This window comes from Triticum urartu, chromosome 4A (assembly GCF_056163025.1).
Source record: "Triticum urartu cultivar PI428250 chromosome 4A, HENAU_Tu73, whole genome shotgun sequence".
NCBI lineage: Eukaryota > Viridiplantae > Streptophyta > Magnoliopsida > Poales > Poaceae > Triticum > Triticum urartu.
In genome coordinates, this window is record NC_141876.1 from 371691963 (window position 1) to 371764051 (window position 72089).

Here is a 72089-nt window from a genome sequence, read left to right on the forward strand (position 1 = left end):
GAGTGGAAGAAGGTGGAGCCTTAGGGCAAGCCTCTTACTCAGGTCTGGTTGCAGTTTTCCGGGGCTCCTTCTGAGCCAATGCAGGATGTTCGAGTTGTGGCTAGTCTGGGCATTATGGTTGGAAAAACTGAGAAAGTGGATATGCCTTTACCCGCGCTCATGGGGTGGCCCAACTTCTAGTGAGCGTTCTGGACATTGAGTTCGTCCCTGATGTGGTCAACTAGACTTACAGGGGAGAGGTTTTTCCTCTCGAGATTGAGTTTGAGGATGCCATCTGTTTGCTGAGGCGATTAATGGGACTGATGTGGATATGCATGAGGGTGATGACAGCGCGGGTGCTAAAGAGGCACCGACTGATGAGGCTGGGCGAGAGGTGTCCCACGGTTCGGGCCATGTTGCTCAGCTGCCCGGGGACGGGCCCAGGGTAGAGACAACACCATCATCCTTGGTGCCTATGAGTTCTCTACGGTTTGGGTCATTTGATCCAGCTTCTGCCCCTCCCAGACTCTGGAGCGACCGGGTGGAATCTGATGATGTGTATGAGTGCACGCTTCCTGTGTTGGAGTTTGATGCTGCTGATAGTCTCTTGGTTGGAGGCTTGGTGAGGACGCCCTCGGCGACGACCTTGGATGGGGGAGGGAAGGTGGAGCCTGAGATGGCTCCTCTTTCCCCCGCTCTCCCAGCGGTCGCGTTCCGGGAGATAACGTTTGCTTCAGAGGTTGTGTCTGGGGGAGGGAGTCTAGGATAGGTGACCTCGACCTCTTCTCCTCCTCTCTTGGTGCCGGCGACGCTGACAACGGCCGGCTGTGGGGGAGGCGATCTGGGGCAGGTGGCCTCAGTTCCCTCTTCTCCGGCGGCGACTAGAGCGGCCACTTCTCCAGTGGCGCAGGGTGGGGGTCTGGGGCAGGTGGCCTCGATCCTCCCTTCTCCCTCGGCGGTCAGGAAGGCCGCGCCCTCTGGCCAGAGGGTTGGGGCGGGGGGAGTGCTCGGGCAGGCGGCCCCCACGCTTCCTTCTCCTGGCTTTCCGGCGGCCCAGGGCTTCGGTTTGAGACACTCGTCTGTGGGGCTTGAGAGCCCACCGCCGCTTCCTCAGGTAACTTTGGCTGACCCTGCGTGGGATTCAGCGCGAGGTATTACTCGGGAGGAGGTCATTGCCTTTGGTGGGATCCCAGACCCGGTCTCTGTGGGGCGACGGATGAGTTCTTGTCTCTAGGAGCACCCGGAGGTTGATGACATGCAGCAGAGGTGCGCTATGAGGGCGGCCAAGCTTCGTGACATTGAGGTCACCACTGGTATGTCTGTCAACGTGTCTAATTCAATCTTGCATTTTTCTAATGAGGAGATTATAAATAATGCTAACCAATTAGGAGTTCCGCTAGGGAGTAATGGTAGTGAAATTTCCAACTCGGTTAATGATCTTCTAGATTTGGAAGCGGAACGCGCTTTAGAAACAATTCGAAACTGTGATGCCCGGATAATCAAGCTACTGTAAACCTCTGCTAATGGTGCCATGTCATCTCGGTTACTGTTGATAAACTCGGGTTAGTTCAAAAACGATTCAAATTAAAATTTAAAATATAGGCAAACAGTAAAATTTTCAAATATTAAAACTAAAATGTTCAATAAATAGTAGATAAATCATAGGCTATGATAAAGTTGTAAACAACATTATTGAAATTTGATAAATGACTTAAATAACCTCCAACAGTGGCTGAAAACATTATTTATTAACCTTTTTATTAATATAAAATAAATATGAAATGATATTTACCTCAAACTAGTTTTTGATGGTAGGATATATTGTGCTATGATTTGATTGTGGCCGAGCTCTCATATATTACCAAACTCATTTGGTGCCCAAACAATTAGCGAAAACAGAAAAGAAAATAAAGAAAAGGGAAAAGAATAAAACGGAGAAACGAAACTTACAAAAAAGGAAACCCCCTGGCTCCCCTGGGACTTGGCCCACTCCCACACAACCGGCCCACTACTCCCTCCCTCGGTCGACCTCCTGTTCCCCTGACTAGGGTCGCTACAGGGGGCGCCCCGCCGGACCAGCTCGACGGCGCCGGCGAGTGGATAAGGACGCCGACGCCGCGTCCTCTCGGGCTCCCCTCCCCACTTGCCCCTCGCTCTCCCACTCGCTCTCTTCCCCCTCCTCCAGATCTGCAGCGCCCGAGCGCGCCCATGGCCGCGCCGTCGTGCTAACCACGACCACCGTCGTCCCCGAGCCCCTCCGACTAGTCCCCGAGCGTCGTCATCCTCCTCTACGTCGTCCACGCCGATGATTTGGATCCGTGGAGCTCTACAACGCTGGATCCCCTTCGTCGTCTTCCTCGGGTCGCCGCTATCGCCTTCGACTCCGGCCACCGCCACCCTCCCTTCTACGTCGCGCCGCTGCTGCTACTAATCCCTCAACGGGCCCCCATGCGCCCACACGGTGAGCTCCCGCGCCCCGCTTCCCTTTTTCCTTATCGCCGTAGGTCGCGTCCCGCCTCCCCTACCTGGAGTTGCGCCGTTGCACCCTAGAACGTGCACGTCCTGGCTCTGGCCGTCCATGGCCACGACCGCGTGCCTCTGGCTCCTCCCCGCGTCCCCATGCGCGCTTCTGCTGCCGCCCCCACTGGCCTGCTACTGCTCGTCCGCACGCAATGCCTCCTCCTGCCGCTGACCGCCGTCGCGCTGCTCACTTCTGTTGTTGCCGCCGCGCACGGCCGCCGTAGCCATGCCCCCGCGCTAGCCACGCGCCTGCTGGCACCCCACCACCAACGCGCAGCCCCGCCTCCGTCGGACCACGCTCCAACATCGCCGTCGCCGCTCCCCGATGTCCCGGCCACCTCCACTCCGTGCCTGCCGTTGGCCTCGCCGGAGGCCGCGCCCAGCCGGGGCGCCCGACCCCCCTGGTGCCGTGCGTGCCCGGGTCTGGCCTCCACGGGCGCCTTTAGGCCACTTACACGTGGGGCCCAACCCCCTTTTCCTATAAAAAATGTAAAAATATATAAAACAATAATTAATTAGTTAATTAATTAAATTAATTAATCATGTTTAGTTAACTAATTAAGATTAATTAGTCTGCTAATTAAACAGATATTTAAAATCTGTTAAAAAATTCAATGACATGTGGGACCCCCTGGCCCCTTTGACCAGTCAAAGTCTCCAGTTGACTGCTGACTGGGCAGTCAACTGGGACCCTCTGTCAGCCACATGTGCACTGCTATGTGCACTCTGCTGAGTGTACTTAGCAATTTCACCTTTATTTTCGAATTAATAATGATTTCAAAAAATTGTTTAAATCTTTGAAAAATCATATAAAATTATCCGTAACTCAGATGAAAAAGTTTTATACATGAAAGTTGCTCAGAACGACGAGACGAATCCAAATACGTGGTTCGTTCGTCCGCCACACGTCCCTAGCATAGCGAACCTGCAACCGTCCTCCTCCGTTTCGTCTGTCCAAAAATGCCAAACTTCGGGAAAGCATTTCCAGATGTTATCCCCCTTCGCCGGTAGCGTGTACCATCGCGTTAGAACACATCTAGCTTTGCCCGTTGTCCTGTTATGCACTTGCTTGCTCTGTATTTACTGTTTCTTCCCCCTCTTCTCTCTGGTATACCCCGAGACCACTGCTGAGGCCCCATTGATCGACTACATCGATGATGACCCCTCTCTTGCCAGAGCAACCAGGCAAGCCCCCCCCCTTGATCACCAGATATCACCTACTCTCCTCTATAATGCTTACATTAGAGTAGTGTAGTGTAACGCCCCAAGACCGATGCTCGAGAAGACTTCCATAGGTTCCGGGTCTCTCCGTGTGTTTCATTTTTGCTTGCTCCTTTTATTTTTGAATTTCATCATGTCATCATGTGCATGGTGTGATTTCTCATACATATTATGTTGTTGCATGTTCCATGCATGAATCTCGCATCATCCACCTTCTCCTTCCCTCTACTTCCTTCTTTTGACAAGTGCCATTTTTCCCTTCTCCTTTAATGTTCACTTTCTCCCAAATAGTCAAACTTATTGCCCTAAACCCCGCCGCCAAATTTCACCTCTTTTGGAAATGTTTTGGTTAGGTTTTAAAATGGCTCAAGTTTGAATTTAATTCAAACTTGAATTATTTTTCAACCTCTAAAATCCCCCAAATCATTTTCTTAAATAGGGCATAATTCCAGGGTCCTGAGGATATTTTCATATCTCTCACCACCCCCTCCAATCACTCCGTACTTTTGTCCTTTTATTTCTGTTTGAAGAAATAGATAAGAGGCAGCAGCTTTCCAGCGCAGCCCAGTCCAGCACCACCAGTGATTAGCCAGCCCAGCTGGGCATCCCTACCTTCTGTGCCTAAGGCCCACCTGCGGCCTGACCTAACCGGCCCGAGGCCCAACCGCGCCCCGTGGTTACCCTAGCTAGCCTCGATCCCCTGGCCTCTCCCTCTCGTGTTCTCCCCTCGTGCCGCCAGAGGGAGAGCGTTGCTCGATCCCATCTCTCCCTCGTCCTCTCCCCGTGCGACCGAACCTCCCATCTCCCTCCTCTCGAACTCACTCTCTCCCTCCTCGCGCTGCACCCCTCGCCCCGATCCCCTCGCCTCCTTCCTCCGCCACGCCGGCCTACGACCACCGCCGCCGAGCTCCTCCAGGAAGGCCACCTCAAGCGGGAGCCATGCTAGGCTCCTCTTCCTCGTGCCGGTTCCGCCCATGCCCGAGCATCCGAGTAGCCGCAGACCGAGCTGCCTCCTGTCTCGTCCCCGCGCCGTAGGGCGTCGCCTCTGGTCGGTTCCAGCCGCCCTCGGCCTCTCCTCGAGCACCCAAGGCCCTGCGAGCCTCCCGCTCACCCGCCTCCCCTCGATCCACCATCGTCCACAGCTGCCGCCATGGAACGAGCCTCAGAGCTCCGCTGCTGCCTTGGTTCTGCTCTGCCCAACTCCTCCTTGACAGCCGCCTCACCTCGGACCTTGCTCTGCTCCGGTTTCCCCGAGCACCTCTCCGTTCTTTGCTATATGCCGTCGCCAAGACCGTGACCGCTTCTTGTCGTTGGACTGTCGAGATGCAGCCCCGAGGCTCTCCATGATTGCTGCAAAATTCCACCTCGGCACCACTTGCACCGCCATGCTTCTGTGATCCTTCGTTCGCACGCCAAGACCAGACCCGTCAAGTACAACCACACCATGTTGATACGGGAACCACTACCGTCGACCTCCGAAGAACAGGGTTTTGCCGAGTACCCCTTAGTTTTGTCAAGACCATCAAGTCCCTCGATGACAAGTGCACGACTACGAGGATTGTACCAAGTACCCCTTCATTTCGATGAGACCAGCAAGTCCGAAGAAGCAAGTAGCACTCCGAACCATGTACGACGACCGTCGCCGAAGACCCGTGTAACGCAAACGTCAAGTTCAACTACCGTCACGTGAACCGCTACTTCCCACGACGACCCTGTGAACAACTACTTCCCCTTCGACACGTGTACCCCTACCGCCGAATTTGATCCGTTTCGATAATGCACGCTTTGAAGGTATAACCCCGAGACGACCGTCCGAGAACGAATGCTTGCGATGTTTGAGATGCTCGTGTTTGCCCCGTGCCCAAATTGTCGCTCGTTTCCTCATCGCCAAATCATGGGACACCCGGAATCCGGGAGCGCCCCACCATCTTTTGCACACATCCGCACACTTCTCCTTTGCATCGGTATCTCAATCGAGTTACCGGAACCGGAACGTTGCCATGGCACCGTTTTCGTTATCGTTGCCGTGGCACCTTTTTTCCTTTCCACCACGGTGACAAATGCTTCATAATGCTCTTGTCAACTTTTAATAAAATTTTGCATAAACTTGAGCATGTCATCCGCATCATGATAACAACAATTAAAATGTTTAGATTGTTGTTGCACCAAATTACTAATGCATATGGGGATTTACCGGATTTGTTGTTTGTTATATCCGGCCCCATTTAAATTGTTTGGATGGTATAATTTTGTTATGTATCACCTCTTTCCATGTTTAAACAACATTTAATATTGTTGAGTACCTAACTGGGAGTGAACCAAATAATTGATGTGGTGTTCCGTCAATATGCAACTCGTTGCATATTGAGCTCCACTTAATTTGTAGGATTGCTTGTGCACTTTGCCATGCCATGCTTCATTAAACCGGACATGCATCATACTTGGTTGTGCATCATGCCATGCTTGTGTGGTGGTTGTTTACTATGTTGTTTGCTTCTTTCCGGTGTTGCTTCTTCGGGTTAGTTCCGATAACATCGCGTTTGTGAGGAACCGTTCGACTACGTCTGTTTGTCTTCTTCATGGACTCGTTCTTCTTCCTTGTGGGATTTCAGGCAAGATGACCATACCCTCGAAATCACTTCTATCTTTGTTTGCTAGTTGCTCGCTCTTTTGCTATGCCTATGCTGTGATACCTACCACTTGCTTATCATGCCTCCTATATTGTTGAATCAAGCCTCTAACCCACCTTGTCCTAGCAAACCGTTGTTTGGCTATGTTACTGCTTTGCTCAACCCCTCTTATAACGTTGTTAGTTGCAGGTGAAGATTGAAGTTTATTCCTTGTTGGAACATGGAGATGTTGTTCCTTGTTGGAACATGTTTACTTGTTGGGATATCACAATATCTCTTATTTAATTAATGCATCTATATACTTGGTAAAGGGTGGAAGGCTCGGCCTTATGCCTGGTGTTTTGTTCCACTCTTGCCGCCCTAGTTTCCGTCATATCGCTCTTATTTTCCCGGATTTTGCGTTCCTTACGCGGTTGGGTTATAATGGGAACCCCTTGACAGTTCTCCTTGAATAAAACTCCTCCAGCAAGGCCCAACCTTGGTTTTACCATTTGCCACCTAGCCTTTTTCTTTCCCCTTGGGTCGGCCAGCCCAAGGGTCATCTTATTTTAACCCCCCCGGGCCAGTGCTTCTCTAAGTGTTGGTCCAACCCAGAGCACCGTGCAGGGCCATCCCTTGGCAACTTGGGTTACGTCGGCTCCTGTACGCTTAGCTTATCCGGTGTGCCCTAAGAACGAGATATGTGCAGCTCCTATCGGGATTTGTCGGCACAGCGGGTGGTCTTGCTAGACTTGTTTTACCATTGTCGAGGATGTCTTGTAACCGGGATTCCGAGTCTGATCGGGTCTTCCCGCTAGAAGGAATATCCTTCATTGACCGTGAGAGCTTGTGATGGGCTAAGTTGGGACACCCCTGCAGGGATTTGAACTTTCAAAAGCCGTGCCCGCGGTTATGGGCAGATGGGAATTTGTTAATGTCGGTTGTAGATAACTTGAACCTTAACTTAATTAAAATGAATCAACCGTGTGAGTTACCGTGATGGTCTCTTCTCGGCGGAGTCCAGGAAGTGAACACGGTGTTGGAGTAATGCTTGTCGCAGGTTGTCCTCTAGTTATTTCGACCGTGCTTTGCCTTCTCTTCTCGCTCTCATTTGCGAATAGGTTAGCCACCATACATGCTAGTCGCTTGCTGCAGCTCCACATATTTACCCTACCTTACCTATAAGCATAAATAGTCTTGATCGTGAGGGTGCGAGATTGCTGAGTCCCTATGGCTCACAGATTACTTCCAAACCAGATGCAGGGCTTGATGATTCCGCTCCAGATGACGCGCTTGAGCTCAAGTGGGAGTTCGACGAGGACTCACGCCGATACTACGTGTCTTTCCCTGATGATCAGTAGTGGTGCCCAGTTGGGGTGATCGGGACCGTGTCGCATGTTGGGTTATCTTTTATTTTGGCGCCGTAGTCGGGCCATGAGTGTTTGTTTGATGCAATGCTATTTATGTACTTTGTGTGACGTGGCGAGTGTAAGCCAACTATGTATCTCTCCCATTTTATTATCTATATTACATGGGATGTTGTGAAGATTGCCTAACTTGCGACATTGCTTTCAATGCGGTTATGTCTCTAAGTCGTGCCTCGACACGTGGGAGCTATAGCCGCATCGAGGGTGTTACATGTAGCATGTTACTGCTTTCCGTTAATCCTATTCCGATGCATAGCCTGTCATTGTTGCTCCAGCTGTTGATACCTTACCTGCAATCCTAAATGCTTAGTATAGGATGCTAGTTTACCATCAGTGGCCCTACATTCTTGTCTGTCTGCCATGCTATACTATCGGGCCGTGATCACTTGGGAGGTGGTCACGGGTATATACTTATACATAATATATGATACTTGTGGTGATTAAAGTCGGGTCGGCTCGTAGGAGTACCCGCGAGTGATTCCGATGTTGGGGGCTGAAGGGGCAGGTGGCTCCATCCTGGTAGAGGTGGGCCTGAGTTCCCGAAGGCCCCCGATGGTTACTTTGTGGCGTAGCGATAGGGCAGGTTGAGACCACCTAGGAGAGAGGTGGGCCTGGCCCTGGTCGGCGTCCGTGGTTATTTCAGAATAACACGCTTAACGAGATCTTGGTATTTGATCTGAGTCTGGCTACTGGCCTATACGCACTAACCATCTACGCGGGGACAGTTATGGGCACTCGACGTCGTGGTATCAGCCGAAGCCTTCGTGACGTCAGCGACTGAGCGGCGCGCATCGGGTTGGACCGCGTAACGCAACTTTCTTTGTAATGGAGGTTGCTAGGTCTGCTCACCGGCCACGTACGCAACGTCCAGGTGTGCAATGGGCGATGGGCCCAGACCCCTGCGCCATAGGATTTAGACCGGCGTGCTGACCTCTCTGTTGTGCCTAGGTAGGGCTGCGACGTGTTGATCTTCCGAGGCCAGGCATGACCCAGGAAAGTGTGTCGGGCCAAATGGGATCGAGCGTGTTGGGTTACGTGGTGCACCCCTGCAGGGAAGGTAATCTATTCGAATAGCCGTGATCTTCGGTAACAGGAAGACTTGGAGTTGTACCTTGACCTTATGACAACTAGAACCGGATACTTAATAAAACACACCCTTCCAAGTGCCAGATACAACCGGTGATCGCTCTCTCACAGGGCGACGAGGAGAGGATCGTCGGTTAGGATTATGCTATACGATGCTACTTGGTGAACTTACCATCTACTCTCTTCTCCTGCTGCAAGATGGAGGTTACCAGAAGCGTAGTCTTCGATAGGACTAGCTATCCCCCTCTTATTCCGGCATTCTGCAGTTCAGTCCACATATGATAGCCTTTTCCATTTGATACCAATGCATACATATGTAGTGTAGCTCCTTGCTTGCGAGTACTTTGGATGAGTACTCACGGTTGCTTTGCTCCCCCTTTTCCCCCTTTCTATACTCGATTGCTGTGACCAGACGTTGGAGCCCAGGAGCCAGACGCCACCCTCGACTACTACTACTACTCGGGAGGTGCCTACTACTACGTGCAGCCCGCTGACGACGACCAGGAGTAGTTTCGGAGGATCCTAGGCAGGAGGCCTGCGCCTCTTTCGATCTGTATCCCAGTTTGTGCTAGCCTTCTTAAGGCAAACTTGTTTAACTTATGTCTGTACTCAGATATTGTTGCTTCCGCTGACTCGTCTATGATCGAGCTCTTGTATTCGAGCCCTCGAGGCCCCTAGCTTGTAATATGATGCTTGTATGACTTATTTTATTTGTAGATTTGTGTTGTGATATCTTCCCGTGAGTCCTTGATCTTGATCATACATGTTTGCGTGTATGATTAGTGTACGATTGAATCAGGGGCATCACAGAAACCTAGCAGCGGTAAAACCCATGAATGATGCAGAGATTGATGCGTTGGGGGTCAGAATGCTCGATAACTTTCGTGCGGACCTTTCACCATCCATTCCCGAGTCTGAGGAAGAGGATGTAACTCTAGAGGATGCAGTAGCTAGACCCACTGAGCCCGGTTATGAGGACCGGATGGAGGACCAAAGTAAACCCAAACGCAAGTGGAAGCGGAAGATTTATCCCGTTTCAGCGGTTCGTAGGAGTGCTAGGATTCGGACCACCAAAAAATTTCATGATGAATTATGAAAGGAATCTTTTGGAATAGCAGAGGTCTGAAAGACTTGGCTAAAAGAAGGTTTCTTGCTGAGGCGTCTCTTGAGCATAGATTAGATTTTATTGCTCTCTAGGAAACTGGTAGAGATAATTTTGCGCCCCACTTTCTCAACACTTTATCGAGCGGTGTCGATTTTTATTGGCATTGCCTTCCTCCGCGAGGAAGATCGGGTGGGATCTTGCTTGGAGTGAGATGCGATTCACTGGAAGTCCGAAGTGTAGTGATGGGTGACTTCGCGGTTAAGTTTCGAGTCAGGTCCAAAGCTGATGGGTTTAACTGGGCTCTGGTGGCGGTTTATGCTGCCGCGCAGCCCGAGCTTAAACTGGAGTTTTTGGCGGACCTTGTTCGAATCTGCGGATCCGAGCAGCTCCCAATTTTAGTTGGGGGTGACTTCAACATCATTAGGAGGAGAGAGGAAAAGAATAATGATAATTTTGACGGCAGATGGTCGTTTATGTTTAATACCGTTATTGATAGCTTGGATCTGAGAGAGATAGAGCTTTCCGATAGAAAGTTTACTTGGGCTAATGCTTTGCCAAACCCGATGTATGAGAAGCTTGATTGAGTCCTCGCGAGTGTCAAGTGGGAATAGAAGTTCCCTCTCGTAACGGTTCAGGCTCTCTTGCGCGGAATCTCGGATCGCACACCTTTATTCGTGGACTCAGGTGAGCCAAACCACGTGGGAAACAAAACCACCTTTTCTTTCGAGATGGCATGGTTTGAACGAGAAGGATTCTTGGATCTGATTGCCAGGGAATGGGCTAAAGATGCAGGAGGTACGACTTCTGTTCAGCGTTGGCAGGATAAGATTAGGCATTTGAGAAGTTTCCTACGGGGATGGGCTAAGCACCTTTGTGGGATTTATAAGGTTGAAAAGGAAAGGCTCCTTTCTCTTATTCAGTCCCTAGATGTAAAATCCGAATCTATGATCTTGCAAGCCACAGAGCTTCAGGTTAAACTAGATGCGGAGATGAGGTTGAAAGAACTTCTCCGCGAAGAAGAATTGAAGTGGGCGTTGCGGGCTAAGGTCCGCAAAGTTGTCCAGGGGGAAGTGAACACTCAATTTTTTCACTTGATTGCTAATGGCAAGCACATGAAGAAGAGAATCTTTCAGCTTGAACAAGATGAAGGAACTATTTTAGAACAGGACAACCTAAAACTTTACATAACCGAGTATTATAAGCAGTTATTTGGACCTTCGGAGGATAGTTGTGTGTCCCTCGATGAGTCCAGGATTGAGGATGTGCCTCAACTAACTGCTAATGATAATGATATCTTGGTTGCCCCGTTCTCGGAGAAGGAGGTGTTTGATGCTATAGCGCAGATGAAAAACAATAAGGCTCCCGGGCCAGATGGTTTCCCGGCGGAGTTCTACAAAAAGTGTTGGCATATTATTAAGGGGGATTTGCCACCAATGTTCCATGATCTATTCTATGGACAGCTTCAGTTATTTCACTTAAATTTTGGAACAATAACACTACTTCCTAAGAAAACAGATGCTGTGAGAATCGAGTAGTTCAGGCCGATCTGCCTTCTCAATGTTAGTTTCAAAATATTCACCAAGGTTGGGACTAATCGGCTCACACAGATTGCGCATTCTGTGGTGCAGTATTCCCAAACTGCTTTCATGCCGGACCGAAACATCCTAGAGGGGGTGGTGGTCCTTCATGAAACACTCCATGAAATTCACTCGAAAAAACTAGATGGAGTTGTTTTTAAGGTGGATTTCGAGAAAGCGTACGATAAAGTCAAATGGCCATTCCTCCAACAGGCATTGCGTATGAAAGGATTTGATGAAGCCTGGCGCCGCCAGGTTGAATCGTATACGCAAAAAGGGAGTGTTGGAAATGACGATTTAGGTCATTATTTCCAGACACATAAGGGCCTGAGACAAGGGGATCCGATGTCTCCTATCCTGTTCAACATTGTAGTTGATATGTTGGCAATTATGATAGGAAGGGCTAAAGAGGCTGGTCAAGTGGGCGGCCTGGTACCTCATCTCGTGGATGGAGGTGTGTCCATCCTTCAGTACTACGATGATACAATCATTTTTATGGAGCATGACTTGGCCAAAGCGAGAAATACGAAGCTGGTGTTATGCTTATTTGAACAATTGACCGGGCTAAAGATTAACTTTCATAAAAGCGAGTTGTTCTGCTTTGGTAGAGCCAATGACGAACAAGAGGCATATAGGCAATTGTTTGGGTGCGATTTGGGGGCTTTAACTTTCACATACTTAGGAATACCAATCCACCATCATAAGCTGACAAACAGAGAATGGAAGTGCATCGAAGACCGATTTGAAAAGAAACTGAGTTGCTAGAAGGGCAAGCTCATGTCATATGGAGGCCGACTAATTCTGATTAATTCGGTTCTCACGAGTATGCCTATGTTTCTTTTGTCGTTCTTCGAAGTCCTAGTTGGAGTTAGGAAAATACTGGATTTTTATCGATCACGATTCTTTCGGCTGGGTGATGAACTAAAAAGAAAATACCGTCTAGCCAAATGGGATATCATCTGTAGATCGAAAGACCAAGGGGGTCTTGGTATTGAGAATCTTGAAGTTAAGAACAGATGTCTTCTCAACAAGTGGCTGTGGAAGTTATCAAGTGGGACTGATGCCACTTGGGCGCAAATCCTTCGTGGCAAGTATCTTCAAACCAAAACTTTGTCTCAGGTGACAGTAAGGTCGATTGATTCTCCTTTTTGGAAAGGGGTTATGAAAGTCAAACTATCCCTGTTTAATAGGGCAAAGTTTATTATTGGTAATGGTGCTAGTACGCGATTCTGGGAGGATACTTGGCTCGGAGAGACACCCTTAGCCATTCAATACCCGTCTTTGTATCGTATTGTTCAACGACATGAGGTGTGTGTTGCCACGGTACTTCAATCTATCCTCCTTAATATTCAGTTCAGAAGGATGCTAGTGGGCAATCGTTGGGAACAATGGCTCCTTCTAGTAAGTAGACTGATGGAGGTTCAACTTTCTCAACAACCCGATGAATTACGCTGGAAGCTTACTAGGTCTGAAGTATTTATAGTTAAATCAATGTATGTTGATGTTATCAATTCAAACTCGATTCCTAGTTCCAAACATGTTTGGGCTGTCAAAGTCCCTTTGAAAATCAAAGTGTTTATGTGGTTTGTCCATAAACAAGTTATTTTAACCAAGGACAACTTGACAAAGCGTAATTGGACAGGACCTACTAGGTGTAGTTTCTGTGATCGGGATGAGTCGATCAAATACCTTTTTCTTGATTGCCCGCTAGCCAAAGTCTTATGACGGACGGTCCATATTGCTTTTAATATTACTCCACCGAGTTCTATCAACACGTTATTTGGAACGTGGCTTAACGGGATAGAACTCAGTTAGCGAGACATATTCGCGTTGGAGTCTGCGCCTTGTTGTGGGCACTCTGGAATTGCAGAAATGATTTGGTTTTTAACAGAACAACACACATTCATTTTTTGCAGGTTATTTTCCGAGCCACGGTGTTGATCCGTTCGTGGTCGCTACTCACTCCGACGGAGGCCAGGGAGCGTTTGGTTACTGGATCTATCCGCTGGGAGATGGTAGCTCGGGATATCTTCAGCCGGTTTGGATGGCGGTCATGTAATAGGATAGGCAATTAGTTTACCTATCTCTCTTTTGCCAGCCAGTTGTGGCGTCCTTGATTTGGCTAGTTTGTCTTCTAGCCCTTTTGGCTATGTGTGAGCTTTTTTTATTTTCATTTGGAGACTTTTAAGACCTTGTTGGAACCTTTTTATTTGTTTAATAAGATGGCCGTATACATCGTTCTGATGCAGAGGCCGAAGAGTCCCCCCTTTTCGAAAAAAATGAGGCAGAAGGCACCTATTTCATATTTACTTTTCTGTGAAGGAAATCAGTGCAAATGCTCTTGGCGCATAAATGTGGAGTTGCTAATTCGATTCTTTTCTCATGTTTGCAGCTCTGGAATGCACACCTTATATTTAACACTAGAGGCAGAAGGCGCGGTGGCACTTTGAGCCCGCTCGTACACAACTCGATAAATAGCTTGATGAACCAAGGGGATCAGACAGAGAGAAACGCAGCTAGAAATCGTAACAAATCTGATAAATGTTTGACATAGCACAAATGGTTAACATCATGAGAGCAGTGTGATGAAAAAGCAATCCAGAAACAAGAGAGGAGGGGAGCGCCGAGATCTCACAGCAATTAGGGACTCTGGGCCATCGGATCGAAATCTCTTCGCAGTACAGACCTTCGGATCTCGGGTTGATTTCCTGTGAGCCGTGCGATCTCGGTCACGATCGTTCTCAACCGTCCGATAAAATTTCAATTGCATCGAAATGTAAATACTTTGCCCCCACCAAGGTATTTCCGTCTTTTCGCATCCCAGAAGAGGGGTGCCGACAGGGCACCCAGCGCGTCGTCCTCTCTGCTCCTCTCCTCACTCCCCCCCTCCTCTTTGCTCCCCACTTCCCTAACCCTAGCCCCTTTCTACGCCGCCGCCGCCCGTTCCCTCGCCCTCTCCTGGCGCCACCCCCGTCCCTCCTCCTCTCTCGTCACACAGCCGCCCCGCCACCCACCGCCTCGAACCGCGAGCGGAGGGAGGACGATGAGCACGACGGCGACGGTGGCAGGGAGCAGTAGCAGCAGCAGGCCTTGGGCAACGCCGACGAGCGACGAGCAGCAGCGGAAGGAGGACGAGGAGCACGAAGGCAGCGGTGGCAGGGAAGTGGTGTAGGGCGCCGCCAGGGCCGTGCTGGAGCGGCTCGACGTGCCGGCCACGTGCTCCGAGGAGCCGGCTTCTAGCAAGGTGAGCCCCCTTTGCTTGGATCTGCCTATGCTAGATCTGTCCAGGATTTATGCGATTAGATCTCCCGTCGTTGCTCACTCCCATCCTACCCTCTCTATTCAGTTCCCCCCTCTCAAGCCATTTGAACTGAATTTTGTAGCACTTGGTAAGGTACAGAAAAGAACATGTACTATGTATTAGCATATTTGCTATTGGCTTGATCAAACTTCGGTTGTATAATAATAATCTTTGTGGTAATGAGTATAAGTGGCAGCGAATGTTCTTTCTCTTTTACTTTAGAATGGACATACTAAAACATCAGTTTATTCCTACTGAATTACTTTTGACCTATGAAAAACCATGTGTGTTATTTGACCTTTTAGATAATAATGTGAGATGTGTGCATTGCTTCATGCTTCAGGTTATTCTGAAGTCTGTGCTTCGTGACAAGTTGGAACTATTGCCTTTGGCCATATTTCATGGGATGTTGTACTTTTTTGCGGGGTCAAGTAACATGTATGAACATTATTGATGGTCCTGCTTGCACTCATGGTTAAGTGAACCTGACAGGTTCCACTAGCTCCGTTGCCGATACTGACTGAATTTTCACCTTTTTTACCATTCATGGATTAATGGCTCGGATGAATGCACCAACAATAGCCCCCTGGAAAACGAAATTCCAACTTTGATTACATGGAGTCCAGGAGGAAATGAGGTCGTTTCTGGACGGATCATGGGATAACTGGACATCAAGGTTTACTCTTTAGCTGATCTGCTATTGAAATGTTTTATGCAGTTCTGGAAATGACATGCGAAAATACTAAAAAATCGATATGATTACTTCAAGAAGGTGTTAGAGAGATCTGGGAAAGATCATGCTGTATCGTTGGTTCTGACATCTCGAATATATCATTGCAAGATGATTGTTGATGGGGTGCCGAGACATATGTCTGAACTACCTCATGTGACTGATGAAAGAGGGCAGGTGGCCGACCCCCTTGATATCCATGCCAGTAAGGATTATATATGTCCGTTTTAGCATTTTGTTCATATATATGCCATTCAGTAATGACTGCAGTCTCTAGATTTGGATTCAGAGATACTGTAGTGTGTGCCCTATGCTGAATATTATAATTGTAGGAGCTTGCAGTCAAGCTGATTTATTGTCTCGAGAAGTGGGCATTGGGAGTTGTTAATTGGCTGAACATGTACCTTCTGGGAGTTGTTTTATTTGATGGTCTGGTAAGTGACTTGCTTCCAGCAATGGTTAGTTGTTTTTATATTTTGTTACGGCTACTAGATGGGTGATTGAGATTGAGACTGTATTCAACTGTTGATTTTCTTGATGTGCCTAAATTTGGTATGAGGTGTTTGTGTGTTTGGATGCTCTTCAACTTTTCTGGTTATACTAGATACTAATCTACAATTCTATATATGCCATGCTATTCGACTTTTCATTTTCTTGATCTACCTGAATTGGTACTATAGAGATGTCTGATGTATGCGTGCGCGCGTGTGTGTGTTTAGGCAGTTTAGCCTCCTATTCGTTTCAACACTTGGTTTTGCTTTTAGGAGAATCAAGGAGGTTCTGTTAGGAGAATTTCCTTTTGGTTTCCATGGTTAATTAATCCTGGGACTATTCAAAAATGTAGATATCTTCAGTATATATCTAAAGAATTGTGTGTTCATGGGCAACTATACGTTGTTTTGTCTCATGTACATCAAGAGAATTGCTAAAAATACTTACTGAAGATGAAAATGTAGATTGTACTACTGAAACTCAAAATATTGTTTACCCTTGGGGCCTTCTGAGATATCAGTGTACCATCGTGGTGTTATATTTTGCATTGTGTTGTCTTTTTTATTAGTTTCAGGTTCAGCTGCCTTCGTATGTGCATATTCTTTTGGTATAATCATAGAACGAGATAGTCGATTCATCTTCTTTTGCCGTTTGGGATGGTACTTTCGTCCGAATAATAAATGATTGGATGTAGGGAGAGGGGCTGTATCTCGATACCCTGTCCTCATCATGCTAATTGCATGTAATCTTTTTCTCTTTCATATATCTGTTGGTAGTTTTTCTTTTTGAGGTTGTTATGTCCTCTCCTGATTATTCCTGTCCCGATGATTAATTCTAAGAGAAGTGCTTAGGTACCCCCCCGCCCCCGCAACAAAACATAGAAGGGCAGAAAGGTCATATGGAAGAAATGTATACCCACCTCGTATCGTAGATGTACAATCCCGGTCATACGAATAAACGTGACTAAGAAGGAAAAAAAACTTGCACGACCACTTGATCGATCCTGCCTGCCGCCCGACTAGAGAAAAAAAAAACGCTGATCGATCAGGCCTGCCGCACGGCGATCACGCGGCGGCTGATCTGGATCGTCGCGGGTGGGATGAGGAGTGGAAGACCGCTGTCGCCGGTGGCTGGCCAAGTGTTGGACGTCGCCGTTCTTCGCGTCGATGGCCGCCTCTAACCACCCCAATCTCCCACGCCGACGGTTCCAACCCCGTCGTCTCCCACATCATGGTCGGCGGTTAGGCAAGTGGCCGGCCACGTCTTGGACATCTCTGTCTTCCGCAACGACGCCGCGTTCGCCGCATGTAACTGTCCGGACGTCCCATGGAGCCTACCACACTCGTCCAAAATGCCGACGTTGACCTAACTTGTCCGCCGCTGCGGCTCCGTCAGGTACTCCCTCTTGTGGATTCATCGTCTTCCACGTCGCTGCCGTCTTGAATCATGCCGGAGGCCCATGCCTCAAGGCCCCATCGGCGTTGACGGACGACATCGATACCACCGCTGAAGGTTTGTCATCTATCCCACATAAGCTATAAATATCCTATACCACTGCTACTTCTTTAGGGGGGAAATCAGAGGGATCTTCATTAGCATTGACATTGTGTGGTCTACAATATTGACTAGCAACATAATATTGTCATGGAAATCACTGGTGCCAAAGTTTACACGCAAGTCATGCAACTATACACAAAGTACAATCCAGCAGAAGAAATTTCGTTGTAGCACCTATGTACATGAGTCAGATTTAGAAAGAAATCGTTTTAAATGCTCATAGGTTAAATGTTGCAATTTATTCATCTATATGTCCCAGTGCATGAACTTGGAATTTAACATGTGATAATGTGTTTTTCAATGATGTGCAGTGTTGGTAGTAACATGTGTTTAAATTGACGAAGAAACCTCATTTACAACTGATGAGAATGGTACAAATGATGTCAGTCGGACCGATAACGATCCTAGTAATGAAGATGACGACAACAGCGATAACGATTCGTGGTCATAATATGATATCTTACCTTCAGAGGATTTTGCAAATAATGAACATGGTGCAAACAGTGAAAAAGGTAAGTGAAGTCTATTTGATTCCAGTTTTCAATTGGCAGAGTACCGTATGTGTAATAATTTGTCTGTGTTTTTAATTTACAAGACGATGTGGACGTTGAGAATGAGCAAAATAATCATGAGGAATCATGGGCCGATAACTTGAGCCAGGTTCGTTCAAACATTTTGTACCGTGCACGGTAGTTTGTAATAGATCATAAATACTGACATAGTTTCATATGTAATTTTTTTAGGAGGGCTCAGATGGTCTTGATGGTGGCGACGACGAAGCAGAGATGGACATTGAGGAGGCTCAATACCAACAACAGAAGTTGGAGACACATTGGAAGGTCATGGCTATGTCTTTTTGGCCACAAGGGGATGCATACATATTCTACAACAAGCATGCCAAAGAACATGGGTTCAGCATCAGGAGAGAGAAGATGAAACGAGGGAAGGGTGCTTTAGGAATAATATGGTTCAGGCGGTTTGTTTGCTCTAGGGCAGGGAGAAGGCAGAGGAAAATCATAACCATGGAGGGTCGCACCCGTAGGCTTAGACCCGAGACTCGATGCGAGTGCGGTGCGTAGATGGTGGTGAAATTGGACAGGGCACGTGGAGTTTGGTTTGTCGTGTCATTCGTGGATGATCACAACCACGTGATGGCTCGACCCAATGAGGTTTGTTTTCTGTGGTCACACAGACGGATTGGAGATGGCACGAGGGCAGAGATACTGGGTATGCAAGGGGTTGGAATCAGTAAGCATATAATGGTGGACAACTTCATCAGTAGGTGCGGTTTGTACGAGAAATGCGGACTTATTAGGCGGGACGTGTACAACCTTTGCTGCTGGGAGAAAATGAAGCTCATTGCAAAGGGTGATGCTGAGACAGCAGTGGGCATTATGAGGAGTAGAAAGTAGAAGGACCCAGACTTCTTTGAGTATGTGCTAGATAAGGAAGCACGGTTGAAGTGTATGTTCTGGTGCGATGCATAGTCGTGGAGGGACTATCAGGACTACGGAGATGTGGTCATGTTTGACAACATGTATAAGATGAACAGATATGGTATCCCGTTCGCCCCCTTCGTCGGTGTTAATAACCACCGTTGCACAACAGTTTTTGGTTGCGCCATTGTTTCCAACGAGACCGAAGCGACGCATGTGTGGCTGTTCCATACTTTTATGAGGGCAAACTGTTAGCAGAAGCCAAAGTCAATTATCACAGACGGTGACGCTGCAATGATCTGAGCGATTTGGAGTGTCCTTTCAGATGTTCTCCATCGTATTTGCTCGTGGCATATCGAGAAAAATATGCAGACACCTACATTACAAGTCACTGGATGAGTTCAGATCGCTCCTGTACTATGCCACCTGTCAAGAGAACTTTGAGGAGAGATTTTTTTGACTATTGACTTTGAGGAGAGATGGACTGCCTTTGTCAATAAATGGAAGACGGATAAAATTGAAGAGTGGCTGAACAGGATGTATAGGAAGAGGAGACTCTAGGCAGCATCATATCTTTCAGATGAATTTTTTCTTGGTATGCGTAGTAACCAGAGGGGCGAAAGCCTGAACTCCTCCCTTCACCTTCACCTCAACTATGGTATGACCATAGTTGATTTGGTAGTGCATTATGAGAACTGCATAATTTGCCTCCGTTAGAACGAGGTGCATGATGACTGCGAGGCTAATCAGAAAGTACCACCGGCGGTTACTGAATATAAGGACATTGAGGAGCATGCTGCCAAAGTATTCATTCCTGCTAATTTCTACATTCAGCAAAATGATTTGAAGATGAGAGAACTGGAGATTTTTGAGACGCTAGTGAGAATTGAGCGTCAGACCTTCATCGTGACATGGCAGAATAACCACAAGTTCAGGTATAATGTTGTGTATGAATCAGGTAACTCGGAAGAAACTGTATCATGCATGTGTCACATGATGGTTCGAAAAGGGCTGCCTTGCAAACACATTCTCTTTGTTTTGCATCATCTTAAATTGTCTGAAATACCAAAGTGTTGTGTCCTCCATCGATTGTCGAAAGATGCGAGAGATAGGTTGCAGTGCAGCGCAAGGGTGATCTTTTTGGTTGGGGTTGGTCTGGGCCAGAGGAGAGAGAACAGTATAGTCAAGTGAGCATAAAATCTGCAGAAGCTGCTCATGTTGCAGCAAATGATCCCTTCTTGTTTTATGAATTGATGAAGTGCCTAGACGATATAATAGCAAGGAAGAAGATCCCGGAAGTGGAACTCATATGACACAGAAGGTGTGCTCTAATTGTGGAGCAGGCAATTCAAGCGGAAGAAGGTGCAACAGGTATACGTGATCCTGAGAAAGTTTCAACGAAGGGTGCACCTAAGAAAGGCCGGTCAAAGGGTGGCCTGATGTTACGAAAAATGGTAGACCAAATTTTTTTAGCGAGAAGCAAAGTGGTCCATTGTGCAGTCTTTGTCATTTCCCAGGTCATAACAAGGCGACATGTAGTCTAAACGAGAAGTAAGTTTTACATTCTTATTTTAGTTATGTTGTTTGTTTGGTTTTACCGACTATATTTTCTCACACGATTCTTTATATTTCGTTCAGGAACCGGGCATAGAGAAGTGGCTTCGATTGTGGGAAGAAGAAAACTGGTTACACGAGTCATGTCGGAATAACCTATATTGTTATTTATTTATGTGAACATGTGTGCGGCGCCAAGAAACTTAATAAGTGTTTTGTTTATGTTTCTCAAAATAACTATGTGAATATCTATCATATGTACTGAATTATGATTATCAAAATATTTATGTGAACATCTTTCCTATGTACTGAATTAATTGCCATGTTTTCTGTTATGTTTCGTGTGAAGAAGTTCATAGTTTTAACATACTGTATATTTTGTTTGTTTACCGTACTGTATATGTTCTGTTTAAAGGAAAAAAATGAAAAAAAATGCCCGACCAGCAGCTGGACCGCCAGTAGGTATATTTTTCACCCAAATCAAGCACAACAGTGCGACTCGGGAGGTCAAATTGACCACTACGGGCCCAACAACAGGGTTCAACGGGGCTGGAAGGATATGTAACGGAGGAGTTCAACAAGTACGCCGCGCCCGGTTATTTAAGCTGGTCGAGGCGCCCCCGCGCTTTCGAGGTGGTACTAAACCAGTGACCAGCTGCAGCGCACGCGGGGAGGGGGGGACCGCACGGGTGAACTATGGGCCAGCCCAGTTGGCGGGGGAGAGGTCGCGCGTGGGGCGAGGGGGCCAATCGCGCTGGGCTTCAAATTTTCGCCGACCCACGAACAAGGCAGTGCATGCCCCGTGCAAGCCGTGGCGCCCGCACATGTGAGGTTTACTCCCACCTCGGAAGCGGGGAGGCGCCTTGACCGGCTTAAATAGCCGGGCGCGGCATACATATCGAACTCCTCTGTTACATATCCTTCCAGCCCCATTGGTTCCTGTTGCTGGGCCCGTAGTGGGCCGATTTGACTGCCCGAGTCGCCCTGTTGGGCTTGATTTGGGTGGAAAAATATACCTACTACCGGTCTAGCTGCTGGTTGGGCATTTTTTACTACGCCAGGACATTTTTTCCTTTAAACAGAAAAGTGTAGTCATAAATTTCACAAAGGCATAATCACTTCAAACAGAAAATCAGTAGCGATGCACAATCAATTGTAACAATAGCAAAATTGTCTCAATCACCAAATAGGCATAATTACAATAATAAATTTGTCCCAGTCACCAAATAGCCATAATAATCTACGTGGGAAAACAGAGATTGTGGCATTATTACAATAATAAAAGAGATGGTACGAACCACCGAATAGGCATAATCATCTACGTGGCTAAAGCCAAAATTCTGCCATTATTACAATAATGAAATTGTGCCAAGTAACGAATAGGCATAGTCATGTGGGGGGCAAAAACCCTACACACTTTCTCGCACTTATTGCTTCTCCATAATTTTCAGAATCTTCTCCTTCACCCTCGTCAATGTGTTGCTCTCTAAAAATAGTATTTCCGCGAGAATGCGTCCCCTTGAAAAATTAATCTCTTCCTGGTCAAAGTCATATCTAAAGTCATCCTCGTCCCAGAGTTCGATGCATTTCATCACGAAAAGTCCACAAGACACTCTGAAAATAAAAATGCTAGTCAAGTCATGATGGAAAACACAATTACATATGCATTCGAGTATGAGCTTACCTGTAATGTTGTCTCGGCATTTTGTACTCCCTTATTGGCAGTTAGACACATTTGGATGATCTGTACCTATAGCAGAGTTTACCTTATTGTATCTGTAGCAATTTCTGCCCTCTGAAATAGAATTGTCACAACAATATTAAGCACGTACAAAGTGAACACCTTACGAACGTACAAATGTATTTGTGTTATGCAAAATTGTTAAGTTACCATCATAGCAATCTTCGAACGAACTGCCTTGCTGATTTTACGAGTAGAACTTAGAACTTGAAACTCTTTCTTCATATTGTGCATCTCAACGGTTATCCAATGATTATTGTTCAAATTAAAAGGGAAAATGCCTACAAAACGGTTAGGTTATTTATATAAAGATCGTTATGTATTGTGAAGAGTCGTTTGAAATGCAAATACCTTCTATTTTGCGAAGTACTCATCAACTACTCTTGACACAATTTTCGATTCTTTCGTGAAATATTCCATGTAGTTCATGTTCAAGTTCTTCAGCTTTCCTTCAGTGTGCTGTATAAGGCAGTGTGACACCCATGATGTTAGAACATGATGATCAGACACAGGAGTACGACTCTGCATGAGGTTGGAATAACAATTGATGACCTATCAAAATTGAGAAGGCACAAAATGATAGTTAGAAAATGTACTTAATACAACATAAGTGTATAAGAACATAAAATAATGCTCATACTTAGAGCGCCATTCAACCACTGGCACGAAGTGATGGCTCGAAGCATTTCCACCGTACACGTTTCCACACCTATTCCCGTTATGTGGACCATAGTCTGTGCACAATGCTTCCGCGAGCCTGCTAGCGTGTCAATATAAACCCTCACGCCCTCTATGTGATTCTCATTAATAAAGTCTGTACTAATGAGAACATCACATATACAAAACAGACCTACAAAAATGAGCGGACATGTAGTTAATTAACTACAAATGTTAGGACATAAAAAGCTTTACAAATATTTTACAATTAACTTACTTTTTTTCACACGTTTGCATCGACCGTCCTGCTGGTAGGGGGACCGACAATACTTTGACTGTTGCCGTTTCCGCTTCACATCATGCTCCTTAGTCTCATTATTAATCGCTTCCTTCATTATTGTTGTCAGACTAGGGTAACTACCTTCTGCTGAATTTTTAGCGCTAGACCCGCCTGATACTGCATTTTCTTTCTGTGGGTTTCTAGTAACAGAAGGAAAATCATTCATGCCTAATGATGGTGTTGCTTCCTTGGGTGAACCATTATCCTCAATAATGAAGCGGTCGTTTTCTTCACCTTTACCGGGTGTAGTGGACTGCACGCCTATGTCATTGGGAAAGTCCGTACCATTTGCACCCATGAAGGATGCTTCCATCTCCTCCTCCGCGCATTCTTCCAAAGGATTTGAAGTAACTTCCGTATAATATTTTGGCTTGTACTTTCTCACCCACTCATCACTATCGTGCGCAAAAGCGCGCTCATCATGGAAGCCCCCCACTTCGCTTAACCAGCAAACCCTTCTTACTTAGCTTTGTTGGGAACACAGCATGCAATTTCAAAAATTTCCTACGCTCACACAAGATCTATCTAGGAGATGCATAACAATGAGAGGGGGAGAGTGTGTCCACGTACCCTCGTAGACCGTAAGCGGAAGCGTTTGGCAGTGTGGTTGATGCAGTCGAACTTCTTCTCGTTCCGACCAATCAAGCACCGAACGTACGACACCTCCGAGTTCTACACACGTTCAGATCAATGACGTCCCTCGAACTCTTGATTCAGCAAAGTGTCGAGGCAGAGTTCCGTCAGCATGACATCATGGTGACGGTGATGGTGAAGTGATCCGTGCAGGGCTTCGCCTAAGCACTACGACAATATGACGGAGGCGTAAACTGTGGAGGGGGGAGGGGGGCGACACACGGCTAAAAATCATTGGTGTGTGTTCTAGCGATGCCCCCCTCATATACATAGGTTGGAGGGGAGGAGAGGCAGCCAAGGGGGAGCTCCAAGTAGGAGGAATCCTACTTGGGGTCCTCCCAATTCGGCCTCCCCCCTTTCCTATTCCTATTCGGAGTAGGAAGGGAAGAGGGGGAAGGGGGAATCCTATTCCCTTTTTCCTTTCCTCCTTCCCCTTTTCTACACCAATTTGACCAGCCCATATTGGGGGGAGGGGCACCAGCCCCTTTGTGGCTGGCGTGTTTCTCCTCTTGGCCCATAAGGCCCATATCTTTTGCCGGGGTGCCCGGAACCCCTTCCGGTGACCCGATAAGTACCCGGTGCATCCCAAAACACTTCCGGTGTCCAAATACCATCGTCCTATATATCAATCTTTACCTCTCGACCATTTAGAGACTCCTCGTCATGTCCGTGATCTCATCCAGAACTCCGAACAACGTTTGGTCACCAAATCACATAACTCAAATACAAAATTGTCATCAAACATTAAGCGTGCGGACCCTACGGGTTCAAGAACTATGTAGACATGACCTAGACACCTCTCCGGTCAATAACCAATAGAGGAACCTAGATGCTCATATTGGTTCCTACATATTCTACGAAGATCTTTATCGGTCGAACCGTTATGACAACATACATTATTCCCTTTGTGATCGGTATGTTACTTGCCCGAGATTCGAACGTCGGTATCTTCATACCTAGTTCAATCTCGTTACCGGAAAGTCTCTTTACTCATTCCGTAATACATGATCCTACAACTAAATCATTAGTCACATTGCTTGCAAGGCTTATTATGATGTGCATTACTGATGGCAGCTCGAACTACGTCGGTATTTCCCCGGAGAGGGACGGATGATGCAGCACAACGGTGGTAGGTATTTCCCTCAGTTTTGAAACCAAGGTTATCGAACTAGTAGGAGAACCAACACAATGTAAATAGCCCCTACACACAAATAACAACACCTCGCAACCCGACGTGTTAAAGGGGTTGTCAATCCCTTTCGGGTAATGGCACCAGAAATTGGTGCGTGACAGTAAAAAGATTGTAATAGATTAGATAAATAGATCGCAAATGAAATAAAGTGCAACAAAGTATTTTTGTATTTTTGGTTTAATAGATCTGAAAATAAAGGCAAGGAAAAAGTAGATCGCAAAGGCAAATATATGAGAAATAAGACCCGGGGGCCGTAGGTTTCACTAGTGGCTTCTCTCAAGAAAAATAGCAAATGGTGGGTAAACAAATTACTGTTGGGAAATTGATAGAACTTCAAATAATTATGACAATATCCAAGGAATGATCATTACATAGGTATCACATCCAAGATTAGTAGACCGACTCCTGCCTGCATCTACTACTATTACTCCACACATCGACCGCTATCCAGCATGCATCTAATGTATTAAGTTCATGGAAAAACATAGTAATGCAATAAGAACGATGACATGATGTAGACAAGATCCATTTATCTATATGGCGGTAGATATAGGTCTGGTCTTTTTATCCTTAGTAGCAACGATACATACGTGTCGGTTCCCTTTCTGTCACTGGGATCAAGCACCGTAAGATCGAACCCACTACTGGGCACCTCTTCCCATTGCAAGATAAATAGATCGAGTTGGCTAGACAAAAACCAAATACCGGAGAAGAAATACGAGGCTATAAGAGATCATGCATAAAAGAGATCAAAGAAACTCAAATACTTTCATGGATATAAAAACATAGATCTGATCATAAAAACTCGAACTTCATCGATCCCAACAAACACAACGCAAAAGAGTTACATCATATGGATCTCCAAGAGACCATTGTATTGAGAATCAAGAGAGAGAGAGATGAAGCCATCTAGCTACTAACTAAGGACCCGAAGGTCTACAAAGAACTACTCACGCATCATCGGAGAGGCACCAATGGAGGTGGTAAACCCCTCCATGATGGTGTCTAGATTGGATGTAGTGATTCTGGACTCTATGGCGGCTGGATGAATATTTCGTCGACTCCCCTAGGGTTTTGGGAATATTTGGGTATTTATAGAGCAAAGAGGCGGTCCGGGGGCACCCGAGGTGTGCACAACCCACCGGGGCGTGCCAGGGCCTCCCAGCGCGCCCTGGTGGGTTGTGCCCCCCTCGGGGCACCAACCAGGTGCAACCAGGGCCCATTGCCTTCCTTTTGGCCCATAAAAAAATATTCGTAAAGTTTCGTGGCATTTGGACTCCGTTGATATTTATTTTCTGTGATGTAAAAAACATGGAAAAGACAACAACTGGCACTTGGCACTATGTCAATAGGTTAGTCCCAAAAAATGATATAAAATGACTATAAAATGATTATAAAACATCCAAGATTGATAATAAAACAACATGGAACAATCAAAAATTATAAATACGTTGGAGATGTATCAATTACCGAGAGGGCCCAGAGATACCTCCACGATACTCGGAGTGACAAATCCTAATCTCGATCTATGCCAACCCAACAAATACCTTCGGAGGTACCTGTAGAGCATGTTTATAATCACCCGATTACATTGTGACGTTTGATAGCACACAAGGTATTCCTCCGGTATCCGGGAGTTGCATAATCTCATAGTCGAAGGAATATGTATTTGACATGAAGAAAGTAATAGCAATAAAACTAAACGATCAGTATGCTATGCTAACGGATGGGTCTTGTCCATCACATCATTCTCCTAATGATATGACCCCGTTCATGTGGGGACCCCGACTCATAAGTCGTGATCACCGAATGCACGTGTACAGTGATCCCAGAGATCAATGCTCACTGAACACACAGAAGCTGAATAACAAGAGTCTTACATCCATACATACCGTTTTACACAAGCAGGACCATTATGGTCAAGTCTTGAGTGTATCATTGCAGCGGAAATCTTCAATAACAACTTGGACCCATGCCATCTGCCTTAACCCTACAGGCATTCTGACTGGGAAGCGTCCTAGCTCGCATGTTCATCGCTGAAGTATTCTTCATTATGTCCTATTCTTTCATGCCTGGCCAATAAAATAACCAGTGGCAAGCCAATGAGTACTTTGAATGTACTCGCAAGCAACCCAAGGGTGATAACAGAATAATTATGCAAGGCACTACTGCTAATTTTGGCATTTTTGCGGAAAGCTAGTTTTTCTCATGCAAGTATGATCAACATTTATCAAGAATACGAATGCGTCTGCAACAAGTATCAGGAGGTTACAGACATCAATATCGAGAGAGAGTTATGAACAACTCATGCTCAAGCTCATCGTGACTTCCTCACGAATCACGTCAATATTTTTACCAAACCGTGTTGTTTGTCAGAAACATATGGACGTAGTCTAAGCAGCACCACCCAACTGTCCTTGATCGTGGACACGGCTATTCGAATAGTTTTACACTCTGCAGAGGTTGCACACTTTACCCACAAGATCCGGGGAACTTCCATGTCATCCACGACCCGCGGTACCTCAAGTACCCGGGGTAAGCACCCGATCACTATCTTTCCCTAGACGATACTAACATAGAGTCCACTCGATTGGTAGTAACCCCCGTGCCCAACATTTCACAACTTAAAATTGTGGAGCCTCGCTCTCATATTCATCACATACCACTGGCACGGGGTACCAAGGGTGTGTCCGGTGCCCCATAAAAATGTTCTTGGCCGCCCTACCTGGCACGACCCCGTCCCGAGAGAGAGCACCAACTCTCCCCCGTCACTAGTAATGCGGGCTCCAACCTAGTATCGGCCTAGGTAATCAATAATGCCCTTTCCCATACAAGGGTAGAGTGGTTGCGCATGTAAGGTTGGGACAGTCGACAAATCTTAAATCTAATCCGTCTCTGTAAACAACAATTTTATCGAGCCTCGGTACACTACCTCTCCACCAAGTAGTGACCTAGTTCATCATCATCTCCCGGGGGCATTAGTGGCACCCACTGGGCTTTTTTGCAAGTATGTCAAACCACACTTGTTTTTTTTCATGCATAACCCTGACCCACTTTGCGTAGCCATTTACTATAGCATATTTCTACAACCCACCAACACAACTCTAAGCAAGGGTAGAGTCATGAACAATGCAAGTATTAATGGAGTATGCAACGGAGGCAAGCCTAGCAAGGTTGCCATTCAAGGTATATCATGCACTCAGTGAAGCAACGAAAATGCCATCATGATGTAAAATGGTTCATCATGGTCAAAGGGCTGCTTGCCTGTTTTAACAAAGTCTTCGAGGTCTTCAAATATCTCTGGTCCAACTCCAAGCATTTCGTCTACTTCGTCAACTATCGTTGAAAGCAACCATAATAAGCAACACAACAAGGCAGGAAATGAAAGTGCTCTAAAAATATTGACTTGACTTTTCTAGGACATCTCTGGTTATATGAAAATTAACTAGAGTGGTTTCATTTGAATTGGGTCAGTGGATATTTCTAAACATTTGGATATGATGGAATCAAGGGGTTTATGGATTTGCAAGAGGTGTACAGAAATATTATTTTGAAAAATGAGCAAGGATACCCATTTAACAAGGCATGATTTCAGAAGCATCTAGGAGTTGGTTTCACTGGATTTGGAGTTCAAATGATTTCTCTATGAATTTGCAAAGTTGACAAATATGAAGAAATGGCTCATTATTTTATGTGGGACAGAAAGTATTGATAAAAATGTTCATAAGCTAAGTTATGAACTTAGAAGCATCTAGGAATTTGAATCATGGTATTTGGATCAAATTTTGAACTCTCTGTGATTTTATAAAGTTTATGACAGAAATGGAAAAATGGTATTTGATAATTATTTGTGAAAGAAATATTTCTGTAAAAATGTGAAAATAGCACCATGAGATAGGGCATGAATTTAGAAACTACTAGAAATTTGAATCATCAAATTTGGAGCTCTGTTGAATTATTTATGGATTTTACAAGTCTACAGAAAATAAAAAGGAAATATTTAGGCTTATACCTAAAACACGCATCGGACGAGGGATAGCCACTGGGCAGGCCCGGTGGCTCAGCTGCACGCGGGAAGGGCCACGCCGAAGGTGCCCTCACGCTTTACGCTTTCGCTGCCGGGAAACGGCCCGCAAAGAAACCGTGTCCACTTAACTCATGGGCCCGCCCCACTGTGCCGCTGACGCGCGGGGCCCACATGTCGGGTTCGTCCCCCACCTCCCGCTCTCGAACAGTGGCGAGGCAGGGAGGCAGGGCCGAACGCTTGCGGGCGTGGGCTCCGGCGGCACAGGCCACCTCCGGTGATGCCCGGCACACCGGCGAGTTCAGGAGAGCGTGACACACCCGCCAAGGTGCGCCACGACTGCTGGGGCGGTCGGATGCGGGCGGTGCATCACCCGCGGCGGATGGAGGCGGCGGCGAGATTGGGGCATGGCGCTGCAGCCGCGGAGAGGAAGAAGTGGAGCGGGGGAGATATGAATGATGGCGGCGGCGATGTTATGAGACGACGAGGTGGAGAGTAGGGGCTCGGGTTGTGCGAATTTAAGCCGAGGCCGATGGCAAGGCTCCGACCATGGTGGTGGATGGAGGGCTCGGGGAGAGGTTTGGCTTCGTTCCGTGGGTCGCTGGGAGGGAGAGAGGGCGAAGGGGATCCAGAGGGAGGCCTGGGGAGGCTCTATATGGCGAGGCCACGGCTCACCGTGGACGTGGCCTACGGGCACCCGCGCAAATGGCCGTAGTGGCCACAGGAGGAGGCTCGGGGCTGTCTGCGGCGCTCGTGAGCATTGAGTAGGGCGCCAGGAAGAGAGAGGAGGAGCAGGGCGAGCTCGAGGGGGTCCCTGGCGTGGGCGCATGCATTGGCCGAGCTGGGCGGCGTCTGGCGCGCGCCTCAGGGGATGAGAGAGAGGGGGGAAGGAAGGGGACAGCACGGTGGAGTGTTGCGGACATCGAAGCACCTCGACTGGCGCGAGGGGGAGGCTCGAGGTGGTCGGGTGGCTTGGGCAGAGAGCAGCTACAGTGCGTGGGAGCACTGTAGCGCGCTCTGGAGCACGCCTTTGGAATGCCATGGCATAAAAAAGGGGAAGTGGGCGCGGCCACTTGTGTCCAGTAGTGCTAGGGAGTAGTAAAGAAATGTGGAGAGGCATTGGATGCCCTGGAGAGCCAGTAGGAGAGGAGAGAGGTTGAGGGAGAGAGAGAAAATGGCTGTCCAGAGAGGTAAATGGGGGTGTTTCACCCCTCAATCATTGAGCAATGGCCAGGGGAGAGTTACTGGAGGTAGGAGAAGACTAGGAGGGGCTGTGGTAAAAAGATAGGGTCATGGAGATTAGTGGAAGTGGTCAAAAAGGTGGTTTTGGAAATTTTGTAGAAGGTGTTTGTTGTAGGTTTGGGCAAGTAAATTAACTCCACTTGACATGAGAATTAACAGGATCAAGTGTCACACATAATTGAGGTTGACCACCAAGTTTGAGTCCATTTTAAGAAAGTTGCCAATGCAACTTTTGTAAACCCTAGAAATCAGCAGAAATGGCTTTACCAAGATTTAGTCATGCAAATCTATTCTCCTTGATGCACCACTTTGTGTAGTGTCATCATTTGAGGATTTGAACATGTGCACAAAAATTCAGATCAAAAGGACACACTTGGCAATGTAGAGTTGTTCAAATTTGGTTCTGGACAGAAATGGTTTTGGGGTACTTTGATCAAGATAACATTCTCTCCAACTTGTTCCATTTGGTCTAGGGCAGATTATTACACCATTTGAGCACGTGCACCAAGTTTGAGAGCATTTGGACATGTTTGACAGTGCAAAAATGTTCAAACTTGAAAAAGGACAGAAGTGGTTTTGAGAGGGTTTCATGGGGTTATACTATTCTCCATGACATGGGACTTGGCAAGATCATCAAACATGTCATATGTGACATGCTAGAATTTTATTTGAATTTTTGGGAAATATTTCCTTTGTAAATATTTCAAAAGCTTGAAATATCCAGAAAGGGTTTTTGAGGGATTTGACCAATAATTTGAACATGGACATGTGTTGAAACTCCTATATATGGACAATATATGTCCACTGAGCTTCCCTAAATTTTCTCAAATATTTTTGAAACATTAAAATAATTTTAACCTATTAAAGACCATTTCCGGCCTTAAGAAAAATCCTTTAAATAAAATAGGAAAATAACTTTTAAAATTATATTTTTGTGGTTTCTGGGTGTCCTATATCTACTAGGAGTCAAATATAATTTTTAAAAGATTTTTCACACCCTTTATTAAGTACTTGTAGTTCAAGTCTCAATTCAGGGGTTTTTGGAAAACCTAATTTAGAAAATACTTTTTGGCCAAAATATTTTTGAAAGAAATTACTTTTGTGTCCTACACACACGGCATGATCATTGGGCAAGGTTTTGGATGAAGGAGAAGGAGTATAAGAGTTGGAGGATTTATTTGATTTTTAGAGCACTTGCAACCAACACACAAAAATCAAATCAATCAAAGACCAAAACACTCAAAAGTTTTTGTCAAACCACATTTTATCATGATTGGTTAGCTTATGTGTTGTGGCATGAAAATCAGGGTGTGACAGTTCATCAAATGACAACACATGTCTATGGTTAGGAAACTTAACCATCTTTGATTAATGAGCTAGTCTAGTAGAGGTTTACTAGGGACACTTTGTTTTGTCTATGTATTCAGACATGTATCAAGTTTCTGGTTAATACAATTCTGGCATGAATAATAAACATTTATCATGATATAAGGAAATATAAAATAACACCTTTATTATTGCCTCTAGGGCATATTTCCTTCAGTCTCCCACTTGCATTAGAGTCAATAATCTAGTTCACATCTCCATGTGATTGAACACCAATAGTTCACATCTTTATGTGATTAACACCCATAGTTCACATCGCCATGTGACCAACACCCAAAGGGTTTACTAGAGTCAATAATCTAGTTCACACTACTATGTGATTAACACCCAAAGAGTACTAAGGTGTGATCATGTTTTACTTGTGAGAGAAGTTTAGTCAACGGGTCTGCCACGTTCAGATCCGTATGCATTTTGCAAATTTCTATGTCTACAATGCTCTGCATGGAGCTACTCTAGCTAATTGCTCCCACTTTCAATATGTATCTAGATCGAGACTCAGAGTCATTTGGATTAGTGTCAAAGCTTGCATCGACGTAACTCTTTATGAAGAACTCTATATCACCTCCATAACCGCGAAATATTTCCTTAGTCCTCTAAGGAAAATTTTGACCACTGTCTAGTGATCTACTGTTGGATCACTATTGGTACCTCCCTGCCAGACTTATGGCAAGGCACACAATAGGTTTGGTACACAACTTGGCATACTTTATAGAACCTATGACTGAAGCATAGGGAATGACTTTCATTCTCTCTATATATTCTGCCGTGGTCGGGTTTTGAGTCTTACTCAACCTCACACCTTGTAACACAGGTAAGAACCCTTTCTTTGACTGATCCATTTTGAATTCCTTCAAAATCTTGTCAAGGTATGTGCTTTGTGAAAGTCCTATCAAGCATCTTGATCTATCTCTATAGATCTTAATGCTCAATATGTAAGCAGCTTCTCTTTTATTGAAAAAATTCTTATTCAAGTATCCTTTTATGCTATCCAGAAATTCTATATCATTCCTGATCAACAATATGTCATCCACATGTAATATCATAAATGCTATAGAGCTCTCACTCACTTTCTTGTAAATACAGGCTTCACCATAAGTCCGTATAAAACCATATGCTTTGATCACCTTATCAAAGCGTATATTCCAACTCCAAGATGCTTGCACCAGTCCATAAATGGATCGCTAGAGCTTGCACACTTTGTTAGCACCTTTAGGATCGACGAAACCTTCTGGTTGCATCATGTACAACTCTTCTTTAAGAAATCCATTAAGGAATGCATTTTTGACGTCCATTTGCCATATTTCATAAAATACAACAATTTCTAACATGATTCAGACATACTTAAGCATCGCTACGAGTGAGAAAATCTCATCGTAGTCAACACCTTGAACTTATCGAAAACCTTTTGCGACAAATCGAGCTTTGTAGACAATAACATTACCATTAGCGTCAGTCTTCTTCTTGAAGATCCATTTATTCTCTATGGCTCTCCGATCATCGGGCAACTCAACCAAAGTCCACACTTTGTTCTCATACATGGATCCTATCTTGGATTTCCTGGCCTCAAGCCATTTATCGGAATCTGGGCTCATCATCGCTTCCTCATAGTTTGTAGGTTCGTCATGGTCTAGCAACATGACTTCCAGAACAGGATTACCATACCACTCTGGTGCGGAACGTGCTCTTGTTAACCTATGAGGTTCGGTAGTAACTTGATTTGAAGTTTCATGATCATTATCATTAGCTTCCTCTCTAGTTGGTGTAGGCATCACTGGAACCGATTTCTGTGATGATCTACTTTCCAATTTGAGAGAAGGTACAACTACCTCATCAAGTTCTACCTTCCTCCCACTCACTTCTTTTGAGAGAAACTCCTTCTCTAGAAAGGATCCATTCTTAGCAACGAAAATCTTGCCTTCAGATCTGTGATAGAAGGTGTACCCAAGAGTTTCTTCTTGTATCCTATGAAGACGCACTTCTCCGATTTGGGTTCGAGCTTATCAGTTTGAAACTTTTTCACATAAGCATCGCAACCCCAAACTTTAAGATACGACAGCTTTGGTTTCTTGCCAAACCATAGTTCATGCGGTGTCGTCTTAACAGATTTAGACGGTGCCTTATTTAACGTGAATGCAACTGTCTCTAATGCATAACCCCAAAACGATAGTGGTAAATCGGTAAGAGACATCATAGATCACACCATATCTAATAAAGTATGGTAACGACGTTCGAACACAGCATTACGCTGTGGTGTTCTAGGTGGCATGAGTTGTGAAACTATTCCACATTGTTTTAAATGAAGGCCAAACTCATAACTCAAATATTTGCCTCCATGATCAGATCATAGAAACTTTATTTTCTTGTTATGATGATTCTCCACTTCAATATGAAATTCTTTGAACTTTTCAAATGTTTGAGACTTGTGTTTCATCAAGTAGATATACCCATATCTGCTCAAATCATATGTGAAGGTAAGAAAATAACGATACCCGCCGCGTTCCTCAACACTGTAGCGACCCGACCTCAGACGGTCAAGCCTCTGTGTATCTGTGCCATCCCTGGATCGGTATGCTGGCACACACAGTACATCAATGTATATATCAAAGTGCAATCACACGTATAAATAACGTAAAACTGATATATACCTCATAAGTCTTAGCGGAGACAAACAATCGGGTGTGGAGTCCCATCAATGCCATCGGCAGGTTGAGTGTAGACCGTAACCCTATGACGTAACTCTTACTCATCGTAAGAAACATATCTGCAACATGAGACGTTGCAGCCGTGTAGGTCAGTACATTGAATGTACCGGCAAGATAACCATAAGAGAAAACAGATGATAAACTATACTATATGCAGTATGGCTTTGTGGCTCTGTATTTCAGTTTTGTTTGCGTAAAAGCTAGTTTTATTTTCCCTACATCAAAGGAATTATCCGAAGTCCATTCTATGGAGTTTTCTATCATGACATGGTTCCGCCAACCGATGTCTCATAGTCCAAATCATCATAAGTTGCCCACAATTAATTTAGTAGTTCGGTGTTGAGAGTTCCGAGATAGATCCAAGTCCAGAGGCGCAAATTGTTCGTAACCGGGGACACGGCTAATCGATTAGGGTTTAACCCTCTGCAGAGGTTTGTACACTTTACCCGCAAGATTCGGTCCCTCTCTTTACATTCTCGCACTTCAGGGTGTTTGAGAACAAGATGACCGAAACATGGTCTTCCGAAGAGTTCCTCTGACCACTGTCCGGTGCTCATCCAATCCTACCATAGTTCTACATCTGCTAGCACCGTCCCAGCCAGAGTCACCACTAAGGTCAACCAAGCCAGAGCCCATAGTGACTTGCGGTTGCACAGGTAAGCTTTCGGGGATGAAGTATCCTTCCGTCTTGAGTCTGGGTGAAGCTTTCCGCAAGATGTCATGGCGCTTCTCCATGCATCCCGGCCAACCACTAGTTTCTCCAGGGTGCCGTCAACCGTCCTTCACCCAGTAGTGTGTATTGAATTCTTGTCTCGAGTCTCGAAATCTTGAGGAGTCCTGAAGATGCAGTCATTGCCGGTGCCATCATGAAGTTGTCGCCATTGACGTAGAGTCCTCCTTCTTCACACCACTCTCATGCACTCATACCAAACCCCGTCTACTATAGCGTAGCATTAAAAGTATATAACATCCCGGGCTTGGTAACGGGGAGATGGGTTTCTACCTCATGCATTCTACTCAACTACAAGATTCAATAACACTACTGGAGGGATTATTGGAAGGGTGCTACTACATGCAAATAAAACATAGGTATGAAAAACATGGTCAAAGTGAACTTGCCTGGTAATACTTGATGAAGATAATAACACTCTCGGAACACTTGATAGCACTATACGTAACTCTCCGATGAAAAATCTATATAGTCAAACATTGAATTCACATAAGCAACAATTCTAGCAATCAACTCTATCAATCAAAATAACAATCAAAAAGCAATAAAGAAAATAATAATGAAATCAAAGAAAACCAAATGAAATTCCAAAGAAAACTTCAAGGAAAAGGGAGAAATCAACTCACACAATATCAACCAATACTCTCGTAGCAACACTAAATTACTCTAATAACTTCTCTATTGCAAAGAAATATAAATCCTAATGCAACAACAGAAAATAATTTACTAAATTAATAACTAGCAAAAAAACTAATATAAAAACTACTATAACTATCTAGTTAACACTAGAAAAACTATAACAACTAACAAAGCACTAAGACAATAATAAATAATACTAAAATAATTATGAAAAATGATTTACTTCTAAATAACAGAATAAATAACACCATATATTTAAGTGGAAAAAATAATTTACTTTTGAAACTAATAAAACTATTATTATCAACTATCACTATGAACTAAACAAACAAATACTAAAACAGTAGCTAAACACTAATAGATAACTACAAAAACTTAACTACTGTAGTCTAACATAAATATATAACAACAATTGAGAAGCTACAAAAAGAATTAACTAAAAATAAGTAAAAACACTTATATGACTAAAACAACTACATAAGCAAAGCAGTACCGTTTCTGCAATAAACCTAATTTAAAATAAACTAAAAATAAATAACTATATGCTACTGGATAGAAAAAACCATAATAAAATAGTAGCAAAAAGAATCAATCAAAAATACTTTGTAAAACTCAAAATATGACCAATTTAGTGATTTGAACAAATTTCACAAACTCAAGTTTAAACTACTCAAATTTGAAACCTAAGTACACAAACAGAAACTTAAACAAATTTGTGACACAACGCAAAAATAATCACTCAATTTGGATCTAAAACATAAAATGTACTGAATTTCTAAAAACAGAACTATTTTGTTTTTTTGAAACAGAAACGAAATAAAATAAATTAAACAAAACGGGTAGTCTAATGGGCTAGGAGGTGAGCGATCTGTAACTAAATGTTGCTTGGCCGAGACTTAAGAGAAACGTGCACGTACATTTAAAAACATAAAGTCGGCAAATCGGTTCGATCTAACCGACTGAACAGTATATAAACCAAAAGCTAAACCGACCTGAATAAAACGTTTTTTACTAAAACGAACAGATGAACTGAACGCTTACAGAGAACAGGAACATACGTTGGGGCGGCTCTGTTCTAGTGTGGCGACGGCTCCGGTGGTCGCAGGCGTCGGCGGAGGTGTCCGGAGGCTGCACTGAGGTTTGGCTCGTCTTGTGGTGGAGTCGGAGATGGTCGGCGATGATGAACGATGACGGAACGAAGCGGTGAACCTCAATGCTCCGGATGCTCCAAAGAAGACGTCGAGGTTGGGATGGCTTCTGTAGATGGAGAGGGAGTGCAAAACCATGTCAAAGAGAGTCTAGGGATCGTGAGATGTCGAAACCCAAAAGGAGGATGATCGGGATCTCTCACCGGCGTCGGAAACTTGCGATGAACTGCCGCGTCTGCTTCCGGATTGGAACGATGATAACGGACGATATGCTGGGTTTTGGCGAGGGGTTTCGAAGGGAATTGGTCGAGGAAGGTCGTGGCTATTTATATGACATATTTCTTGGGCCTAGGGTTGGCTTGGGATAGGTTTTCCACGAAGATCGGACGCGGAGCGGCGCCGATGCGTGTACGCATGTGTTTCGCTGTTTCTGTTCGTGGGAAATAAGAAAGAAGAGGTGGGGCCAAGCTCCAGGTGTGAGAGAGATATCGGGCGTGGGGAGGGAAAAACGGACGAGCAAAGGGAGTCGATCGAGCGACGTGGAGGCGCTCGTTTTTTTGGAACGTGGGCGCTGGGGCACTGCTGCCTTGGACGTGGGGCGGTGGCTAGCATCGCTGCTTGGCAGCTGGCCGCGCTGGGGCTGGGCCAGCTGGCCTGGCTGGCCTGGCGGGGTTTGTTTTTTTAAACGTTTTTTTCTCACAAGCTTCAAACTAAAAATTAAATAGGGATTCAAAATGGAAAAAATTGGGAAAGTCCTTTTATTCCCTCTCATTTGATTTTCTTCGAATTCCACTCAAATTCACACAGTCAGTCACACAACAATCAAACAAACAACCATAATTATTTATTTAATATAACATTCCAAAATTTAGAATTTTGGGATGTTACAAACCTACCACACTTAAAATGAATTTCGTTCTCGAGATTCGAAGAGGCTAGCAAGAAAGGTTAGAGTTTGGGGGTCTTCTAGCAAATCCATTATCCGGAGAGGTATGGGGTGCTACCACACTTAAAAGCATGCTATAGTTTTGACAGAATTCATGTACTCCATCCTTTCAGTTGATGGTGTTGGTCTTCTCATATTTTCCGGAATAACTCTTTCACTGGTGCTCTCCCGGTCGGGGCATGACCTTTTTTCTCAAAATCTTGTGTCCTCTCAATCCTGGTGAGGTTCTTCCAAAGAGTGGGCCTTCATATCTGACATGTCTGTCGTCAATACTAAGAAACTATCGAAACCTCCTGGCGGTCAACAATTTATGGCTTCTCCAGCAGAAAAAAATGGCCGGGGTTGAATCTCACCGTATATCCTATGATTGGCAACGGTTGCCTGTAAAGGGTTCCATCGTCCTACCATTCTTTGGTCTTATGACTTGACGTGTCGACACTCTTCTAAGGTTTTCAAGGCTCTTTGATTTTCCATCTACATATGATAGTTCATGATAGAAGTCTCCGGTATGGGGGCCAATCCATCCCGTAGTTGAACCATTACTACATATGCAGACATCGAATCACGTATTCTAACACTTGGGCATACTCACAAGCATTGCAGAATTTCTCTTGTCGACGAACTAAGTTCGAATAAATCCATTGTTTCTGCAAGCTGAACAAGACATCTAACGTTTCTTCACAACTCTCGGGTTTTCGTATCCTCCTAAAAATGTTGGCTGATTAACTCAGAGTTTTCTTCCAAAATATCTTCCTTCAGCAAGAGTGTGCTTGCTTCTTATTAACTCCTGGGCCTATGGGTTATGGCCCACTTCAACTCTTGTACAAATTTAACTCATCCTTTCCAGGATTATCATTCCGTATTCCAACATTACATCTCCTTTAAATCCAATAGTACTTCTTCCTTCATACTCTTGTGGTGGCAATCATACAAAACTCCAACTTATTTGGTCCAGCTCCCGTCTATGGACTGTCATGAATAACACATTTCTTTCTTCATTGATCCTGTGGCTTTACGGAGTACTACCACGCCTAAAAAAATGCACTAGTTTATCCATAAATCATATTATTTTCATATCAAATGTTTTATTACATCCTTAACCATTTTTCGTAAATCCAAATTCCAAAAAGTACTTTATTACAAATGCTGCCACCCACATGGTTTGGTATGGTCAGGCATTACATCCAACTTTATTAATCTTTTCTCCTTGAGGATTCTTCAGTCCCACTGGAATTGTGCGACATGCGCCTTGAAATCTTCAATCTTCTGTTTCATCGTGGTGGCCTTGAGCTTCATCTCCATCACTCTGCATGCACTTCTATTAGGTATTCCTGAGTATAATGGAGTCTTGCTTCAAGTATTTCTCCGATCTGGCGTATGGCTTCCATGGCTGCTTCACGAACAGCGTCGAAGAAAGTTGCTTGTGGTACACGTGAGATGAAAAAGTACTGCCCCATCGTCTTTGGGCAAACTCCTTTCATACGGTGGAGGTGTACCTCCACATACCAAAGTTCCACTCCCGTTTGCATGAAGGGGTAGCCTTTGTAGACTGCATCTCCTTCAAGGTGAATATGCTTCATCATGTCCTTCAGGATCTTCGGGTAGTCATGATCACTTGTCAGGGTCATGAACGTTTCCGGGCCCTTAAGGAAAGACTCATAAAGGGTCGTCATCTGCAGTTGTGAAACAAAAATGGTGCTCAACATAAGATACACATCTCTTTGGGTACACATTCATATCATCCAAACAAAACTTCAAACTCAATTTCCAACATCCAGTTTATGCATCACAACTCATTTTCTTCCATGTTCACCCAGAATATTAATTTCCAAGATAAAACATAACAACTCCTTAAAGCCTTTCAGCATATGACATATCAACTTTATTGAGTCATGAATTATTACAATCTCTGAGTAATCTATTACATAACTCAACCCCGCATTCTCATGAAAAAGTGTTTTCTACCCTTATTACTGATATCAACATCTCCACTACTCAGCTCCAACTTTCTCATGATTTGAACAATCCCTAGCAAAATGTCCTGCTTCCTTGCAATGAAAACAAATAACTTCCGGCATGTCTCGAGGCTTCTCGGTGATGGTGCCTGCTCCTTGAGTTCCTTGCTTCCTTTCGAGACAATCATTGGCATAATGCCCGACATCCTTACATTCAAAATAGGTAATATGACTCTTGTCCCTCTTTGCAGAAATTGGGTTGTTCTTAGGGTGTCTTTGTTTTCTCTTCTTGGTTTTCTTTGTTCTGATCAAACCTTCTATTCCCCGTGGATCAAACTCCACTGCTTCTGTCGGGAAGTATCCCAGATACTCTTTTCTTTCCTTGGTGCAATACTGTGAAAAATGTCCTTCTTCTCCACATGAATAATAGGCATTGGAGAAAAAAAATCTGTTGAGGCTTTCTCCATCAGGGTCTTCAACACTTCCCTAAATCACAGGTTCTTTCATAACTTCTCGGAGGGCTTCTTTCGTTCCTTCTTCCTACATCTGAATAGTTTGTTGCACCGTGGGGTAAATGTGACACTGAGCTGGGTAGTGGGTGGTTCCTTCACACAAGAAACAAGTCACCTGACTAGTTGGGCATTCCTCAACTGGGTGTTTCTCCTCACAATGAGGGCATCCATCCCTGTGTTCCTCCTGGGTGTGTCCTATTTCTCCGCAAATCTTGCAGGCACAAGGTTTATTTCTTGGGGTATCATGGTGCTTCCGGATAAGACGGGATCTTGTCAGAGTCCTCTTGAATTCTTCCCAAGTCCTTGCTCCATTCCATCCCTGTATAGCTTGATGCATCTGCCACCATGTTGCAGCACTTCCTTCAAAGTACTGAAGAGCGTATGATACTTCATTCTTCCTTGAAACCAAATTGCTCCCGAAGTGATTCTCCATGTTCTGAATCCATAGCTCTGCCTCTGGCTGGGTTTTCGGTCCAGAGAATACCAGTCCAACTTCATTCATCATCTACTGGGTCCAAGGGTTTTTAGGGTGAGATAAGAGAGAGGTGGGGAGGGATACACACAATAGAAACAATAGTTTTGAAGAAACGAGTTTTGTTTTGTGGCTGTCGGAAAACATCAAACAAATGATAGCTCACAAATCATCTCATCTAACGTAAGTGTATAACAAGGGTTTGGTCTTCTAAAGTCAAATAATTATTCAGATTCTTCAAGTCTTCGGAGTCTTCAACTGTTGTAGCTTCAAATCTTCTAATGCATGGTGACATCCTCTTTACTCTGAAATGGTCATCGGTTGTCCGATATCTTGTCCTTCTTGGAGCGGCTTTAGTTGATCCTCCGTGTGGTAAAAAGGGAAAGGGGTATATTCTAACTATTTGAGGTAAGAGAGGATATTTGATAAAATCAGAAAAGATGGGAAGTAATGGATTCTTTTGAAAATAAAGTTTTAGATATTTCCCGTCCTAGGGGCTTTCTGATTTTTAGGGTCACGTCCTACAGTCAACATGTGCTCTGATACCATATCTGTAGCGACCCGACCTCAGACGGTCAAGCCTCTATGTATTTGTGCCATCCCTGGATCGGTATGCTGGCACACACAGTACATCAATGTATATATCAAAGTGCAATCACATGTATAAATAACGTAAAACTGATATATACCTCATAAGTCTTAGTGGAGACAAACAATCGGGTGTGGAGTCCCATCAACGCCATCGGCAGGTTGAGTGTAGACCGTAACCCTATGACGTAACTCTTACTCGTCGGAAGAAACATATCTGCAACATGAGACATTGCAGCCGTGTAGGTCAGTACATTGAATGTACCGGCAAGATCACCATAAGAGAAAACAGGTGATAAACTATACTATATGCAGTATGGCTATGTGGCTCTGTATCTGAGTTTTGTTTGTGTAAAAGCTGGTTTTATTTTCCCTACATCAAAGGAATTATCCGAAGTCTGTACTACGGAGTTTTCTATCATGACATGGTTCCGCCAACCGATGTCTCATAGCCCAAATCATCATAAGTTGCCCACAATTAATTTAGCAGTCCAGTGATGAGGGTTCCGAGATAGATCCAAGTCCAGAGGCTCAAATTGTCCGTAACCGGGGACTCAGCTAATCGATTAGGTTTTAACCCTCTACAGAGGTTTGTACACTTTACCCGCACGATTCAATCCCTCTCTTTACATTCTCGCACTTCAGGGTGTTTGAGAACAAGATGACCGAAACATGGACTTCCGAAGAGTTCCTCTCACCATTGTCCGGTGCTCATCCAATCCTACCGTAGTTCTACATCTGCTAGCACCGTCCCAGCCAGAGTCACCACTAAGGTCAACCAAGCCAGAGCCCGTAGTGACTTGCGGTTGCACAGGTAAGCTTCCGGGGATGAAGTATCCTTCCGTCTCTTTGAGTCTGGGTGAAGCTTTCCGCAAGATGTCATGGCGCTTCTCCATGCATCCCGGCCAACCACTGGTTTCTCCAGGGTGCCCGTCAACCGTCCTTCACCCAGTAGTGTGTATTGAATTCTTGTCTCGAGTCTCGAAATCTTGAGGAGTCCTGAAGATGCACTCCTTGCCGGTGCCATCATGAAGTTGTCGCCATTAACGTAGAGTCCTCCTTCTTCACACCACTCTCATGCACTCATACCAAACCCCGTCTACTATAGCGTAGCATTAAAACTATATAACGTCCCGGGCTTGGTAACAGGGAGATGGGTTTCTACCTCATGCATTCTACTCAACTACAAGATTCAATAACACTACTGGAGGGATTGTTGGAAGGGTGCTACTACATGCAAATAAAACATAGGTATGAAAAACATGGTCAAAGTGAACTTGCCTGGTAATACTTGATGAAGATAATAACGCTCTCGGAACACTTGATAGCACTATACGCAACTCTCCGATGAAAAATCTATATAGTCAAACATTGAATTCACATAAGCAACAATTCTAGCAATCAACTCTATCAATCAAAATAACAATCAAAAAGCAATAAATAAAATAATAATGAAATCAAAGAAAACCAAATGAAATTCCAAAGAAAACTTCAAGAAAAAGGGAGAAATCAAGTCACACAATATCAACCAATACTCTCGTAGCAACACTAAATTACTCTAATAACTTCTCTATAGCAAAGAAAATATAAATCCTAATGCAACAACAGAAAATAATTTACTAAATTAATAACTAGCAAAAAAACTAATATAAAAACTACTATAACTATCTAGTTAACACTAGAAAAACTATAACAACTAACAAAGAACTAAGACAATAATAAATAATACTAAAATAATTATGAAAAACAATTTACTTCTAAATAACAGAATCAATAACAACATATATTTAAGTGGCAAAAATTATTTACTTTTGAAACTAATAAAACTATTATTATCAACTACCACTATGAACTAAACAAACAAATACTAAAACAGTAGCTAAACACTAATAGATAACTACAAAAACTTAACTACTATAGTCTAACAGAAATATATAACAACAATTGAGAAGCTACGAAAAGAATTAACTAAAAATAATTAAAAACACTAGTTATATGATTAAAACAACTACATAAGCAAAACAGTAATGTTTCTGCAATAAACCTAATTTAAAATAAACTAAAAATAAATAACTATATGCTACTGGATAGAAAAAACCATAATAAAACAGTAGCAAAAAGAATCAATCAAAAATACTTTGTTAAACTCAAAATATGACCAATTTAGTGATTTGAACAAATTTCACAAACTCAAGTTTAAACTACTCAAATTTGAAACCTAATTACACAAACAAAAACTTAAACAAATTTGTGACATAACGCAAAAACAATCACTCAATTTGGATCTAAAACATAAAAGGTATTGAATTTCTAAAAACAGAACTATTTTGTTTTTTTGAAGCAGAAACGAAATAAAATAAACTAAACAAAACGGGTAGTCTAATGGGCTAGGAGGTGAGCGATCTGTAACTAAATGTCGCTTGGCCGAGACTTAACAGAAACGTGCGCGTACGTTTAAAAACAGAAAGTTGGCAAAGCGGTTCGATCTAACCGACTGAACCGTATATAAACCAAAAGCTAAACCGACCTAAATAAACCAAAACGTTTTTTTTACTAAAATGAACAGATGAACTGAACGCTTACAGAGAACGGGAACGAACGTTGGGGCGGCTCTGTTCCAGTGTGGCGGCGGCGGAGGTGTCCGGAGGCTGCAGTGAGGTTTGGCTCGTCCTGTGGTGGAGTCGGAGATGGTCGGCGATGACGAACGGCGACGGAACAAAGCGGTGAACCTCGGTGCTCCGGATGCTCCGGAGAAGACGTCGAGGTTGGGATGGCTTCTGTAGATGGAGAGGGAGTGCAAAACCATGTCAAAGAGTGTCTAGGGATCGCGAGATGTCGAAACCCAAAAGGAGGATGATTGGATATCTCACCGGCGTCGGAAACTTGCGATGAACTGCCGCGTCTGCTTCCAGATTGGAACAATGATAGCAGACGATATGCTGGGTTTTGGCGAGGGGTTTCGAAGGGAATTGGTCGAGGAAGGTCGTGGCTATTTATATGACATATTTCTTGGGCCTGGGGTTGGCTTGGGATAGGTTTTCCACGAAGATCGGACGCGGAGCGGCGCCGATGCGTGTACGCATGTGTTTCCCTATTTCTGTTCGTGGGAAATAAGAAAGAAGAGGTGGGGCCAAGCGCCAGGTGTGAGAGAGAGATCGGGCGTGGGGAGGGAGAAAACGGACGAGCGAAGGGAGTCGATCGAGGGATGTGGAGGCGTTCGTTTTTTTGGAACGTGGGCGCTGGGGCGCTGCTGCCTTGGACGTGGGGCGGTGGCTAGCGTCGCTGCCTGGCGGCTGGCCGCGCTGGGGCCGGGCCAGCTGGCCTGGCGGGGTCTGTTTTTTTTAAACGTTTTTTTCTCACAAGCTTCAAACTAAAAATTAAATAGGGATTCAAAATGGAATTTTGTTTGGGAAAGTCCTTTTATTCCCTCTCATTTGATTTTTTTCGAATTCCACTCAAATTCACACAGTCATTCAAACAACAATCAAACAAACAACCATAATTATTTATTTAATATAACATTCCAAAATTTAGAATTTTGGGATGTTACAAACACTAATTGGACCACATACATCGGTATGTATTATTTCCAGTAAGTCATTGGCTCGCTCCATTGTTTCGAAGAATGGAGTTTTAGTCATCTTGCCCATGAGGCATGGTTCGCAAGTATCAAATGATTCATAATCAAGTGATTCGAAAATCCCATCTGCATGGAGTTTCTTCATGCGCTTTACACCAATATGACTTAAACGGCAGTGCCACAAATATGTTGTACTATCATTATCAACTTTGCATATTTTGGCATCAATATTATGAATATGTGTATCACTACGATCAAGTTTCAATAAACCATTTACATTGGGTGTATGACCATAGAAGATTTTATTCATGTAAACAGAACAACAATTATTCTCTGACTTAAATGAATAACCGTATTGCAATAAACATGATCCAATCATATTCATGCTCAACGCAAACAACAAATAACATTTATTTAGGTCCAACACTAATCCCGAAGGTAGAGGGAGTGTGCGATGGTGATCTTATCAACCTTGGAATCACTTCCAACACACATCTTCACCTCGCCCTTAACTAGTCTCTGTTCATTCTATAACTCCTGTTTCGAGTTACTAATCTTAGCAACTGAACCGGTATCAAATACCCTGGGGTTACTATGAACACTAGTAAAATACACATAAATAACATGTATACCGAATATACCTTTGTTCACTTTTCCATCCTTCTTATCCCCAAGTATTTGGGGTAGTTCCGCTTCCAGTGACCATTCCCTTTGTAGTAGAAGCACTGAGTTTCAAGCTTAGGTCTAGCTTTGGGCTTCTTCACGGGAGTGGCAACTAGCTTGTCATTCTTCTTGAAGTTCCCTTTCTTTTCCTTTGCCCTTTTTCTTGAAACTAGTTGTCTTGTCAATCATCAACACTTGATGCTTTTTCTAGATTTCTACCTTCGCCGATTTCAGCATCGCGAAGAGCTCGGGAATCGTTTTCGTCATCCCTTGTATATTATAGTTTATCACGAAGTTCTAGTAGCTTGGTGATAGTGACTAGAGAACTCTATCAATCACTATCTTATCTGGAAGATTAACTCCCACTTGATTCAAGCGATTGTACTACCTAGACATTCTGAGTACATGCTCACAGGCTGAGCCATTCTCCTCCATCTTGTAGGCAAAGTACTTGTCAGAGGTCTCATACCTCTCGACATGGCCATGAGTGTGAAATACCAATTTCAACTCTTGGAACATCTTATATGCTCCATGGTGATAAAAATGTTTTTGAAGTCCCGGTTCTAAGCCGTAAAGCATGGTGCACTAAACTATCAAGTAGTCATCATACCGAGCTTCTCAAACATTCATAACGTCTGCATCTGCTCCTGCAATAGGTCTATCATCTAGCGGTGCATCAAGGACATAATTCTTCTATGCAGCAATGAGGATAACCCTCAGATCACGGACCCAGTCCGCATCATTGCTACTATCATCTTTCAAATTAGTTTTCTCTAGGAACACATCAAAATAAAACAGGGGAGCTATACGTGAGCTATTGATCTATAACATAGATATGCAAATACTATCAGGACTAAGTTCGTGATAAATAAAGTTCAATTAATCATAGTACTTAAGAACTCCCACTTAGATAGACATCCTTCGAGTCATCTAAATGATCACGTGATCCAGATGAACTAAACCATGTCCAATCATCACGTGAGATGGAGTAGTTTTCAATGGTGAACACCTCTATGTTGATCATATCTACTATATGATTCACGTTCGACCTTTAGGTCTCCAATGTTCCGAGGCCATGTCTGTACATGCTAGGCTCGTCAAGTTTAACCCGAGTATTTCGCATGTGCAAAACTGTCTTGCACCCGTTGTATGTGAACGTAGAGCTTATCACACCCGATCATCACATTGTGTCTCGGTACGATGAACTGTCGCAACGGTGCATACTCAGCGAGAACACTTATACCTTGAAATTTTGTTAAGGGATCGTCTTATAATGCTACCACCGTACTAGGCAAAATAAGATGCATAAAAAATAAACATCACATGCAATCAAAATGTGTGACATGATATGGCCATCATCATCTTGTGCCTTTGATCTCCATCTCCAAAGCAGCGTCGTGATTTCCATCGTCACCAGCTTGACACCTTGATCTCCGTCATAGCGCCATGGTCATCTCGCTAACTATTGCTTCTACAACTATTGCTAACGCATAGTGATATAGTAGAGCAATTACATGGCGTTTGCATTTCATACAATAAAGCGACAACCATAAGGCTCCTGCCAGTTGCCGATAACTTTTACAAAACATGATCATCTCATACAATAACGCATATCAAATCATGTCTTGACCATATCACATCACAACATGCCCTTCAAAAACAAGTTAGACATCCTCTACTTTGTTGTTGCAAGTTTTACGTGGCTGCTACGGGCTTCTAGCAAGAACCGTTCTTACCTATGTATCAAAACCACAACGGTGATTTATCAAGTTTGCTGTTTTAATCTTCAACAAGGACCGGCCACAGTCAAATTCGATTCAACTAAAGTTGGAGAAACAAACACCCGCCAGCCACCTTTATGCAAAACTAGTTGCATGTCTGTCGGTGGAACTGGTCTCATGAACGTGGTCATGTAAGGTTGGTCTGGGCCGCTTCATCCAACAATACCGCCGAATCAAAATAAGACATTGGTGGTAAGCAGTATGACGATCACCGCCCACAACTCTTGGTGTTCTACTTGTGCATCTCATCTACGCATAGACCTGGCTCGGATGCCACTGTTGGGAAGGTAGCATGCAATTTCAAAAATTTCCTACACTCACGCAAGATCTATCTAGGATATGCATAGCAATGAGAGGGGGAGAGTGTGTCCACGTACCCTCGTAGACCAAAAGCGGAAGTGTTTGACATCGCGGTTGATGTAGTCGAACTTTTTCTCGTTCTAACCGATCAAGCACCGAACGTACAACACCTCCGAGTTCTGCACACGTTTAGATCGGTGACGTCCCTTGCCTTCTTGATCCAGCAAGACATCGAGGTAGTAGATGATTTCCGTTAGCATGACGGCGTGGTGATGGTGATGGTGAAGTGATCCTTACAGGGCTTCGCCTAAGCACTACGAAGATATGACCGAGGGTGTAAACTTTGGAGGGGGCGACGCACACGGCTAGGCAATTGTCTGTTTTGTGCTAGGCGCCCCCTCCTCATATATATAGGTGGGAGGGGGGAGGGAGGAGCAGCCATAGGAGGCGCCCAAGTAGGAGGAATCCTACCTGGAGTCCCTGAAGGAAATATGCCCTAGAGGCAATAATAATGTTATTTCCATATATCATGATAAATGTTTATTATTCATGCTAGAATTGTATTATCCGGAAACATAATACTTGTGTGAATACATAGACAAACCAAACGTCACTAGTATGCCTCTACTTGACTAGCTCGTTAATCGAAGATGGTTATGTTTCCTAACCATAGACATGTGTTGTCATTTGATTAATGGGAGCACATCATTAGGAGAATGATGTGATTGACATGACCCATTCCATTAGCTTAGCACCCGATCGTTTAGTATGTTGCTATTGCTTTCTTCATGACTTATACATGTTCCTATGACTATGAGATTATGCAACTCCCGTTTGCCGGAGAAACACTTTGTGTGCTACCAAACGTCACAACGTAACTGGGTGATTATAAAGGAGCTCTACAGGTGTCTCCAAAGGTACATGTTGGGTTGGCATATTTTGAGATTAGGATTTGTCACTCCGATTGTCGGAGAGGTATCTCTGGGCCCTCTCGGTAATGCACATCACATAAGCCTTGCAAGCATTACAACTAATGAGTTAGTTGCGAGATGATGTATTACGAAATGAGTAAAGAGACTTGCTGATAATGAGATTGAACTAGGTATTGAGATACCGACGATCGAATCTCGGGCAAGTAACATATCGATGACAAAGGGAACAACGTATGTTGTTATGCGGTCTGACCGATAAAGATCTTTGTAGAATATCTGGGATCCAATATGAGCATCCAGGTTCCGCTATTGGTTATTGACCGGAGATGTGTCTCGGTCATGTCTACATTGTTCTTGAACCCGTAGGGTCCGCACGCTTAAGGTTTTGATGACAGTTATATTATGAGTTTATGCATTTTGATGTACCGAAGTTTTTTCGGAGTCCCGGATGTGATCACGGACATGACGAGGAGTCACGAAATGGTTGAGACATAAAGATTGATATATTGGAAGCCTATATTTGGACATCGGAAGTGTTCCGGGTGAAATCGGGATTTTACCGGAGTACCGAGAGGTTACCGGAACCCCCCGGGAGGTATATGGGCCTTAGTGGGCTTTAGTGGAAGAGAGGAGAGGTGGCCAGGGCTGGGCCACGCGCCCCTCCCCCCTAGTCCGAATAGGACAAGGAGAGGGGGGCGGCGCCCCCCCTTCCTTCTCTCTCTCCTCTTTCCCCCTCCCGAATCCTATTCCAACTAGGAAAGGGGGGGAATCCTACTCCCGGTGGGAGTAGGACTCCTCCTGGCGCGCCCTCCTCCTGGCCGGCCGCACCTCCCCCTGCTCCTTTATATACGGGGGCAGGGGGCACCCCTAGACACACAAGTTGATCCACGTGATCATATTCTTAGCCGTGTGCGGTGCCCCTTCCACCATAATCCTCGATAATATTGTAGCGGTGCTTAGGCGAAGCCCTACGATGGTAGTACATCAAGATCGTCACCACGCCGTCGTGCTGACAGAACTCTTCCCCGACACTTTGCTGGATCGGAGTCCGGGGATCGTCATCGAGCTGAACGTGTGCTAGAACTCGGAGGTGCCGTAGTTTCGGTGCTTGATCGGTCGGGCTGTGAAGACGTACGACTACATCAACCGCGTTGTGCTAACGCTTCCGCTGTCGGTCTACAAGGGTACATAGATCACACTCTCCCCTCTCATTGCTATGCATCACCATGATCTTGCGTGTGCGTAGGAGAATTTTTGAAATTACTACGTTCCCCAACAGTGGTATCAGAGCCTAGGTTTTATGTGTTGATGTTATATGCACGAGTAGAACACAAGTGAGTTGTGGGCGATATAAGTCATACTGCTTACCAGCATGTCATACTTTGGTTCGGCGGTATTGTTGGACGAAGCGGCCCGGACCGACATTACGCGTACACTTACGCGAGACCGGTTCTCCCGATGTGCTTTGCACAAAGGTGGCTAGCAGGTGACAGTTTCTCCAACTTTAGTTGAACCGAGTGTGGCTACGCCCGGTCCTTGCGAAGGTTAAAACAACACCAACTTGACAAACTATCGTTGTGGTTTTGATTCGTAGGTAAGATTGGTTCTTGCTTAAGCCCGTAGCAGCCACGTAAAACTTGCAACAACAAAGTAGAGGACGTCTAACTTGTTTTTGCAGGGCATGTTGTGATGTGATATGGTCAAGACATGATGCTAAATTTTATTGTATGAGATGATCATGTTTTGTAACCGAGTTATCGGCAACTGGCAGGAGCCATATGGTTGTCGCTTTATTGTATGTAATGCAATCGCGCTGTAATGCTTTACTTTATCACTAAGCGGTAGCGATAGTCGTGGAAGCATAAGATTGGCGAGACGACAACGGTGCTACGATGGAGATCAAGGTGTCGCGCCGGTGACGATGGTGATCACGACGGTGCTTCGAAGATGGAGATCACAAGCACAAGATGATGATGGCCATATCATATCACTTATATTGATTCCATGTGATGTTTATCTTTTATGCATCTTATCTTGCTTTGTTTGACGGTAGCATTATAAGATGATCTCTCACTAATTATCAAGAAGTGTTCTCCCTGAGTATGCACCGTTGCGAAAGTTCTTTGTGCTGAGACACCACGTGATGATCGGGTGTGATAGGCTCTATGTTCAAATACAACGGGTGCAAAACAGTTGCACACGCGGAATACTCAGGTTATACTTGACGAGCCAAGCATATACAGATATGGCCTCGGAACACGGAGACCGAAAGGTCGAGCGTGAATCATATAGTAGATATGATCAACATAGTGATGTTCACCAATGAAACTACTCCATCTCACGTGATGATCGGACATGGTTTAGTTGATTTGGATCACGCAATCACTTAGAGGATTAGAGGGATGTCTATCTAAGTGGGAGTTCTTTAAGTAATATGATTAATTGAACCTAAATTTATCATGAAACTTAGTACCTGATAGTATCTTGCTTGTTTATGCTTGATTGTAGATAGATGGCCCGTGCTGTTGTTCCGTTGAATTTTAATGCATTCCTTGAGAAAGCAAAGTTGAAAGATGATAGTAGCAATTACACGGACTGGGTCCATAACTTGAGGATTATCCTCATTGCCGCACAAAAGAATTACGTCCTGGAAGCACCGCTGGGTGCCAGGCCTGCTGCTGGAGCAACACTAGATGTTATGAACGTCTGGCAGAGCAAAGCTGATGACTACTCGATAGTTCAGTGTGCCATGCTTTATGGCTTAGAATCGGGACTTCAACGACATTTTGAACGTCATGGAGCATATGAGATGTTCCAGGAGTTGAAGTTAATATTTCAAGCAAATGCCCGGATTGAGAGATATGAAGTCTCCAATAAGTTCTATAGCTGCAAGATGGAGGAGAACAGTTCTGTTAGTGAGCATATACTCAAAATGTCTGGGTATAATAATCACTTGATTCAATTGGGAGTTAATCTTCCAGATGATTGCATCATTGACAGAATTCTCCAATCACTGCCACCAAGCTACAAGAGCTTCGTGATGAACTATAATATGCAAGGGATGAATAAGACTATTCCCGAGCTCTTCGCAATGCTGAAAGCTGCGGAGGTAGAAATCAAGAAGGAGCATCAAGTGTTGATGGTCAACAAGACCACTAGTTTCAAGAAAAAGGACAAAGGGAAGAAGAAGGGGAACTTCAAAAAGAATAGCAAGCAAGTTGCTACTCAAGAGAAGAAACCCAAACCTGCACCTAAGCCTGAAAATGAGTGCTTCTACTGCAAGCAGACTGGTCACTGGAAGCGGAACTGCCCCAAGTATTTGGCGGATAAGAAGGATGGCAAGGTGAACAAAGGTATATGTGATATACATGTTATTTATGTGTACCTTACTAATGCTCGTAGTAGCACCTGGGTATTTGATACTGGTTCTGTTGCTAATATTTGCAACTCGAAACAGGGACTACGGATTAAGCGAAGATTGGCTAAGGACGAGGTGACGATGCGCGTGGGAAATGGTTCCAAAGTCGATGTGATCGCGGTCGGCATGCTACCTCTACATCTACCTTCAGGATTAGTATTAGACCTAAATAATTGTTATTTGGTGCCAGCGTTAAGCATGAACATTATATCTGGATCTTGTTTGATGCGAGACGGTTATTCATTTAAATCAGAAAATAATGGTTGTTCTATTTACACGAGTAATATCTTTTATGGTCATGCACCCTTAAAGAGTGGTCTATTCTTATTAAATCTCGATAGTAGTGACACACATATTCATAGTGTTGAAAACAAAAGATGCAGAGTTGATAATGATAGTGCAACTTATTTGTGGCACTGCCGTTTGGGTCATATCGGTATAAAGCGCATGAAGAAACTCCATACTGATGGGCTTTTGGAACCACTTGATTATGAATCACTTGGTACTTGCGAACCGTGCCTTATGGGTAAGATGACAAAAACACTGTTCTCCGGTACTATGGAGAGAGCACAGATTTATTGGAAATCATACATACAGATGTATGTGGTCCGATGAATGTTGAGGCTCGTGGCGGATATCATTATTTTCTCACCTTCACAGATGACTTAAGCAGATATGGGTATATCTACTTAATGAAACATAAGTCTTAAACATTTGAAAAGTTCAAAGAATTTCAGAGTGAAGTTGAAAATCATCGTAACAAGAAAATAAAATTCCTACGATCTGATCGTGGAGGAGAATATTTGAGTTACGAGTTTGGTGTACATTTAAAACAATGTGGAATAGTTTCGCAACTCACGCCACCCGGAACACCACAGCGTAATGGTGTGTCCGAACGTCGTAATCATACTTTACTAGATATGGTGCGATCTATGATGTCTCTTACTGATTTACCGCTATCATTTTGGGGATATGCTCTAGAGACGGCCGCATTCACGTTAAATAGGGCACCATCAAAATCCGTTGAGACGACGCCATATGAACTGTGGTTTGGCAAGAAACCAAAGTTGTCGTTTCTGAAAGTTTGGGGCTGCGATGCTTATGTGAAAAAACTTCAACTTGATAAGCTCGAACCCAAATCAAAGAAATGTGTCTTCATAGGATATCCAAAGGAAACTATTGGATACACCTTCTATCACAGATCCGAAGGCAAGACTTTTGTTGCTAAATCCGGAAACTTTCTAGAGAAGGAGTTTCTCTCGAAAGAAGTGAGTGGGAGGAAAGTAGAACTTGACAAGGTAAATGTACCTGATCCCTTATTGGAAAGTAGTACATCACAGAAACCAGTTTCTGTGACACCTACACCAATTAGTGAGGAAGCTAATGATAATGATCATGAAACTTCAGAACAAGATACTACTGAACCTCGTAGATCAACTAGAGTAAGATCCGCGCTAGAGTGGTATGGTAATCCTGTTCTGGAAGTCATGCTACTAGATCATGATGAACCTACGAACTATGAAGAAGCGATGGTGAGCCCAGATTCCGCAAAATGGCTTGAAGCCATGAAATCTAAGATGGGATCCATGTATGAGAACAAAATATGGACTTTGGTTGACTTGCCCAATGATCGGCAAGCAATTGAGAATAAATGGATCTTCAAGAAGAAGACTGACGCTGACGGTAATATTACTGTCTACAAAGCTCGACTTGTCGCAAAAGGTTTTCGGCAAGTTCAAGGGATTGACTACGATGAGACCTTCTCACCCGTAGCGATGCTTAAGTCTGTTCGAATCATGTTAGCAATTGCCGCATTTTATGATTATGAAATTTGGCAAATGGATGTCAAAACTGCATTCCTGAATGGATTTCTGCAAGAAGAGTTGTGTATGATGCAGCCGGAAGGTTTTGTCGATCCAAAGGGAGCTAACAAAGTGTGCAAGCTCCAGCGATCCATTTATGGACTGGTGCAAGCCTCTCGGAGTTGGAATAAACGCTTTGATAATGTGATCAAAGCATTTGGTTTTGTACAGACTTTTGGAGAAGCCTGTATTTACAAGAAAGTGAGTGGGAGCTCTGTAGCATTTCTGATATTATATGTAGATGACATATTGCTAATCGAAAATGATATAGAATTTCTGGATAGCATAAAAGGATACTTGAATAAGAGTTTTTCAATGAAAGACCTCGGTGAAGATGCTTACATATTGGGCATTAAGATCTATAGAGATAGATCAAGACGCTTAATTGGACTTTCACAAAGCACATACCTTGACAAAGTTTTGAAGAAGTTCACAATGGATCAAGCAAAGAAAGGATTCTTGCCTGTGTTACAAGGTGTGAAATTGAGTAAGACTCAATCCCCGACCAATGCAGAAGATAGAGAGAAAATTAAAGATGTTCCCTATGCTTCAGCCATAGGCTCTATCATGTATGCAATGCTGTGTACCAGACCTGATGTGTGTCTTGCTATAAGTCTAGCAGGGAGGTACCAAAGTAATCCAGGAGTGGATCACTGGACAGCGGTCAAGAACATCCTGAAATACCTGAAAAGGACTAAGGATATGTTTCTCATATATGGAGGTGACGAAGAGCTCATCGTAAATGGTTACGTTGATGCAAGCTTTGACACTGATCTGGACGGTTCTAAATCGCAATCCGGATACGTGTTTACATTAAACGGTGGAGCTGTCAGTTGGTGCAGTTCTAAACAAAGCGTTGTGGCGGGATCTACATGTAAAGTGGAGTACATAGCTGCTTCGGAAGCAGCAAACAAAGGAGTCTGGATGAAGGAGTTCATATCCGATCTAGGTGTCATACCTAGTGCATCGGGTCCAATGAAAATCTTTTGTGACAATACTGGTGCAATTGCCTTGGCAAAGGAATCCAGATTTCACAAGAGAACCAAGTACATCAAGAGACGCTTCAATTCCATCTGGGATCTAGTCCAGGTGGGAGACATAGAGATTTCCAAGATACATACGGATCTGAATATAGCAGACCCGTTGACTAAGCCTCTTCCACGAGCAAAACATGATCAGCACCAAAGCTCCATGGGTGTTAGAATCATTACTGTGTAATCTAGATTATTGACTCTAGTGCAAGTGGGAGACTGAAGGAAATATGCCCTAGAGGCAATAATAATGTTATTTCCTTATATCATGATAAATATTTATTATTCATGCTAGAATTGTATTATCCGGAAACATAATACTTGTGTGAATACATAGACAAACCAAACGTCACTAGTATGCCTCTACTTGACTAGCTCGTTAATTGAAGATGGTTATGTTTCCTAACCATAGACATGTGTTGTCATTTGATTAATGGGATCACATCATTAGGAGAATGATGAGATTGACATGACCCATTCCATTAGCTTAGCACCCGATCGTTTAGTATGTTGCTATTGCTTTCTTCATGACTTATACATGTTCCTATGACTATGAGATTATGCAACTCCCGTTTGCCGGAGGAACACTTTGTGTTCTACCAAACATCACAATGTAACTGGGTGATTATAAAGGAGCTCTACAGGTGTCTCCAAAGGTACATGTTGGGTTGGCGTATTTCGAGATTAGGATTTGTCACTCCGATTGTCGGAGGGGTATCTCTGGGCCCTCTCAGTAATGCACCTCACATAAGCCTTGCAAGCATTACAACTAATGAGTTAGTTGCAAGATGATGTATTACGAAATGCGTAAAGAGACTTGTCGGTAACGAGATTGAACTAGGTATTGAGATACCGACGATCGAATCTCGGGCAAGTAACATACCGATGACAAAGGGAACAACGTATGTTGTTATGCGGTCTGACCGATAAAGATCTTCGTAGAATATGTGGGAGCCAATATGAGCATCTAGGTTCCGCTATTGGTTATTGACCGAAGACATGTCTCGGTCATGTCTACATTGTTCTTGACCCGTAGGGTCCGCACGCTTAAGGTTTTGATGACAGTTATATTATGAGTTTATGCATTTTGATGTACAGAAGTTTGTTCGGAGTCCCGGATGTGATCACGGACATGACGAGGAGTCTCGAAATGGTCAAGACATAAAGATTGATATATTGGAAGCCTATATTTGGATATCGAAAGTGTTCCGGGTGAAATCGGGATTTTACCGGAGTACCGGGAGGTTACCGGAACCCCCGGGAGGTATATGGGCCTTAGTGGGCTTTAGTGGAAGAGAGGAGAGGTGGCCAGGGCTGGGCCGCGCGCCCCTCCCCCCTAGTCCGAATAGGACAAGGAGAGGGGGGCAGCGCCCCCCTTCCTTCTCTCTCTCCTCTTTCCCCCTCCCGAATCCTATTCCAACTAGGAAAGGGGGGGGGGAATCCTACTCCCGGTGGGAGTAGGACTCCTCCTGGCGCGCCCTCCTCCTGGCCGGCCGCACCTCCCCCTGCTCCTTTATATACGGGGGCAGGGGGCACCCCTAGACACACAAGTTGATCCACGTGATCATATTCTTAGCCGTGTGCGGTGCCCCCTTCCACCATAATCCTCGATAATATTGTAGCGGTGCTTAGGCGAAGCCCTGCGACGGTAGTACATCAAGATCATCACCACGCCGTCGTGCTGACGGAACTCTTCCCCGACACTTTGCTGGATTGGAGTCCGGGGATCGTCATCGAGCTGAACGTGTGCTAGAACTCGGAGGTGCCGTAGTTTCGGTGCTTGATCGGTCGGGCCGTGAAGATGTACGACTACATCAACCGCGTTGTGCTATCGCTTCCGCTGTCGGTCTACAAGGGTACGTAGATCACACTCTCCCCTCTCGTTGCTATGCATCACCATGATCTTGCGTGTGCGTAGGAGAATTTTTGAAATTACTACATTCCCCAACAGTCCCTCCCAAGCCGCATGCGCCCCCCTGCCATATATAACCGATCATGCACCAAACGTACGAGACCTCCAAGTTCTGCACACATTCAGCTCGATGACGTCCCTCGAACTCTTGATCCCGCAAAGTGTTGAGGGAGAGTTCCGTCAGCACGATTACATGGTGACGGTGATGGTGTAGTGATCTGCGTAGGGCTTCGCCTAAGCACTACGACAACATGACCGGAGGCGTAAACTGTGGAGGGGGGCGCCGCACACGGCTAACAATCGTTGGTGTGTGTTCTAGTGGTGCCCCCCTCATATATATATAGGTTGGAGGGTAGGACAGGCAGCCAAGGGGGTGCCCCAAGTAGGAGGAATCCTACTTGGGTTCCTCCTAATTCGGCCTCCCCCCTTTCCTATTCCTATTCGGAGTAGGAAGGGAAGAGGGGGAAGGGGGAATCCTATTCCCCTTTTACTTTCCTCCTTCCCCTTTTCTACTCCAATTTGGCCAGCCCATATGGGGGGGGGGGGGCGCACCAGCCCCTTTGTGGCTGGTGTGTTTCCCCTCTTGGCCCATAGGGCCCATATCTTTCGCCGGGGGTGCTCGGAACCCCTTCCGGTGACCCGATAAGTACCCGGTGCATCCCGAAACACTTCCGGTGTCCGAATACCATCATCATATATATCAATCTTGACCTCTCGACCATTTAGAGACTCCTCGTCATATCTGTGATCTCATCCGGGACTCCGAACAACATTCGTTCACCAAATCACATAACTCAAATACAAAATCGTCATCGAACATTAAGTGTGCGGACCCTACGGGTTCGAGAACTATGTAAACATGACCGAGACACCTCTCCGGTCAATAACCAATAGCAGAACCTGGATGCTCATATTGGTTCCTGCATATTCAACGAAGATCTTTATCGGTCGAACCGTTATGATAATATAAGTTATTCCCTTTCTCATCGATATGTTACTTGCCCGAGATTGGATCATCTGTATCTTCATACCTAGTTCAATCTCGTTACCGGCAAGTCTCTTTACTCGTTCCGTAATACATCATCCTACAACTAAGTCATTATTCACATTGCTTGCAAGGCTTATTATGATGTGCATTACCGAGAGGGCCAAGAGATACCTCTCCGATACTCGTTGTGACAAATCCTAATCTCGATCTATGACAACCCAACAAACACCTTCGGAGATACCTGTAGAGCATCTTTATAATCACCCAGTTACGCGGTGACATTTGATAGAACACAAGGTATTCCTACGTTGTCCAGGAGTTGCATAATCTCATAGTCGAAGCAATATGTATTTGACATGAAGAAAGCAATAGCAATAAAACTGAACGATCAATATGCTAGCTAACGGATGGGTCTTGTCCATCACATCATTCTCCTAATGATGTGATCCCGCTCATCAAATGACAACACATGTCTATGGTTAGGAAACTTAACCATCTTTGATTAACGAGCTAGTCTACTAGAGGCTTACTAGGGACACTGTGTTTTGTCTATGTATTCACACATGTATCAAGTTTTCGGTTAATACAATTCTAGCATGAATAACAAACATTTATAATGATATAAGGAAATATAAAATAAAAACTGTATTATTGCCTCTAGGGCATATTTCCTTCAAGCTTCTCGAGCATTATCTGAAAGAACACATGGAAGACAATAAGTACATGCGAACATTATGTAGTTGCCCACGTAAAGTAAAGTAGACATTAATAATTACCTCAACACATTTCTCAGGAATTAGACGAATCTCTTTCTGCATATCTCTTATGCATTTCATGACTGGTTCTTTCGTACCGCCTCTGCTCGATGAAGCCGTGAGCTTACAACCTTTTCTAGTTCTGCCACCACCTTTATGTTTAGGTGGCTTGGTATCTTCCTCTTTGATTATTGCTTCTTTTTCTATTCTGTCATGTCTATACTATTTGCTTATTAATTCATCAATCTGTGAAATGTTCAACGAATTAAAAATAAGTGATTCATTATGTACTCGAATTAATGCATGCACTACAAGTTATAAATTTTTACCGTGCCATGACCACGGTCGTTCTCTGTGTCGTAAGTGTCACGCTTCTTATGTTGGGAAACGTAGCATGCAATTTCAAAAAATTCCTATGCTCACACAAGATCTATCTAGGAGATGCATAGAAACGAGAGGGGGAGAGTGTGTCTACGTACCCTCGTAGACCGAAAGAGAAAGCGTTCGACAACGCGGTTGATGTAGTCGAACTTCTTCTCGTTCCGACCGATCAAGTAGCGAATGTACGACACGTCCGAGTTCTCCACACGTTCAGCTCGATGATGTCCCTCGCCTTCTTGATACAACAAGGTGTCGAGGTAGTAGATGAGTTCCATCAGCATGAAGGCGTGGTGACGGTGATGGTGAAGTGATCCGCGCAGGGCTTCGCCTAAGCACTACGAAGATATGACGGTGGGAGTAAATGATGTAGGGGGGGCGCCGCACACGGCTAGGCAATTGTCTGGTGTGTGCTAGGGGCGCCCCCACATATATATAGGTGGGTGGATAGGGGAGGCAGCCAAGGAGGCGCCCAAGTAAGCCGAATCCTACTTAGGGCCTTCCTATGGCCGGCGCCCTCCCTTTCCTTATCTGTCGGAGGGGGAAGGAAAGAGAGGGGGAGAGGGAAGGAAGGGGGAATCCTATTCCCTCTTTTTCCTTTCCATTCCCCTCTTTCCTTCTCCTTCTTGTCCGACCCATATTGGGGGTGCACCAACTCCTTGTGGCTGGTGCATTTCCCCTCTTGGCCCATAAGGCCCACATCTTTTGCCGGGGGGTGTCCGGAACCCCTTCCGGTGACCCGATATGTACCTGGTACTCTCCGGGACACTTCCGGTGTCTGAATACCATCGTCCTATATATATCAATATTTACCTCTCGACCATTTCGAGACTCCTCGTTATGTCCGCGGTCTCATCCGGGACTTTGAACAACATTCGGTCACCAAATCACATAACTCATATAGTACTATATCGTCATCGAATGTTAAGCGCGCGGACCCTAAAGGTTCGAGAACTATGTAGACATGTCCGGGACACCTCTCCGGTCAATAACCAATAGTGGATCTTGGATGCTCATATTGTCTCCTACATATTCTACGAAGATCTTTATCGGTCGAACCGTAATGACAACATATGTTATTCCCTTTCTCCATCGGTGTGTTACTTGCCCAAGAATCGATCGTTGGTATCTACATACCTAGTTCAATCTCATTACCGGCAAGTCTTTTACTCATTTCGTAATACATCATCCTGCAACTAACTCATTAGTCACTTTGCTTGCAAGGCTTCTTATGATGTGCATTACCGAGAGGGCCCAGAGATACATCTCCCATACTCGGAGTGACAAATCCTAATCTCGATCTATGCCAACCCAACAAAACACCTTCAGAGATACTTGTAGAGCATCTTTATAATCACCCAATTATGCTGTGATGTTTGATAGCACACAAGGTATTCCTCCGGTATCTGGGAGTTGCATAATCTCATAGTCAAAGGAATATGTATTTGACATGAAGAAAGTAATAGCAATAAAACTGAACGATCATAATTCTAAGCTAACGGATGGGTATTGTCCATCACATCATTCTCCTAATGATGTGATCCTGTTATCAAATGACAACTCATGTCCATGGTTAGGAAACCTTAACCATCTTTGATCAACGAGCTAGTCTAGTAGAGGCTCACTAGGGACACAGTGTTTGTTTATGTATTCACACATGTATTAAGGTTTCTGATCAATACAATTCTAGCATGAATAATAAACCTTTATCATGAATAAGGAAATATAAAATAACAACTTTATTATTGCCTCTAGGGCATATGTCCTTCATTCTCCCACTTGCACTAGAGTCAATAATCTAGTTCACACCACCATGTGATTTAACACCCATAGTTCACATCGCTATGTGACCAACACCCAAAGAGTTTACTAGAGTCAATAATCTAGTTCACATTGATATGTGATTAACACCCAAAGAGTACTAAGGTGTGATCATGTTTTTCTTGTGAGTGAGGTTTAGTCAATAGGTCTGTTACATTCAGACCCGTATGTATTTTGCAAATTTTATGTCTATAATGCTCTGCATGGAGCTACTCTAGCTAATTTCTCCCACTTTCAATATGTATCCAGATCGAGACTCAGAGTCATCTCAATCGGTGTTAAAGCTTGTATGGATGTAACCCTTTATGATGAAATCTTTATCACCTCCATACCCAAGAAACATTTCCTTAGTACTCATAGGTAACTAAGGATAATATTGACCGCTGTCCAGTGATCTACTCCCGTATCACCATTGTACCCCTTGCCAAACTCATGGCAAGGTACACAATAGGTCTGGTACACAACATGGCATACTTTATAGAACCTATGGCTAGGCATAGGGAATGACTTTCATTCTCTCTTTATCTTCTGTCGTGGTTGGGTTTTGAGTCTTACTCAACTTCAAACCTTGCCACACAGACGAGAACCCTTTCTTTGACTGATCTATTTTGAACTTCTTCAAAATTTTGCGAAGGTATATACTTTGTGGAAGTCCTATTAAACATCTCGATCTATCCCTATAGATCTTGATGCCCAATATGTAAGTAGCTTCACTAAGGTCTGATAACCCACAAGTATAGGGGATCGCAACAGTTTTTGAGGGTAGAGTATTCAACCCAAATTTATTGATTCGACACAAGGGGAGCCAAAGAATATTCTCAAGTATTAGCAGCTGAGTTGTCAATTCAACCACACCTGGAAACTTAATATCCGCAGCAAGGTATTCAGTAGCAAAGTAATATGGTAATAGTGGTAACGGTGCAAAAGTAATATTTTTGGTTTTATAGTGATTGTAACAGTAGCAATGGAAAAGTAAATGAGCGAAGAACAATATATGAAAAGCTCGTAGGCAATGGACCAGTGATGGATAATTATGTTGGATGTGATTCCTCATGCAATATTTATAACATAGGGTGTGACACAGAACTAGCTCCAGTTCATCAATGTAATGTAGGCATGTATTCCAAATATAGTCATACATGCTTATGGAAAAGAACTTGCATGACATCTTTTGTCCTACCCTCCTTTGGCAGAGGGGTCCTATTGGAAACTAAGGGATATTAAGGCCTCCTTTTAATAGAGTACCAGACCAAAGCATTAACACATAGTGAATACATGAACTCCTCAAACCACGGTCATCACCGGTAAGTATCCCAATTGTTGTCACTTTGGGGTTAACGAGTCATAACACATAATAGGGGACTATAGACTTGCAAGATAGGATCAAGAACTCACATATATTCATGAAAACATAATAGGTTCAGATCTGAAATCATGGCACTCGGGCCCTAGTGACAAGCATTAAGCATAGCAAAGTCATAGCAACATCAATCTCAGAACATAGTGGATACTAGGGATCAAACTCTAACAAGACTAACTTAATTACATGATAAGTCTCATCCAACCCATCACCGTCCAACAAGCCTACGATGGAATTACTCACGCACAGCGATGAGCATCATGAAATTGGTGATGGAGGAAAGTTGATGATGATGATGGCGACAGATTCCCCTCTCCGAAGGCCCGAACGGACTCTAGATCAGCCCTCCCAAGAGAGATCAGGGCTTGGTGGCGGCTCCGTATCATAAAACGCGATGAATCCTTCTCTATAATTTTTCTCTCCTCGAACACAAATATAGAGTTGGAGTTGAGATCGGAGGAGCACCAGGGGGCCCACAAGGCAGGGGGCGCGCCCAGGGGGGTAGGCGCGCCCCCACCCTCGTGGACAGGGTGTGGGCCCCTCGGCCTTGATTCTTTTGCCAGTATTTTTTATATATTCCAAATAATCTCCATTGATTTTCAAGTCATTCCAAGAACTTTTATTTCTGCACAAAAATAACACCATGGCAATTCTGCTGAAAACAACGTCAGTCCGGGTTATTTCCATTCAAATCATGCAAGTTAGAGTCCAAAACAAGGGTAAAAGTGTTTGGAAAAGTAGATACGTTGGAGACGTATCAAGTCCCCCAAGCTTAAACCTTTGCTTGTCCTCAAGCAATTCATTTGACAAACTGAAAGTGATAAAGAAAACCTTTTACAAACTCTGTTTGCTCTTGTTGTTGTTAATATGTAAAGCCATCATTCAAGTTTTCAGCAAAGATTATGAACTATACATATTCACAATAACATTTAGGTCTCATGTTTACTCATATCAATGGCATAATCAATTAGCGAGTAATAAGAATAAATCTGGGATGACAACACTTTCTCAAAACAATCATAATATGATATAACAAGATGGTATCTCGCTAGCCCTTTTTGAGACTGCAAAACATAAATGCAGAGCACCCCTGAAGATCAAGGGCTGACTAGAAATTGTAATTCATGGTAAAAGAGATCCAGTCAAGTCATACTCAATATAAACTAATAATAATACATGCAAATGATAGCGGTGCTCTCGAACTGGTGCTTTTTAATAAGAGGATGATGACTCAACATAAAATTAAACAGATAGGCCCTTCGCAGAGGGAAGCAGGGATTTGTAGAGGTGCTAGAGCTCGGTTTTGAAATAGAGATGAATAATATTTTGTGCGGTATACTTTCATTGTCAACATAGCAACCGAGAGATCTTGATATCTTCCCTGCTACACACATTATAGGCGGTTCCCAAGCAGAATGGTAAAGTTTATACTCCCCCACCACCAACAAGCATCAATCCATGGCTTGCCCGAAACAACGGGTGCCTCCAACTAACAACAATCCTGGGGGAGTTTTGTTTGCAATTATTTTGATTTGATTTGAGCATGGGACTGGGCATCCCGGTGACCAGCCATTTTCTCATGAGTGAGGAGCGGAGTCCACTCATCTTGAGAATAACCCGCCTAGCATGGAAGATACATACAACCCTAGTTGATACATGAGCTATTCGAGCATACAAAACAGAATGTTTATTTGAAGATTTAGAGTTTGGCACATACAAATTTGCTTGGAAAGGTAGGTAGATACAGTATATAGAAAGGTATTGTAACACCCTCGATGCGGCTATATCTCCCACGTGTCGAAGCACGACTTAGAGGCATAACTGCATTGAAAGCAATGTCGCAAGTGAGGTAATCTTCACACAACCCATGTAATACATAAGGGAAAGATATACATAGTTGGCTTACAATCGCCACTTCGCACAATTACATGAATAAAGCATTACAACATCCAACAATCAAGGTCCGACTACGGAACCAAAATAAAAGAAGAATCCCAAATGCGACAAGGTCCCCGATCGACCCCAACTGGGCTCCACTACTGATCAACTAGAACGAAACAAAACAAAGGACAAGATCTTCATCGAGCTCCTCCTTGAGCTTGGTTGCGTCATCTGCACGGACTCATCGGCACCTGCAAGCTGGTTTTGGAAGTATCTATGAGTCACGGGGAATCAGCAATCTCACACCCTCGCGATCAAGACTATTGAAGCTTATAGGAAGGGTAAAAGGTATGAGGTGGAGTTGCAGCAAGCGACTAGCATATACGGTGGCTAACCTATTCACAAAAGAGAGCGAGAAGAGAAGGCAAAGAACGATCGAGAAACTATGATCAAGAAGTGATCCTAGAACAACCTACATCAAGCATAACTCCAACACCGTGTTCACTTCCCGAACTCCGCCGGAAAGAGACCATCACGGTTACACACGCGGTTGATGTATTTTAATTAAGATCAACTTCAGGTTTTCTACAACCGGACATTATCAAATTCCCATCTGCCCATAACCGCGGGCATGGCTTTTGAAAGTTCAAAATCCCTGCAGGGGTGCCCCAACTTAGCCCATCACAAGCTCTCACGGTCAACGAAGGATAAACCTTCTCCCGAGACATTCCGATCAGACTCGGTATCCCGGTTCTACAAGACAACTTCGACAAGTTAAAACAAATCCAGCAACACCGCCCGAATGTGCAGACAAATCCCGATAGGAGCTGCACATATCTCTTTCTCAGGGCACACTCAGATAAGCGCTCCATACAACTAAAACCAAACCTCGAGTTTCCCCAAGGGGGCGCTGCACAGGACTCTAGTTTGGACCAACACTCAGAGGAGCACTGGCTCGGGGGGGTTTAAATAAGATGACCCTTGGGTCCGCGAAACCCAAGGGAAAAAGAGGCTAGGTGGCGAATGGTAAAACCAATGTTGGGCATTGCTGGAGGAGTTTTATTCAAGGCGAACTGTCAAGGGGTTCCCATTATAGCCCAACCACGTAAGGAATGCAAAATCCGGGAACATAACACCGATATGACGGAAAACTATGGTGGCAAGAGTGGAACAAAACACCAGGCATAAGGCCGAGCCTTCCACCCTTTACCAAGTATATAGATGCATTAATTAAATAAGATATATTGTGATATCCCAACATATAAACATGCTCCAACAAGCAACAACATAGCCATGTTCCAACAAGGAACAAACTTCAATCTTCACCTGCAACTAACAACGCTATAAGATGGGCTGAGCAAAGCGGTAACATAGCCAAACAACGGTTTGCTAGGACAAGGTGGGTTAGAGGCTTGGTTCAACGATATGGGAGGCATGATAAGCAAGTGGTAGGTATCGCATCATAGGCATAGCAAAAGAGCGAGCATCTAGCAAGCAAAGATAGAAGTGATTTCGAGGATATGATCATCTTGCCTGAAATCCCGCAATGAAGAAGAACGAGTCCATGAAGAAGACACACAGACGAAGTCGAACGGATCCTCACAACTCCGGAACGGAACCGAAGCTCACGAGAAAGGCAACCCGGAAAGAAGCAAACAACATAGTAAACAACCAACACATAGACATGGCATGATGCACAAACAATTATGATGCATGTCCGGTTTAATGAAGCATGGCATGGCAAAATGCACAAACAATGCTACAAATTAAGTGGAGCTCAACATGCAACTCCGTTGCATATTGACGAAACACCACGTGACTTATTTAATTCTCTCTCGTTTATGTATCCAACAATATTAAATGTTCTTAGCATGGCAAGAGGGTGAAGCATAATTAAACTACCTAACTAGGCAAGTTTAAATGAGGCCGGAACAACAAACAACAATTCCGGAAAATCCTCATATGCATATATTAGGTTTGGTACTGTTCTGCCCTAAACCATATTTTATAGTTATTAAACATGCAAACTGAGTACACCATGTTAAACTAGGCATTTCCCTACCCCATTTACATATAAAGTTTATTAGGTTTGGAGCTACGGTTATTTAGTTATGAATTAAAGCATTTTAACATGACATAGAGCAAAAATTAATCAAACAACATTTTAAACATGTTAAACCTGGATGAAAATGGCATAATATGAAACTAGATGAAAGTCTAGTCATGTTTCATATATAACTTATTTTAATCCGATGCACGGTTAATTAGATATTAAATGCATGAATTCTAGGGACTTTTCTGCAAAACAACCGTCTCAGGAATAATAGCTAAATTCGTTCCATGGAACAAAACAAGATTCGGGCCGCATCTAAGATCTGGCCCAATAGGAGGATAGTAACAGGGGCGCTGGGGTGTGCCTCACCCATGGGCCAGGCCCAGCTTGCGGAGAGGGAGAGGCCAAGGCAGGCCTCCTTGCCAGCAGCAGGCCGGCTGGGAGCTGGTCTTCGCGTGCGGCTGGAGGTCGACCCGCTCGGGCAGGTTGACGACGCGGTCAACCAACGCGCGGTTGACTGGCCCCGCTCGAAGCAGCGACAGCGGTCAGAGGAGGCGTCGAGCGGGACTTGCAGCGGCGGGGCAGGGAAACGGCGGCCAGGAACAGACAGGGACAAGCGGGATATGGCCACGGGGGCGCCGGATCTGACCGGAGGCGAGACAGACGCGACCTGCGACGAAGCTTGGGGCGACATCCATGGCGCTGTGGTTCAGAGAAGCAAAGAGCAGTTTCAGAGATACGGGAAAAGAGATAGGGTGCAGAGACGGAGAAGGAAAAGGGACGGCCGGAGGTGCTGTCCTGGGTGCGACGGAGTCTGGCGAGGACGAGGGCTGGAGTAGGGCGCCAGGGGTACGCTGCTTGGAGCTGCTCCGGTGACCTGCGGCTCGCATACACGGCTGAAGCGGGCGCTCCGCTCGGGAAGAAACGCTGCTCGATCCACACGAGAGGAGGGCGAGCGGGGAGGCCGGGAATGGTCGGGGTGGCCGGCGTGCTGGAGAGAAGCTCCGGCGAGGTGGTCAGGGACACGGAGTGACGGCGGCGCAGAACGATGAAGGCGGCGGAGGCAAGGTGTGGAGCTCCTCGGCTCCGCGGAGGTGCTCTAGCACGAGCAGATTGAGCGTTCCCCGCTCGGGGATGCAGCTGCTGGCTCCTGTGGGCGTGGACGACGACGGCTACGGGCGGCCGGATGCGTCCAGGAGCTAGAGGACGAGGCAGGAGGAGCTTGGGGAAGGAGATCGAGGAAGGGGATGTTGGTTGGCCTGATGGGGACAGCGAGGAAGGAGGAGGCGGCTTCGGTTGGCTGGTGGATCGGGGTGGATCTCGATGGGTATGGTGAGAAAAGTGGCGGCGGCGGGTGAGGGGATGGATGGGACAAGTGCCCTAGGTTTTAGGGTTTTGACCATATTTAGACTAGGGAGGATATATATATATATAAGGAAAGAGGGGGAGTTTAGGGGCTAATCTGTCCCTCCGATCGTAATCGGACGCTTGGGAAAAATAGGCTAGGGAGCCCAATTAACAAGACGGAGATGTTTTGTAGATGTTTGGGGATGTTCCGGACCCAACGGTGGCGAGAGTCCGGGTCGGGTTCGGGACAACTTTCGGACGCGCACGAGGGGGGGGGGGGGGGCTGCGGGCTGACGAGAGAGGTAAGGTTGGACCTGGCGGTAGGTAGTGAGCTGTGTAGACGATCTCGAGCTGAGAGAAGAGAATAGAGGGAGGCCCGGCGACTGTTTCCGGAGACCGAAAACGTCCGACGTTAGACCGGCTATACTGCCGCTATAGTTTAACGGTTGGGCTATCAAACGAACTCCGAATGCGATGAAACTTGACAGGCGGTCTATCTACACTATAATAAGACCACACACCAACTTTCAACCCAATCCAAGAACATTTTCCGGTCACTTATAAAATACTATTTCGGACATGCCGCGGGCGTGTGCAAGTGTGTTTGGGCTCAGAACGGACAACGGAGAGAACTCGAAGAACCTGGACGAATGCAAGTTTTAAAACATGATGATGCAATGCACATGATGACATGATAAGATGCAACACACAAGCAAAACACAAGGCAACAACATCGAATAACTGGAAGACACCTGGCGCATCGGTCTCGGGGCATTACAACACTCCACCACTATGAGAGGATCTCGTCCCGAGATCTAGAATGGCACCGGAGGGAAAAGGAAGAGGAAGAGCAGCGGTAAAACTAAGTTGCTCCTTTGACAAACAAGTGAAACCAAAGAACCTTGAAAAGGTTAAGCCATCTCGAGAAAAGAATACAACGGAGATGAACGAAGTTGAAAACACTCCGTTTGGAAAGAGGAACAAGGAAGAACAAATTCGGACAGCACTCCGGTTGAAACGGAAGTCAAAAACTTGATAAAACGAAAAGAACTTGAGCAAAAGGACACAACACTCCGGTTAAGACGGTAAGCATGAAAAGAACATTGTCTTCACACTTCGAGATGATGATTGAAAAGAGCATCATCACAATGCCTCCGGAACAAAAGAATAGAAGATGGATAATTGAAATAGGAGAATGGAGAGGAAAAAACCAACTTCTGCCACAAGAGAGATTGGAAAGGCATCTTTAGGAGAAGGGTCGAACTGAGTTGTTGGAACACCAACAACGAAAAGAATAGGCTTGATATGGTCTTATAGAAGGCATCCCAACGTTATGAGGTGACAACTTGCCACTCACGGAAAAGATTGGATTGATAACAACGAGGAGACGAGGAACTTATTTCACCAGGAGGATAAATGAAGAACTTGGGTCATTTATAAGCACCGTAAATAGCAACAATCCTTAGGGAAAGCTTTAGGTGAAATATAACCCAAGATAGCTCCAACGAAGAGGTTGATGGATTTAAAATACCTCATTCTTAACAACCTGTGAATCAAGAAACATGAACTCAACTTATCAAGAATGACATAATACCATCTCAAGAAGATAAGAGAGAACAAATGCACTCCAGATTGCAAGAAGAAGAAAGCTTGAGCTTCTTAGAAGAGAATCTCGATGAAAAACTTGGAGAAGGAATTAAATCCTTGATGAACCATCATGTAGAGCCTCCATGAAGAACTCCGGTAACAAAAGGATGATCAAACGAAAAGAAAGAGAAGTTGAAAGCACAAGGTGAAGCCTTGCAATGATTTAGATGGACCTCTGTGGAGATGTAATTGCGAAAGCTTGGAACTCTTGGGAAAGAAAAGATAAAGCATCTCGAACCAAGAATGTGATATGATGCACCTCCGGAATAAGGAATTAATCATTCGGATGAAACAAGAATAAGAATTACATTATGCTTATCCTTCATCAATTAAATTGATGACAATCAACGGATTTGACATATTACTTATTCTCGTAGAAAAGATTAAGAGAGATATAACATAAACTTGAGAATGTCTTCGACGAACCGCCGGTAGGATTGGAACATCGAATAAATTGATAAATAAGAGAACTCTTGAATGAACCACCGTTAGAATTAAAATGACCAAAGGAAAGATAGAGGAACACCGGGAAGAATTATGAAATGAACGAGGATACTTTAGAGAATTTAGATATAGGTGAACGAAGGGATTACGAACTGAATAGAGATCACTTGAACGAAGCACTGGTAAGATTTGGAGAACCATAGCTGAAAGCTGAGAATGAATAAATCTTAGATGATGGGCTCCGGATAATCAAACTAAACAGAATCTTGAATTGCTCCGGATAGGTGAAAAAGAATTCTCACAATCGAAAACAATTATGAGAGGATGGTATCAAGCTTGAACTACACATCTCTGAGAGAATGATTAAGATTTTTAGGAAAACTCTTCTTCGGTCTTCCAAACTAAGAATGATGACGAGAAATACCATCATGACTTATTTAGGCACTCCGGAAGAATCAAAATGAAGAGGTTGAGCCAACGATGAAAAGAATTTGAAAGATGAAGGAGAAAGGCATTTAACTGATGATAACACATTCTTACGTCAAACTTGGAAAAGAATTTGAGAGTAACGCCGGGAAAATTAGAAGAGTCAGGTAAGATCCTAGAAAAAGACCTGTGGGTTAGGGCCCACTCAAAGAAACACCGTTGAACGATTTGAAGGAGAGATTGCACCGGTTAAATTAAATGGCTTGAATGGGATAACAACCTCGAAATAGGTTGAACAGATCTTGAATGACAAGACAAGCCTTTTGAGAAAGCTTTGAGCACGCCGGAACAAATGAATAGTGAGAAGTGAATTGTTATGAGGTACACCAGTATGAGAAGGCATTGAAATGAGGAAAGGGGTAAGATCAACAAAGCTTGACTTGAAACCACCGGAGAAGATAAAAGAAAGAAGAGTGATGAACTAGAAGCTCCGTTAGTATCTTCATGAGAATCACCGGATAAGAACATTGAAGGAAAAGAATGGAGAGGCTTCACATCAATAAGATGGATACTCGATTAAGAAATCTGAGTCCTCAAAGAAAAACAAGGGAGGGAGGGCGGGAAAAAAAACAAAGGCAACTTGGAGATGGATGAAACAAACAACATTGAGAAGAACTGATAATTGATCTTGTGAATGTTGAAGTGATCGGATCCACTTGAAGAGAGACACCCCGGTAGAACAAGATTGGCATAACAATCTTGATTATCGAGAAGGATTAGTATTCACATCGGAGTATGAGAACACCATTTCGGGAAGGTATGGAATCAACACTTGACATTGAAGCAACTCGAATACCACAACTCCAAACAAAAACAAAGGATTGGCTTGCAAAATAAGCCGGAACAAACATATGATAGAGATTTCGTCCGAAGTTTTCATGGTGGGGCCTACACGGGCTCGATCGTACAGCACCATCATGTGCAAGGCAGTGCACATGACATACGAAGCGTCCCCGAGTCGGCATAGCCAAGGACTCTTTAAGACACAACGAGACCACTGTAAAACCAACCGTGATGTAACATCCCAAATTTTCAATTTGGAATGTTATACACTAGATCATCATGCATAGCATATTTTCTTGCATTTTGGTTGATCCTAGAAATTTCACGCAACTCAAGGACCCACGGAGAGAGTTGGAGATTTCGTTATTTTCATATTTGAGTTCTCTCAAATGTTGGAAAAGAGGATCATTTGATTTATATATTTCATCTTCAATTATTTTCCTATATCAAAAATGAGAGAGGGAATAATATGACTTTCCCAAATTTAGGAAAAATGAAGATTTAATGAATAAATCAAATTTTGGTTTTTGCCGGAGTTTTGTTTGCTTTTTATTTGGATAGGGAAAAATGCGTGTTTTCAAAAATTGCATTTTAGGTCCGGAGTAAAGTTCATTTTGTTCGACTCAGTTTTAGGAGTCGGGGAAAATTTACTTTAGGAATTGTGGAGTCCGTTTAGTTTTCTTTTTCTTTGTTTTCTGCCCACGAAACTATTTAAAAAAAAAGAGAGAGCCAGCGCCCCGCCTGGGCCAAGGCCCAGCCGGCCAGACCGCTAGCCGCCTTGCGCGCCAGCGCCAGCCGCCAGCCCCGCCGCAAGCCGAGTCCGGCTTGGACTCCAAGCCGCCGCCGCCTCTTGCTTGCCCCCTCCCCAAGAAACCCTCTCCCCTCCCTCCTAGTATATATACCCCTCTACCCCCCTCTCCACCCCAAGCAGCAGCAGCAGCAGCCACCGCCGCCTCCTACCCCGAGCCGTGCGCCAACCCCGCCACCTAGCTGCCGCCGCCTAGTAGCCGTCGCCGCCGCCTCTAGCGCCGTCGCCGCCGCCTAGCCGCGCCGCCTAGTCGCCGCGCCGCCTAGCCGCCGCCGCCGCCTTTGCACCCCGCCGCTCGCCGGAGCCTCGTCGAGGTAGCCGCGCCACCCTACCCTCGCCTCGGTTCGGTTTTTATTTT

General features: G+C 44.5%; 1 long non-coding RNA gene across 12 annotated transcripts; it reads left to right on the forward strand.

The window, feature by feature from the left end:
- Positions 1 to 14329: 14329 nt before the first annotated feature.
- LOC125551205 (uncharacterized) lies at positions 14330 to 20903 on the forward strand. Of its 12 annotated transcripts, none has more exons than XR_015601176.1 (9): positions 14330 to 14768; positions 15169 to 15462; positions 15544 to 15760; positions 15888 to 15989; positions 16892 to 17559; positions 17916 to 18116; positions 18200 to 18264; positions 18348 to 20591; positions 20679 to 20903. It is a non-coding gene; the product is annotated as an uncharacterized LOC125551205 (long non-coding RNA). The 12 variants fall into 12 exon arrangements; XR_015601177.1 differs by having other exon boundaries at positions 16899 to 17559; XR_015601179.1 differs by having other exon boundaries at positions 17443 to 17559.
- Positions 20904 to 72089: the final 51186 nt, after the last annotated feature.